The sequence below is a fragment of the Epinephelus fuscoguttatus genome, linkage group LG17 (assembly GCF_011397635.1).
Source record: "Epinephelus fuscoguttatus linkage group LG17, E.fuscoguttatus.final_Chr_v1".
Lineage (NCBI taxonomy): Eukaryota > Metazoa > Chordata > Actinopteri > Perciformes > Serranidae > Epinephelus > Epinephelus fuscoguttatus.
This window is the reverse complement of record NC_064768.1, coordinates 25060484-25132572: the sequence shown is the minus strand read 5'-3', so window position 1 is coordinate 25132572 and position 72089 is coordinate 25060484. Positions and strand designations below refer to the sequence as shown.

Sequence of the window (72089 nt, the reverse complement as noted above, 5' to 3'; positions counted from 1 at the left end):
ATAAAAGAGGAATTTAAAATATGCCCTAATAATGACAAGGCAGATTGTTGCATCAAACATCAACACCTTGTGGAGCAAACAAATTACTGGTTTCTCCATGCAGATGCTCACCAGATGCAGGGATTTCCACTTGAGTCAAACACAACTTCGATTATTTCACAGTATCCCTTTCATCTGTTCGTTCGCAGAACCTTTGTTGCCTTTCAGTGCACTCCATCATGGAGGAAGGGCTGCGCCGTTTGGTTCAGAACAGATGTCATTAATAATCCCCGACATAATGAAATGCCACTGATCCCTAAGTCATGATACAGTCAACAAACATGGCAACACTCACCCTGGAGGTGAGCAGCAAAATTGGGCTGCTTGAGTGGTAACACGGGGGGAAAAAAATCATATTACAATGTTGGGAATTATTGCCAGACTGAATTAAATGATAAGATCGAGGGAAGAGTGGAAAAACAAATTGAAAGTGTCTTATCGTGTGATGTGGGGTAAATCTCAAAGAATTGTTTTTGCACCATGTTGCCATTTTTTATTTTTGTAAATCCTCGTTGGTGCAGTGTTTATAAATGACACGAAGAGGTTTGATTTCAGGGGTTTGAAAGATGTTAAGAAGAAGATACAGTATTAATAAACTCATTTATGGAGGCAGATGCAGTGTTTTACATCACTTTGATAATAGGCAAAAAGTCTGTGACATACATATAATATATGAGTCATACAGCCAATATACTGCCAGTACTTGCAGCTGTAAACCCCACTGATATAATCCTAAATGTCAGCTGTAATCACTGCACACCACCTTTGTCTTAAAACATCCTAAAAACTACAATTCACAGCATCTAAAAATGAAAATTATTCATCTGATTATGTGTGAATATATTTTCTTACCCATTAATAATACAAACAGTAATACTAAAAATATTACTCCTGGAATATATATTGGTTGGATGATGATTCAGACGTTATTGTAAGCATCATCACACATTTCTAATTCAGCACTGTGGCATATTGGCATTTGAGTATGCAAATCCATGTCTGGGTCTGATCTTTCACAAGACAGTTTAAAGTCAATCTTGTCCCATCCCTACTTTTTTCCAGCTTCAGAGGAAATGGGAGATAAAAAAGGAGAGTGTGTCAGAGGAGCAGAGAGAGAGAAGAGAAGACAGAGAAGGAAAATAGAGTGAGTCAGATCCAAGGAATTAAATACAGAGCGAGAATGATAAAGGCAGAGAAAAGGAGAGGGAGTCAGACTGAGGGAGGAGAAGAGAAGATAGATGGCGAGCAATACGCAGCACATGCGAGAGATAATGAATAGAAAGAAAATGCCAGAAATAGAAAAAGAGGAAGAAGTAGAGAAAATGGAGAGAGGAGTGAGAGAGACAGAGAGGGGTGCTGCAGAGAGGCAGCCACAGGCCTGCTGTGCGGTGCATGGCGGAGGCTCATCATTCAGCTAATTATGATCAGGCTTTTCCCTGCAGGCACAGCAGCGCTGGAAATGGAAAGTCTTTGTTCTCACACACCCCAATGGAAGCGATGGGGCATGGCGCCATGCAGATGAGATGTGTGTACACACATGTACACCAGTATACAGACACATACACACAAATATGAGTGAGCGTGCGGCCTCATTAACACCATATGCACGCACTGTGCTTACTCCCACATGTACTTTCTTGTACACAGAACACCCAAACAGACACAATCACCATTCACACCACTCTTCTCTCTTAATGCACACTGCCCGCAGTTTATACATTTCCCCCCTCACGCAAACACACTCCTCTACTTCTCGCTCTAACTCATAACCATGCAGTGCCACACACACATGCACACACAATTGAACACGGACTCTAGGGATTGCATATACCCATGCTGACAAACCCACACACACACACACACACACACACAGAAAACTGTACACAAACATCAGATTCCAGTTTTCACCAAGAATGCATCAGAACATTATGATGACACTATCAATTAAGTTTGCACCTACTGAGCCAAGTTATCCATCTCTATTACAGAACACAGACCTCGTTTAGAAAGACCAGTGGGGTATCCAATTAGAAAAGTGAAGAAAACAAGAAATTTATAGCCAACAAGGACTAAAAAGATTTCAAATTCTAGCTCCAATGACCGGGGTCTTTTTGTGCCAAGTTTGAGCAGTTAGGGGGAAAAAAACGCACAAGCACATTATTCCTAAGCAGACTTGTGGGGTCAAACATCAAACCAAAATATCCATAATGGCCACAACTACCTGTCAGGACCATGCTGTGGAGTTCATGGCCACTGAGCAGCGCTCATTAATTGAAATTTATGGGTATTTCAAACACTTAATTACAAAAAAGTACAAATAATTGCTATTTTAATAAATAAAGCAAAAGAGAGAGCCTGCCAAGAAATCAGCACTGGACTGAGTGCATAAGTGCTCCTCTTATTTTAAATATTTTACGATAGTTTGAGAGGACAAAATCAAATCTAAATACAAATCAGAATATTGTTATGCTATTACAAAACACTACAGTATGAACAGTAAATGTGGCAGACATGAAATCAGATATAAAAGAAAATCTTTGTTATTGCAATACTTTCATACAAAAAGAGAGTAGAAACAAATTGAAAGCAGTGCAAGCAAAACACATAAATATCACAGAGGAAATTCAATGGGATTTTATAATACATTATAAGGTTGTTGCCATGTGAACACCTCGATGTATTCATAATGGTACATTTTAACAAGTTTTAACAGACTAATTTCAATGGTTCCTGTTCCAACAAGTGGACACAGAGAGCAAGTAACAGCTACAGACAGCATTTGTTACAGGTGCCTTGCATGTTCATGATTATCTTATCAAATATTTGAGTTTCGTAGAACCCTAGTACCTGCCAAATGTTGCACACAGCTTTGTTTACTGTGTGCTGGGATGCTCAAGGTGAGCAAACCGCTCAAGGTAAGTGAGTTTTGACTATTGCATAAAACATAAAGGTAATGAAATAATTTAACCTCCTCTCTTAACACAAGACAAAGTAAGAAATGTGATTCAACAGGTAAACTAGTTTAAGGTTGATGCACATAACTAAGTCAGTTTATTAAGAAGACAGAAGGGCAGAGATCGTGAGTGATGTTCAAAGTTATGGGATTAGATTAAAGGTGTGTTTTCCTGCATGAAATGACTTAAAAGTTGAACTTGATGGAAGCATACAATATTAGAATCGTAAATACAAACATACAATTGAGAAAGATGTGATTTAAAGGGGCACACCAGTGAATTTACACATTGAGATCAGTTCACTTTTCAGTCTGGGAGAGAAAACAACCCTGATGATGTCAAAGTGATGTCATCAAGGTTATCTCAGGGTGGGCTTGGAAGACAATATTTTACAGAAAACATGGCAAGGCATGGAATTGGAAAGATGTGGGTGTCTTTAACCTGTAACTGTGCTTTCACACCGGGCGCAAGTGAAGCGTATTACTCGCGCGTAACGTGTGAGTTTGGACGCCGGACCATTTTATTAATTCGCGTTATCGCGTCAGTCACGCGAGTAGCGAGCCCGCCCATTTTCACTAGATAACAACATCTGGCCCACCATTCTCTCCTCAACCATGGCTGAGATAACCACCATTGCTGCTTTGTACCTGCTCTGGAAGTCCCAGATGCGTTGGAGTGCCAAACGCCGTCGTTTTTGGGTTCACCCTATCCTGCAGAAGCACATGCAGCTCGGCGAGTTTCACCACCTCCTCCAGGAACTCCGTCTGGATGATAGCTGCTTTCAGCGGTACTTCAGGCTGACTGGAGCCCAGCTTGAGGACCTGTTGGCGAGAGTTGGCGCCAGGATCTCCCGGCAGGACACCAACTACAGGCGCTCCATTTCAGCTGCGGAGCGCCTGTCCATCTGTCTCCGGTGAGTAGGAGTTTATTGTTGTGTCAATAACTGGACATCAGGGCGTCAAGACGTCACTGATGTCATGACGCCAGTGACGTCGGGAGAATCTCAACGCTGATTGGCTTTTGCGGCACAGCGTCACGCGAATTCGCCTCAAAAGTTCAATATTCTCAACTCGAGCGATGAGGCAATGGACGCGAATTTTGCGGCTATCACGCTGCACCTATGCGTCTACGGCGCAAATTCGCGTCCAATCGCAGGACCAATCGGCTTTCGGTCTGACAACAATGAAGCCTCTTGGGACAGTGGCAAATATATCAGGAGATCCAGTATGAACAGTGAATTAATGCAAATACATTTTAAAAATGCTAATATAACACTAAATTGTTGTCACACTATAGCAGATGGGTTCCAAGACTGCATTTTGGCCAATGTATTCCATCTCTCAGGAAGAAAATGTTGTTTTTCATGCATGCCTCCATGGGAAATGTCAAACATATTGATTTATTGATTGATTTGGTACCATGTTTAGCAGCAACACTATATCAAAACAGCCTCTCACAGCTCGTGAAGTACACTCCAAGTCTTATTTATCCAGTCGTGTGCTCAGTACTTCCTAAAAACACATGTGTTTCACTAAAAAAAACCTTGTGTTGAAGTCTTCTATTGAGTTTAAACTAGTTATGTTTTAGTCAAAATGCATGTGTTTGGGAAGTTCTGAGCATACATGTGGATACTGTAAATGGGACTTTGATTTCAAACTTGGAGTTTGTAAACTGATGTTTTGATATAGAGCTGCTGTTGTTGAAAGTTGTTGTAAGTCAATCCTCAAATCAGTATGTTCACTGTTTTCTGTAGAAGTGAGAAAAACAAAGTTTCCTTCATGGTGTAAAGGTAACTTGGCATGACTAATTGAATTATTCCTTTTAGATAGCCAAACAACACCCTTATGTTTTTCTTCTATTGGAACCTTTCAGTAGTTTTACAAAGCAATTACCTTGAACAAACAAACAAACATTACAACCAAAAAGAGAAAAATGAAGTCCAGATAAACAAGATGATAGAACAGGTATAATCATTTCTTGCAACCACGCTACTTCCTGGATCTTGGATAATTGGTCCGTGGAGTCCTTATCCACAGTGATTGTCGGGAACCTCTTTCCTCAGGATTGTGATATTGTGGCGCACAGAGAAGGTAATAATTGTAATTCATACTCTTTGTGGGGTCACTCTCAGGTGGTTCACACACTTGGTAAGCAGCTCAGTATCTTCCCTGTGCCAGGCCTCCAGAGCTGGCCAGCATATCCCTGCTCTCCCAACAACACTCCTGAGAACGCACTTACACAGACTAACTATCTATTATTTCCAATGACAAGTTAACTGTTACAGCTCGGAAAAAATGAGGCAATATTTTACATTGCCACAAATTAAGTGGGCTGTGTATCTTGTGCCTGTTGCTGGAAAAATGAAGAGGTCAGAAAAAAATGCACAGTGATGGACTGAGCCAGTGCGGCCACTTTGCCTCCATATTGCTGATGAAGCAATGTGCATCACAAATCATCTGAAGGAAAAAGGGTTGGAATAATATAGGCCAAGGCAGAAGGAAATAGCTTGAGGAGAGATGTGATTAATTTTGAGCTGTGGAGAGCAATAACTAGGTCTACTCTATTCAAAGGTTCTGATAAACAGCACATCACTGAAATTAGCTTACTGGGTGGAGGAGGACACAGCGTCTTTCAGAGGGAAATCTCATTGTACTGCACTTTACAAGAGCAGTATGTCAATTAATAGAGCCATATCTGCACACTGATGCTGCAGAATGATTTATAATTGGCAAAATTTGTTTTGTGGGGAGTGAATGGATGCCTCCGAGTGCTGATAAAAGGGAAGGATTCCTCCCATTATATGACAGATTGCCAACAAGACTGATGCTTGAATATACCTTTAGTTAAATCCTATTAAAAAAAAGTTTGTTGAGGTGCCCACTGGCTCACCTGGTAGAGCAGGTGCTTCATACACAAAGGCTGTGTCCCTTCTGCAGTGTCCACACGTTTGATTCCAACCCATGCCCCTCTCTGTCCTCCTGTTACACTATATTTGTCTCATCAAATACAGGCAAAAAACCCCACAATATCTTAAATTAACAGTTTGTTTACTGCATTCAAATCATTAAAAAACAACATGTTCAGATGCTGATTTAATGCTTCACACAAAGAGGAATACAACTGATTTGCTACAGCCTTCAGCTGCATACAGGCTTGTGCAACTGGCAAACACCGGCAAAGAATTACGTCAGCATGTATTGTGCTTTCATGCAAAGCGTGGTTCCTGTCCGCATTTTTTCATGAAGTTTAGCATTGCAGCCCCCTGGCAGACAGGGAGGATCTCTTGGCATGGCTCTGCACCACTCTCGGTCTCCCCTCTCTTGTTTACAGTACAAACACATCTGCCTTTCACGCATAAGTGGCTCCTCGGAGTTGTGCAATGGTAAACGATATCCCCCTGCTCCCAGATAGAGGGGTGTGTGTATCGCAGAATAATGTCCCCAAAGCTGAGAGGACTTGGCAAAAACACACAGGTTGTTTTAATGAGCTGCTTATCATTGGGCGGGTGCCTGGTGTGCGTGTGTGTGTGTGTCCAATAGACATAAACTGTCACACAAATGCAGGCAAGACTTCTAGCGTATGTGGCTTCCGTGACTGGACGTTTTTTTAAACCAGGTGTCTACAATCAGCTAATTCTATTAACATCTGATTTTAGCTATTTTCAGTGTAAACAATAAACTACAAGGTCAGATTAAATAAATGATGCAAAAATTTAATTTAATAAAATCATGAAAACTGAGAAGATACCTCAGTTGGACTTTAAAATGCCAACAATATCAGTGATGTGAAAGTGAGACAAAGGCTCCGAATGTGTGATATATCGTCACTGCCCAGTGAAAATCACGCATCTCCTAGTTTTGTGATTTTGAATTTTTCCATGAACTGAAAACACATTCCCACTTTAAACTCATCAAATACTGAGGCTTGGTCAGCTGCCCTAAACGTTAAACTATGATGCTCTGGGTGCCCTTCTGCGTTGATTTTTGAAGTGCTGGGACAGCACGTGAATTTATGCTCATTACATGCATTGTGTGTTTTCAAAATATTTTTTTAACTATATTTTTCACAGGATATATTATAAATCTTATATACACAGACACACTGACAGTACATACATAGTGTTTGCAGAAACATTAATTCCATACAAACCAGGCATTTATCTCCTGAATCATTGCTGATGCACAGTGCACACACAACACTGCCTGTAACCTTTGTGAAACTTCTTGCTGCCCAGACTCTCATTAGAGCTGAATCAATATGCCACAGAATGGGACACCTCTGAGAGAAATCTTGATGAGGGAAATTATGTGCCATTACCAGGCAAATGCCTTTTGCGTAATTATTACGTGCTGGACGTGGTTACAAGCCATTATATAAATGTCCCATTCACACTGTGCATGCATACTGATGCAGCTATATGGGCTGAACACTTCACTTTGTTGTTGACGGGCAGGTGGCCGCACTTTAAGTTGTGTCCTGTTGACTGTACCCAATGAACCACTGTAGATACTGAGCAGGCCATGCTATTTCTGCTTAACTGCAATATGCCTTTATTAGGAATAGATAAATAAAATCAGAACTTGGTCCTATAAATGCACCAGTCCTCAGTATTCTGTGAAATTGATTCTCAATTTTCGTATGTGTCTCTTTAGTAAGTTCTACAACCAGAATTCTTGATCAGCTATATGTCCAAATTACATCTGAACAGTCTGCTCTCTTACACCAAGCTGTGACCCCCAGCTACGCCCTCCTCCTCTAACTCACCTCGCTGTGAACCTCACTTTGGTCCAATGCACCAGAATCCGTCCTCAGTGTGTGTGATCAAAGCCTTTAAGTTTTTCCAGGGTTTACTGATGGTAAAAAGTTATGCTACAGCCAAGTTTTCTTATCTGACAGGCTACAAGCTGCTCACAGTGTGCAGGCACTTTCAATTTATGAACCTAAATGCATTAAAGTACCCTCTCACTATATGCAATAAGTATTATTTAATAAGCACATGAACTCCTTTAACCCACTGCACTTATTCATTGCAACATTTCTGTTCATCAAGAAAAATAACCATGGCAACAATATTTCATATGCTTTGACCATTTTCGAACAAATGCATTTAACTCAGTCTGCGCAGTACAACAACAGCTAAAGAGCATCACTCTCAAGTTACGCATCTCTTTAATTTGCCTGAACACTGGCATGCTGGGAAACTGGGTTTGAGGTCTTGATGGTCGGACCAGATACAAAAACTCTTTCTCCTCCTCTTTCCTAAACTCCCTCTCACTCCCTTCCTCTCCGTTAAGTGCCTCAATGCGTGGCATGAGCTGAGCTGGCCAGAGGCATGTAGAGAACACAGCCAAACTGTAAGGCAACTCCCCAACAATCCAACTAACCAGATAGTCATTCAAGTAGCGGACCTCGGAGCCAACCAGCCAACCAGCCAATGCAGCCGAGTGCCTCCTTCACGCTGCCAGCTCTTCGTTTCCTCCCAGTAGCTACAATGTGGGATTGTTTACAGCTCTTTTTATAGTCCAGTGAATAAGCCCTTATTTTCTCCCAATCTACCCCTGCTGGGAGAGCCAGGCCCGACAGTGGGAAGTGGCCCTGGAAAGTCGTAATTATATTTGGCAATGTGTGCAATGCCGCGCACACACACACACACACACACACACACACACACACACACACACACACACACACACACAGAGCAGTTTTCAAACACCATCACTTGCACTTATGCAAAGATACATGTGAAGAAAAGGTGTACCTACACAGTACTGAGTGCTTGTCTGCAGTTAATGCACATCATACAATCACATGCAATTTCACTCTTGCAAGAACAGCACACACAGAAGGCACAACACCACACACACCCTCGCAGAAAAGCCAACATGCACATCCATAAATGACCGGAGACTTTCTCTTGAACTCGCTTCACGTCTGCCTGAAACATATGTTTAACAAGCACTCTCGCTCATTTGGCTGACTCTCTCCAAGGCATGAAGGGAGGAGGTGGAAGATCATGGGATGCACGATGGCTATGTATGCACTGCTTGATTTGGCGTGTTGCCTTTGCATCAACTAAACTGTTTCACAATAAAACACACCACAGATTACAGTCAGTGCTTTGAAAACAGAGACTTTCTGAAGCTGCCTGCACAGTCCAGTAAAACACACCTGATGTTTTTGGAATACACAGTAAAATGGTGTATGTTGTGCACTTCCCTGCTCGCATGCTGAGATAATATCATGTTTTAAGGACAATAAATGTAACGTAGGGAAGTGTATTTGCTTCTGATCTGCCATTTCTTTGGGGAGCAACAATGTACATGTGAATACAATTAATAGTTAAGTGGCGATGGCAGCATCTGCACATATGCTCCCACAGAATCTATGTTACCATGGCTGCAGATTAAACTGATTTGTGAGAAGTAATCTGGGTGCCAAGCGAGGGTCATAGCGAAATAATGGGAACAGTGGGTGTAGTCGTTTTGCCTTTTCCTCCAGCAGCAGTTCCAGGGGTCGTCTTAAGTGCTCTTTGTGTCTGTGCAACATGTGTGAATATGTCCTAATCCATTCCTTTTCACAAATGCAATTCAGCCTTTCAGCGTAACAACATTAAATGAGATGAATAAGCCGTCAATTGCGCCACCGAAAAATTGCAGCGGAGGGCAACACATGGCTCCAGTTGAAAATTGTACTGAACTTCAACTGGTTTATATTCTCCTACATCTCACCTTCCCTTGTTTGCACTTGTATTTTTTTAACAAAGAGGCTATGGTTAATGCTAAGCCATTGTAAATAAAATGCTGGAAGCTACAAATTCAAAGAATCTTTTCATATTCCGCTGATGCTTTGACAACACAATCGGCATGGGCGGAGGATGAATTGGATCATAGCTCTGCAAAGAAACCATTGGAGCGCTACGGGAATCCCATTTATCTATGTGTGGTACTCAGATTTTGTTATCAAAGCAATGGCTTTCTCTGCAAATCTGAACAACTGAGGTTTATTTATTGTTTTTTTACACTGTCAGTGCTTCAACAACAGGTCACGGTGCAGAGGAGGAAAAAAAGCAACATTAGAAGCTACTTTTCCAAATGCAGTATGCTGGTTAAGGTGGACACTTTAATACGAACATCCGTACATCCACAGATCACTTCATAGTACTTGTGGTGGATTGCAAAGAGCATTTATGCAGCTGTGTATGCATGAAGCTTAGGTTTCTGTGTGGTGTTTACCTCGTTATAAGTAACATATCCTTTAAAATAATGAATATAAGTAACATTGAGACTTTTACATTGGAATGCCAATAAACTGGCTTAATCCAGAAAGACATCCATGAAAGGCAAGCATGAAAACAGCCACTGTCTGCTCTGTTTGCATCCCCTCCACTGTTGCCAAGATTGCCAGTTACCATCAATCAGAGCAACAAAGGGTCAAGCTAACTGGTGTCCTATCTGTGTTAATTGATTATTGCCTGATTTCAGTGTGATGGGGATAGATTTCACATGACATGCTCAGCTTGGTAGCTCCTGTAGATCTCTATCCTGCTACTATGTGACTGAAGCAATGATCTAAAGACATGCTGTACTGTATTACTTAGTTTCTGTTTGAGTTTCAAATATTATTTTGCTTAAAACAAGTGCAAAAAATGCTAAGTCAGATCAGTCTGTCCTGTTTTCATTCCAGTCATCAAATACAGATGAATTTTCACAACCCTCAGAGTCTCATAGTGCCACACAGGCTGCACAGCTGAAACACACTGTAACACTTTTAGGCAATAAAATACTTGGTTTGGTTTAGAAAAAATGTTTTGGGTTAAAAAAGATACATTTGTTACGTAAAGTTATGTGACGCAACTTAAATATGCCATGTGAGTGACATCAGTGCACAACGATCGTGTCTAAATGGCTTAACTTTACGTTAAAACATCATTGACTTCTGGTTTCACACTGGACACAAACTGCGGTTTCCTGGATGACAGTCCTGTTTTTGTTTGACCAAACCATCATCATCTTATGCAGACCTTCTAGCGCTTTAAACCAAGACAGTTACTCTCAGCGTCAAGTTTACTTCGGAGTTACTTGAAAGCAAGGTGCATCTCAAGTGACAGTATTTGACACCCTGGGAATGAGAATGGGTCGGTCTACAGTATTTATCTTTCTACAAATCTCTGTCGGGCAAGCTGGAAGATCTGTCGGGCAAGATATTTGTATTTATGAAAAATATTTTTTTAAGACCAAATACAGAGCTGTGTAAAATGGGGTTTATTTTCCAATTTACTGGACATTAAACAGCTTTGACTGTTCCCTTTATTAATGCATTACTATGGGCTAATTCTAATTACAAGACAATGAGGCACAGACCTTTGCTCTGACACCTATTTGTGATGAGTTTATGAATGAAGCGTATTCATTTTTTTCTTCATTTCATTGGGCAAGAGCAGAATATTTTATCCTTTGAAGAAATATGTAAGAGCAGGGTGACACTGCAAAGATGGCAATCATAAGAAAAAGGGTTGAACCGGAAATTTGTTGCAGTTTTGCATCCTGTTGTTGTTTAGAAAAAAATATGAAAAACTTAAAAGCAAGAAAAAAAGATTTAGGTCGTACCAAAGCTAACAAAGAGTGTGGTGTGATGACAGAACACCAACAAAATGACTGAAAGCAAAGACAGTAAAAAGACTAACAATAAGTAAAAGGAAAGAGAGGAGAGACACTCAAAGGTAACAAAGATGAGTGAGCGAGGAGGGCAGGGTGCGTGGGAGACGGGGATGGGGGAGCTGGATGAGCTCACCCCTGGCTCGCGGGTGAGTCAGGGGGCAAGTATGCAGGGGATGCTCCCTGATTCACCCTGGTACTGGCTAGTGTCAAGGTCTGGGATCCGTCTGGCTCACCCCCATTTTACACTATCTGTGGTTGAGGGAGGAGAGGTTGGGTCAAGGCTAGGTGTGTGTGTGTGTGTGTGTGTGTGTGTGTGTTCAAGGCAGTTTGTGTTATGACTAAGGGGTGTGGAGGTGGGGAAAGCTTGGAAATGAGAGGGAATATAATGGCAAATAGTTTTATGTGCAGGTTTAGAGGGGTGGGGCAGAGGCAGGAGAGATGACCTGAGAAACTCGGACTGAAGCAACAGAAAAAAAACCCCACAAACTTCTGCTTTAGTAAGTCACAGATGGCATAAATGCATGTACACACACCAGCCAAGTCTATTTAGACACCAAGCTGGCACCTGTGAATGATTTACAGGGACCCCTTCATTCATTATTTTTCTCTGGTCAAGGTGATAGGATAATGAAGAGAAGATGTGATGAAGGTCATTCTTTAGCTACAGCTTATACTTTTATATTGTTCAGATGGTGGAAGCTTACTGCGGGAGACATTTCATGTTAAATCTGAAAACACCAGTTGGCTTTCACTTGAACATAGTGATTTATAAGACTCCGAGCAGCTTTGTTTATTTTCGGGAAGGAGAGTGGAGGGGTGACAATAAAAACAAGCTGTGAGCTGGTCTGGAGGAAAATATTTTGAATGCTCTGCTTCAGCCTGCTAAGCTGCAATAAGCACTTTTGATGCAATATCAAAGCCAGGATAACAAATATATGGTTATTCTACCGAATTCAAGGAAAAGTGTGTTGGATTTAGTGGCATCAAGCAGTAGGGATTGCCGAGTGTAACCAGCTGAAACTTCTTCCATGTGCCAAGTGTGAACTCTTAGTAGGGATTCTTTCAGTGGAGTTTTTACCGGGAGCCGAATTATCTGCAGAGGTCTCCTCCTCTGCAAAACAATCTGTTTATTCCAGTAAAAACATTGAATAAAGCAGTTACACGTTTTATGTTTCTCCAACTATGTTAGACTCAACACGAAGAGGCTGCTAACTAAGGTTGCCAACATGAAAACAAAAAACCCTGAAGCCCTATTTAAAGCCAGTATTTGGTTTGTCCTTTCTGGGCTACTGTAGAAACATGGCAATGCAACACAGAACACATTCACACTGGCACTTTTTGGTCTGCTTTAAACGAACCCTGGTCCGCTTCCACAGATAGTTCAGTTCCTTTGGAGTGGTGTGAACACTCATTCGAACTCTGGTGCAGACCAAACGAGCGAACCCTGGTCCGCTTGTAAACTGGGGGTTGCGGTTCACTTGCAATTGAACCCTGGTGCGGTTCGTTTACAGTGGGAAATGCAAACTGACTGTCCAGCGAACTGAAGAGAGGAAGTGAACCAAAGCGAGGAAGTGACATCGAGTGTAGCGCAGAGCAACATGCTGGATAGCTCGCTGCCTTGCCTGCTGCTCATACTGGGCAGCTTCTTGTGAAAAAACAATTAAGTTTGAACACCATAGTAAAAACAGAAACCCCAAGACTGCATGACTTTGGTGTTGCTCCATTGTGTTTGTGGCGACCCAGCCAGCTGAAGGGGATAGATTTCTGTTCTCGGTCCTGGCCAATCGATGAGCCGGGTTTTCTTCTTCCTCATGCTTTTTTTCTTCCTGGTCAGTGGTCATTTCGGGCTATACTGCCCCCAAACAAGCAGCTGTTGTAACTGCGTGACGTTGTCCAGGCGGTTTGGTCCGCTCTAAAAAGTGCAGTGTGAAAGTGAACCGAACCAAATGAAGGTGTGAAATTTTTTGGCATTCCCCACCCAATCGAACCGAGTCCCACGGACTACCCTGGTGTGAATGCACCCCTAGTGATCTCCATCGACGAGGACCCGCTCCCTATAAAGATATATAAAGATAAGCTACTCATTCTGAAGTAACAAAAACAAGATTCTTATATTTGGAGGATCACACACTAAAGAAAACATTACATTTTATTCCATTTCTACCAAAATATCTCCCTAAATCCAACACACTGGACCTTTAAGTATTGTTGCAAAGCCTGTTGTAACAGTTTACAGTAATCTCCTAAATGATTAAACCTGATGATTAAAGATTTTTTTTGACAATATATTAAAAAATGTAGTATGCAACTTTATGCACAATGAAGTGAATTAACAGGAAATGCTTGTGATGGACACGGTCACTTTGTTTGTCCTGGTTTGCCTGCAATTTTCGACACACACAGGGAATATTCCTATAAACACAGGTTAGCAGCAACAATGCTAAATTTCAAATAACAAAAGTAGCTAAAGCTAAAAAGATAAACTGTTGTAGGCTGATGACAGATTTCACTATTTGTAAATTCCATCTGTGTTGACATTATTTGGATTTGTATTCAGCTAAAACTGGAGGAAGGTATGTTTTGTTGTTTTGTTCTACTTTGTTTTTTATTGTTGACAATCCCAATGTTTGGATATTGATGCATTAAAGAATATAATAACAGTATAACAACAACTGTCAAACAAAAAGCTTTAATTCATGCAGCTGTCAAACCCACATTTTCCTTTTAATGACATTCACGCTGGCTCATTGTTTGTCATCTGAAATGGATTGTTATTATTGTTGCGGTTTGACAACAACAATAAAAAGAGATATATTCACTACTTTGCTCAAGGAAGTTCTATTTCTCATGCCGGATGATTTTCATAGCATATTTAAATAATGGAAACCATCGGCTGCTGCGAAAATATGGTTTCAATCTGAAAATCACAGGAGATGTGATTTGCAGTGGACTGTAACTTTCCTCAGAGGCTTTCATTTTCAAACAATTATTATCAGATCTGGGAGCAACAAATATTTATATAAAGTACATTATTTGTCCTCGACAGAATGCCATATTGGGATCCAGGAACATTCTCAGTCTTTTCTGAGGGTTTGTTATGGAAGCCAGCTGCGTTATTCTTGGTAGACGGATAATTAAGATGAGTGAAGTGTTTGGGAGCAAACCAGACTGAGAGGGAGGGAGACATGCTGTAGCTGCACATTGTAGTTTTAAAAGGAAGCATCCAAACGTACAGCGTGTGGTTGTGCATATGTGACGGTGAGCAACAATTCTGTGGCAGCAGACAAGCATAGGTCAGGTGGGGGTATGGCTGAAAAAACAATATGATACCAGTACCAGTACTTTTAAAGTGATACTGATACAAATACAGTACTTCATTTCATACCTTTTTTCCCCACTTCATTCGACATCCATACTGTGAATGGTTTTGTGTGTGGTATGGTCATTTCGCATGTGTTAGTGGCATCTCAACTTGCTAAACTGCCAACTCCATCAAATACACTGTGCTCAACTTCACCACACCACAAACTGTATGGGCTGTAGCTGCTGTGTGAGCTCTGTGCCTGGGACAGTTGTGAGAGTCCGCCTGGTCGCACAGTGAAAGGGTTAAATACGGTGGCCGAGAGATACGCAAACTCCACAACACCCACAAATCCACACAACACACGCACATTAAGAAAACACCCCCAAATTCAGAAAACACATTCATCGATTTCGCAACACATACGCTGCAAATCCTCACAACACAAGCAAATGAGATAACGCGATGCAAATGCTCACAACACAGGCGAGAAGCTGTACGCTCTGCAAAAACGAAAACACGCGCAAATGAGGACGACAACAGAAATGTTTCCGGGGGGGCGGTAATCAGTGATGAACTTACTGTTGTTGACATTTCCAGACTTTCCTCAAGATGCTGGTCGAAGTTTAACATTTGTTTTAGCTGGAAGAGTGCAAATAACTTGATCCTCTATAATGTTAGCATTAATAAACACTTACCTGTTGGAGCACATCAATGTGTCGTCGATTCTGGTCCGAGCATCTAAGTTGTTTTTGGCGGCCAAAAGCAGGTCCGTGAGTGGTTACAGTCCCCCTGGAAACATTTCCGTTGTCATCTTCAATTTGGTGTGTGTTTTCATTTTTGCGGAGCGTTCAGCTTCTTGCTTGTGTTGTGAGCATTTGCATTGCGTTATCTCATTTGCTTGTGTTGTGAGCATTTGCAGCGTATGTGTTGCGAAATCGATGAATGTGTTTTCTGAATTTGGGGGTGTTTTCTTAATGTGCGGGTGTTGTGGAGTTTCCGTGTGTTATGACCTCTCTCAGCCACCGTAGCTAAAGGTTAGAATCACACGGCTAACGTTACCTAACAGCTATTAACAGGTTTAATGACAGAGTCAAGCTGTTTTGGTGTTGGTGTGAGTTTGTTGGGAATGGCTCCATGTTGGATGTTAGCTGCTGCTGCTGTGTTAGCTCGTGTTAACCAAGCAGATTTTGAACTGACCGGGACGGTGTGGGATCAGACCCCAACTTCAAAAACTATTGAATGTTATTTCAGTCAATACCTTAAAGGTATCGAGTAAAGATACACAGCCCTAGCTGGGGGTGAGGATGGACATTATGGAGGCAAACACAGAATCCGCTCAGTGTGTGTGTTTGTGTGTGTGTGTGTGTGTGTGTGTGTGTGTGTGTGTGTGTGTGTTTCTGCGTGTGGGGGAAAATAATGAGAAGGCCACAGGTGAGTATTATCTAATCCCATCATTAAAAACTGGTCTAGTACAGAAAGGTGTCACACACACACACACACACACACACACACACACACACAGTGCCCTCTGATGTGTATTAAATTTAATGGCACATACCCATGTGGTGCTGCAGTTGTCCTTCAGAAAGGTATTGGTATTAGGCCTGTCTGTGTAAATTTCACTTTAGCCCCAAGGCCTGTCAGCTCGCTGTCTCTCTCTCTCTCACTCACTGATAGTGTGTGTGTGTGTGTGTGTGTGTGTGTGTGTGTGTGTGTTTTGGACGAGGATATTTAGAAGTCAAATGCAAATATCACAGGAAGTTTTTTTTCTCCCAGAGAGTGGACACCTGTGTAAACTGCCATGTCACTCGCTGTGACACTGTGTGTGCAGACAGCTCAGACAGCCGCCTGTCAGGTGATGTTGATTCTGTGATAACTTCAAGCTTTTTGTAAACAATCACTTCAAGGCACATCTTGATTACATAAGCAGCTGGGCTTTGTAGGGTTTAACCTTACTGGGGCTTTAAGTGTCCCGCCAGTAACAATTCAGAATTTATAATCTCTAAAGGATGACCATAAACTATTTACCACTATAATAATAATTTTGCTCCATTGAAGCTGGTATGAAGTTGTTGTTTTTTGCTGAGGTTGCTGAAGCATCACAAAAGTGCCTTGAAAATCACAAATCAACATAACAAGTCCTTAGAGTGCACTTTCAGAACAGTGCTTTCACTGTCTGTTCACATAAAGAAGAAATCAGCTGGACCCGAGTAAGTAGGGGTGTCACAATACCAGAATTTGGACTTCTTTACGACACTAGCATAAAAAAACAAGACTTGATGCCTCTTTCGATACCACAGCAAAAAGAAAAAAAAGAAAGATATTTTTAAAATTAACAACCTGCACACAGTGCTGATGCAGAACAAGTCACTGAGCACATGCCTCCAGTCATGTGGGGGTTCGTTGCGTTTCATCTGTGCAGCCTTGAGTTAAACATCTGATTGTAGATCTGTTTTTTTAACTACCGTGGTTTCAGTTCTATTAAATGTATAATTAACAGAGATCTATTGTTTTTAACATGTGGCATTGATAAAGTATCTAAGAATCAATACTTATGACAACATTAGAAGAGTGAGTATTACTTTGAGATGGCACAATGTCAGAAAAATGAATTACAGGAATTGTGTTCAGAATCATTTTTTTTATAAATACGGTTTGTTCAGACAAAATCCAAAAGCTAAATTTTGCCTTGTGTCAATCATGCAAATTTGACCACGCAACCATTTTTGTTTATTCATCCCTACTACTCAATGTATGCACTGTATGGGTATTAGTTGGATAGGGCAAGCTAGCTAGCAATATAGTGTGCATATGTGTTTACGTGATAGCTTGAGCCAAGTTCAAACCAAAGATTCGCTAAAAGACGAAAACCATTTTAGAAGCCATCTGAGCTCGAGTCAAACCGGCTGATGGTGTCACCTGCAACTCCGCAGGTTGTAGAATGTAAAGAACATCACCTGTTTCTACTGCCAATTGTCTTGTGGTAAAGTCCGCTGGTCAAGTCAAAATGACTGCAGATGGTGTGTTCGCTTGTGCTTTGTCCCTGCTAAGCCCTCTGTTTCAGCTGCTGCTCGCTGTATGCACTTATGCCCCCCATTCTCATTGACTGATTAATTGACGCTGGTTATATATGTTATTGTGGTGTAATGGTTATGAATACAGTCCATTTGATGCACACTGTCTTTGTTTTTTGCTGTTATATTACTACTACAAATGCAACTGTAGCCAGTATCTCACTGTCACTATCCTCATTCATATTTTAAGGAGCTACAAATTATGTGCAGCCACAAAATAAAGTGAGTCTGATAAGCTGGAAATCAGAACAGAAGAACAGAGTTGTTGCATAGAGATGATACACCATCTCATCTAGTTGCATTGGTGTGAACCAGTCAGTTTTTAGAACATGGCAAAACGGCGCGTTGCAAGTACTTGCCTTTTTCAACTCGTCTCGTCATGAATCTTTGGTCTAAACCAGGCTTAAGTCTCTGACTGAACTCAGAACTCACTAGAGACTCCAGTTCTTCATTACCTTTGAGTACCAACCTTGCAATAATAACTGCAAATCTTTTTCTTAAATGAAATATTTGCAATTGCTATGAAAATGCTAATGTGCTGATGTTTAACAGGAATGTTGTTTATCATACACACCATTCACAGTTCATCCTGAGGGGGACATAAATGTCTGTACATGTCTGTACATTTCATGGCAATCCATCCAATAGTTGTCAAACAAGTCCAGTCAAAAAACACAAATGTAAATCTCATGGAGCTGGAGGCGAAAAGTCATAGGACCATGAAAGTCATTATAAGAATATATGGTCACAATTTCATGGCAGTCCCTCTAATAGTTGAAATACTTAAGTCCAGACCAAAGTGGTTGATTGAGCAACCAACTGACCAACGCTGCCTTCACTAGGATGGCTAAAAACATTACATAACTTGTTCCTTCCTCCAATATCTACACATCAAAGACACAGGTCATAAAACAAAAGATCTATTCACAAACCATAATGACACTACAAAAATGATATAATGCGCATCAAAGTGTCACGGCAGGACAAAACCCAAAGTCAACCCTCATCCAGGCTCAATAAATCCAGCATCTGGCTGCCATGAAAACATCTTTGAACACTGACCATTGCCCGTTGTCTGACTACCCTTTGACAGAGGATTTTCTGGTGCCAAATATCTAGAACAACAGAGGTGCAGAGATGAAAAAAATGAAACAAGAGAAAAGTTCTCTCTGAATGGCACTCTTTCTTCCTCTTAAGTCCCTCTGACTGAATGATATCTGCTCTGACCCCTGGTGACCTGCGGCTTAAAGGGACAAAAAAGAAAGAGAGTGGACAGTGGTGTGCAGATAGAGAGGGCAGTGTGTGCATTTGTGGGACACAGAAAGAGAAGAGGAAAAGGGAGAAAGAAAGAGCATGTGTGTGGGTGCCTGCTCTCCTTTGGCCCCCGGGGTATGAGTCCTGTGGATGTGACTCTTCTAAATCAAAGACAGTGCACAACCGAGATCTCTGAGAGACCCTCTCACGTTCCCTGAAGGAAACCATTGAGAGTCCTCACCCAGGTAAAGAACAGGAAGTAAAATGATGAGCAAGCAGACTTTGACACATTCACAAACCAAAATGGATTGATGCTCACAGAAAGACACAGACACACGACTGCAACATACAGGTTATGTCCACACGGGGCCCGAAACACTGAGAGTGCGTTCTGGCTCGTTACCCCCTGTGTCATGTGATACCTGTTCAGGCTTGTTTCACCCACAAAGAGGGAACAAGTGAACAAGATGGAGAGGTGAACAGAAAGATTGATAGCCACTATCTTCTTGGTCCATGTATCATCTGCCATTGTCGCTGTTGCCAAAACAGTGACTGCTGCTTCAGCCTGTTAAAATGTCACTGCTAATGATGTGGGGTACGCTGCTAATGTAACTAATGTGTTGTTCCTCTGGGGTTTGGTATGCTGCCCAGGTCAACACGGTGTCTGTAAAATCTGAGAATGAAAGAACGGCTGATTGTTCATCATCTGCTTCAGATGACACAGGTTCAGAGAAGAGAAAACATTTTGAATTGAGGTTGAAATCAATTGAAGTGTAAATGCCACTTAAGAATTTTATTTAAAGTGGCACCCATCAATGTTTTTATGTTAATATTCAATCAAAATATAAAGAACCCAGGAGGGGGCATAGAAGAAATAAACACATTAATTGAGGACATTATTTGCGCTGGCTGAATTTGAAATGCCTGCTCTCCTCCTAGCAAAGTATCCTTGCTGCAGGAAGTAAGCCAGAGGGACTACCGGCACTGGAACAAGAAAAGGTGGGAGACTTTCTGTCCCCCCTCTTTCAGGTGTTATGGTATGGTAACTCTGTTATTATAGTGGTGCAGCCAGATTGCAGTCAGGTGCATCCTGCTGGATATTGTTTTAATCATACCAGTACCAATACCTTGAAAATGATACCGATACCAATAGAATACTCCACTCAATACTTTTTTTATATTTCATTTAACACCCATCATGTGAATAGAAGCATTCAGTTCAGTAAAGTGTCCAGCAGATGCCACACAAATAGTTATTCTTTTAAAATCTGAGTGCAAAAAGGATCAGATGCAGGTATGTTTGACTGGAGAAGTTTTGATACTACCTGGTCCTGGCTGATGTTGGTTGATACCTTTGAAGAATACCGATACCCAGTCCTTGTCCTACCCAGGGCATCGGGAGTGTGCTAAACACACTAGTGGTAGTTTTGTGGCCAGGCTCCATTGGCACACCTGTGGTGCACTTGAACATAGGTTGAAAGGGCATTATTATAGGTGGGTGCATATAAGGCTACTACTGTCACCCCCCATAAGCACAGTGTTTTCCCCAGAGGAATCTTTATTGTTGTTTGGAAATTATTTTTAAACTTCAGTTTTGAAACCAAACAACCAATCACATCATTTTGCTTACTACAGCCATTTACGTACCTGTTAGCAGACGACTATAAGTAACAATATAGACCTCCAGGAACATTTTGGCCAGTCTCATTTTTTAAAAAAAAAAAAAAAGATGCTGCCGCACCTGTCAACTCAGTTATCCAGTGTTAAGGATGGAGACAGTGTAAGAAAGACTGGCACAAAAGCACGGTCATGAAAGGATTATAAGCTGAGCAAGAAGTTTTCAGCAATTTCCAATTTTTCATGGAGCTGTGTGAACTGTTTTCAATATGTCAGTCTCCAACACACCTACTGATGAAGAAACTACGAAGGGTAAATTAATCAGAATGACACATTTGATATAAAGGCCTTCAGCATAGCACAAAGACGCACCCGAGAACCTATGTGTTGATATTTAGCTTACATGACAAAAAGGACCCTTCCCAGTGCCTGCAAGCTATTAGAGAAAAAAACTACCAAGATCAGCTCAAACTCAGTTGGATTTGAACTCATTGTGATGGCTCGCTGTATATACACATTCTATCTTGTGTGCACACATTAACCAAAACATGGGAATGATCTAATTTCATTAAGGCAACGAATTATACGACTGCACACAAATTAACCAAAACCTTGCCTCAGTTTATATATTTTTCCTCTCTGTGGCCACTCTCAGACTCCCTAAAAAAAACAAAAACTACTTGTCATGTGAAAGGAATCGCTTGCAGTGATTTCCACTCACTATACAGCTTCCCTCAGCTTTAGCTGTATAGCGTCCTTCAGCTCAACGTCCTGGTTGTATGGCTCGCAACTTCACTGAGTCAGTTCAGTCTGAACATTCTCAGCTGTTTTCAATGAAAAAGCTCTTGATACTCCCACTGTACAATAACTGCTCAGCACCAAATGGCAGACAAACAAAGCTAGTGACTAGCTGGTGAATAAAGTGGAGCATTTAGCAACTAAAGAGCCAGATATTAGCCTATCAAGAATTGGTGGAGACCAAAACAGAGCTAAAAGACGGTGAATATTGATGTTGCATTCATCAGGTGGCTAACATAATAGCAATAACAACTTTGTAAGGTGATAGTAAGTAGATATTGTGTTTACATCTTGTTCTGCCACCCCTAAGCGGTTAAAAAATATCATCACTGCAGCTTCATACACATTTAAATAAAATACTCTAAGTGTAAGGCAACCCCTGCATCACTTCAACGATCAAATTTCTTAACTTTTTTTAAACTAGGCAGTGATTGGAGAGAGAGCTTGATGGTTGAGAAACAATCAAGTGAGCCACTAAGCTACTTGAATACACTCATCAGTGCTTGCCTACTCTCTGGAACAGTGACTCACGGAGAGACGGGGGGAGCTGAGATCTCCTTACTTATTCCAGCAACAAACCACAACAAGTCAAAAGAACTGGAGACAACCTGTTTGTGTGATTCCCTGAGGTAATCCCACGCTCACTAGTGCATGGCCGAGCAGACCATTGTGAAGAACACAGTAACTCTGCTCTGTTTCTTGGAGGCCTCTTTTCTCACTGGGTATGGCTTTGTCTTTGTCTCCTGCACGCTAAAGTTCGGTCATTGATCAATACTGAATCAGTCAAATCAGTCAAACCTGGTGTCAAACACTGGAACTATTTTGCAAGTTTGCTCTCATTGTCTTTGACACTTGAAAGACTCGAACACGAGACATTACAAGCGAAGGGTTGCTCATGTCTATTGCTTATTTAAAATATAGTGGTCTCTGTTTCCCGGAAAGGTATGCTGATCTAAACAGACAAGCCATGGCCGAGTTTGGCACCTGCCACTGAAGTTTATTCGCTGGAATTTAGCTCTGAAATCTCTGATGCGTACTGCAGCTTTTGTTGGCATGATAAACCACACTTGAAAGGCAAAACAAATGGATGCCCAAAACAATCAGCCTTAGAAAATCCAACAGAAGTACCAGATACTAGTTAGCTTAATGCGCTAACAGAGCCTTCAGTGCTCTCCTTTTCCATTTAACTGTTGTGTTCAAGAGACCCGAATCTCAGGTGGGCTGGTCTCAAGTGGGTCTGACTTGGATGGTTCACTCAGTGTGTTGGGTCTCCTGGGAACTGAAGGATAGGATGTCAGCTGCTGCTTCCTGCTTTAGCCAGTATTAGGAACTGGCTGTGTTCCAGTGTGTGTGTGTGTGTGTGTGTGTGTGTGTGTGTGTGTGTGTGTGTGTGTGTGCGCCTTGTCAGACAGAGGACTGGGCAACAAGCCCAGGTACAGCAGAGCCCAGGTGTTCCTCTATGAAGAACACAATGAGCGTGTGCAAACATGGAGGGACAGACAGGCAAATGGAGAGGGACTGGTATCAGAGAGCACACCTGTTGAGCACCTGCCCTATCCACTCATGACACACTGATTGTGGATGCAGCATTTGTAAACACACACACACACACACACACACACACACACACACACACACAAAAGACAAAAATACACATGCACATTTTCTTCAAATCACAAATATTGTAACACCATAGACAAAGATCAGGGACCTTTTTAGTATCAGTCATTAAGAGTCAGTAATACTTTTCTATCAGACCTCAAACTACTTTTGAGTCTTTTCAACTTTTCTGTCACTTTCCCCACGCCCTCCCTGCCTTTCTAAGCTCACCTGCTGAGTTCTTCGGTCTCTGTGTCATTAGGCAGCGCATCAGGGATTAAGAAGGCGATGGGAGGATGTGATTCGCAGCAGAATCCACTAAGTCTGGCATTACCACACACCTCACAAAGCACAGGGGAGTTTCTAATCCACCGCACAGCGCAATCCTGCTAATGCATTCATATCAGACACACAGGCAACAGAGGTCGGCAGAGAATTAAACACCAAAGTATTACTGTCAAGTTCAGCGTTGACATGGTCATGTTTGTTTCTCACATTAGAGTCTGCAGATGGTACCTGCATTTTGGTAACGTGGTAGATAGGAAGGAAGATCATGTATAGAACACAGAACAGCCTCATATTTGTTCTACACAATATACTACATCAGTCACTGCATTAACTTGAAAGCTAGTTACAGCTTTCAAATATGCAACACACCACTCAGAGTCAAAGAGAAATTTAAGCTTTTATGCCTTCTGTTGTTATAACCCTCTGACTCTGGATGTATGCACCAAAGTCCCTTACATGATATAAATCTCCATATTTTAATTTTTAAGCAGAAGCTGTGAAAGAAATGCTGCAAATCAACGAGATGGAGAAGGGGAAAAAAGGGCGGAAGGTGGGGAGTGAGATAGAGGGAGGAGACATTATGTGTGAGACTAGCAGTAGTACTTTGTGACATGCATCATCAGTCCTGTCTTCTCACTATATCTCCCTAATGGGAGCACAGCAGTGTGTGTTTGTGTGCACACGTGTGTCTGTATGAGGGAGAGAGGGAGCCATGAGTCTCCCTGTCAGGGAGACTAGTAGAGACTGTGTGTGTGTGTGTGTGTGTGTGTGTATGTGTGATAGAGATAGGGACTAAATGAGCTCCTGGCGGGACTGACCCTCCTCACTTCTCACCGGTCCGTCAGAGAGACTGAGCGCTCCACTGGAGCATGGCCAAAGGCACGGTGCTGAATACTGAAAATACACACATACACACACACATACACAGGAGAAAGGCAGCTGCACAAGCCCCTCTGTACACTCTGTCTCTCTCTCTTTCACACACACACACACACACACACACACACACACACAAAAAAATGGCACCAAAACAGAGGTAAACGCCATCTTCCAAACTAAACAGAAAATACGCTGAGGTCAACGTGCATTTATGTTCACATAACGTCATGGTAAGGACAAAAACTGTGACAAAATGCAAATGTTTGTTTATGTCTAAAGCAAATACCATGAGAGCCAAACCTAGCATGCTCCGAATGTGCAGTGTTGGGTTCGCCAGCAGTCATAATTATGATTCATGTCTCGGAAAAAAGCCATACATGTATGAGAACGTTTCCTACTGGCTTAAGTGTGGGAAAGTGCAGCAACATTACGTATTGTGTGTGGGTGTTGTTGCATTTGCAAGTTTGGGGCTAAGTATAATTACTCTTGGTGACATACCTCACATGACTAATGAGTAGGATTTGGGCGCGTGGCGTCTAGCTCATTTGTCACAGGATGGTAGGTAAAGCTTCAGCGCATTCAACTCCTGTGGAATGCTGTTAAGGTCGCACTAAACGCTCATACAGTGCTACTGCCTGATTAATTCCACGCGTTTGACTTGCAGTGAGCAGAAGTCAGTGAAACACACTCAGTTAGCAGAGATAATGTCACATGCCGAATGCTGACATCACACCCATGTCCTTTTGTCATTGATGTGGATTAACTCTGCTGTGTGTACCTCCAAATCTACTGTAGCATCTCACTGAGGAAATCCTGAGTCAACATCCTCACAGCTACACTTGTTGACACACCAGCAGCCTGCTGTTATTGAGAAAAGGTCATGACATGACATGTGCGCCAATGCAGACACTGCTATAGTCAATTCAATTTAATAACCCATTACTGATAGAACACTGTTGTTTATAGCTTGGAATTGAAGCCATCTAAAAGAAATAATGGGAAGTTTATACCCCATAAAAGTGAATTGACAATGGGATTTTTTTATTCATTAACTTTTAGGACTCAAAGTAACGACTGCACCTGCATTTAACAGCTAAATATAAACCTTCACGGATAAAGAAGTATAAAATATTACTGGTAGTTAAGATAATGTCAAGGTGTTAACTAAAGTATACACTGCCTGATTGGCTGCTATTGTGTTTAAATGCAACTCTTACTTTATATTACTTAATATTTGCCGTTACATTTATAACGTTGCAGTGTAAATGGGCTAAGTAGATATGTTCAAGCATCTGAAGAATCTCGATACTTCTGTTATTTGTGCTCATGACACCTTTTCTGTACCTTTTCAGTAATTTGAAAGGTTGAAAGGCCAGAAAGTAAGAAGCTGTAACATATCTTGGTTTACACTTAAAGGAGACCTCCTATGCTCATTTTCAGATTCATACTTGTATTTGTTTTTTTGCTAGAACATGTTTACACGCTTTAATTGTCAAAAAAAAAAAAAAAAAATCTTGGGGAATGCCTCTAATAGACCCTTTTCGGGCTGATGTCATGATGGCATCATTTTATTAGCTGGAGACAAAACATGACTCACCACCACAGGGCTGTACGCTACATAGGAGTCTTAAAATGTTGTCATGTTGTGTTATTAGGAGCCAGAACAGAAGGAGTCATGGCTCAAAAATTTTTTTTTTATCACATATCAGATGCCACTGGACGGAGGCAATCATCAAAAATGCTCACATGTGCAGCGCACACTTCATATAAGGTTAGGGATAAGTATTTCCTGTTGTAGGGATGAATAATGTTATGTGTATTAAGGGTTATCATGTCCACCTAATCAGAAACTGGGGAGGTATTTAGAGGAATATGTGATTTCTACATAACGCTAACTTTGACACATTAGCTAACGCTAACTAGCTAGCTTCAATAGCAAAACAAACTGGAGGAAACCGTTCAAGTGTCGCCCTCTTCTTTAAGCTTGGCATCGTAATCAACCACAAATCTTCCTGTGACATCATCCATCCACTGAGTGAGAGCATACGGTTTGACCAGTCTGGTCTCGTTGGTCATTGTTTACTTATTCAAGTAAAACTCATGGTCCCGCGTCTGACGCTAAAATGAGAGCCCTGTTGGTTGAAGAAACTGAGCGTTAAATATCTGTTTAATTTAACGAACGATTAAGATAATTACACATTCACTCCGTTTGGTGCTCTGCTGCTCCGTCTCCCCAAACAGAGTGCTTAGAGTGCGCTCTGCCACTCTGAGAGTGTGGTGCTCTGGGTAACTGAACTGTACATTCCGACAATGCTCTGAATTTACAAACGGTCCAGTTTGTGCACTCCAGCACTTGGATTGAGTATTTCTGAATGCACCACTCGCATCATCTTCTTCCATTGTCAATTACAAACCAACAGAACTCGCTAGCCAGCACTGGCTAATGTCTGAGGAGCACTGTTTTGCCTCCACCTAAGCCCCGCCCACAAAAAAAACATCATGCTGTTTACTAACAGTAAAAGGATCTATGGAGAATAGCGGTATTTTCTACCATGAAAAGTCACCAATAAAAGCTTGTAAACCAAAATCTTCTCAACAGGACATGTTCCAGTAGAATTATGATCTGAAATAGAAGAGAAATTAACAAAATCAGCGATCAAGATTACATGTATCCCTGACGTTAGCATGTGGCTTCATGTAGCAATGTAGGTTATGTAATGGAAACACTTGCAGTAGCTTGCCTGGAGCACATAACGTCGTTCAGCCCTCTGCTTCTTGTTTGGCCAACATAAAACAATTACTGAATATGGAAATATTAATGCTATCGACACATTCCAATTCAAACCATTTTTATTAACATATTCATAAGGCATTCATGAAGTATTCTTACAAAGAAATAGAACTTCATTGCTACCTACACAGTGCAAGGCAGTTGCTATGCAGCAGTAACCTCTTTTCTTTTTTAAAAAACAAAATGGATTTCATTATATGGCTATTTATTTATATTGATTTGTATGTTGCCATTTATTGTACGACCACTGAAAAACTGTCCAGAATCAATAGGATGACTCTGAAAACTGCAGCAGATTTTTTTCCCCCAGAAATATGCACTCCTTAATCCAATCCTCTGTAATTATCTTAGCTCACCTCAGACATCCAAGCTGACCTAAAATGTATACATGTTGTAGCAGTCTGTTTGCTAGCTAGTTGCCTAGCTAGCTAATGAGGTTTGTTAGCAGATTCTATGGTTATGAGGCTACAGGAAGTGATACTGAACTGTGTAAAGAAATTATATGACAGAAAATAAGGAAAAGCATAAAAAGTCCCCTTTAAGACATAATTAAAATTCATACAAATAAATGAATTGAAATCTGAAAAGGTACATTATAGTACATTATTTATATTTTCTTAAAAAGAAATACACATTGTTGATTTTATAGGTAATTTAACAAAATATATATCAGAGTAAGATCGTTCATAATGTATCACACAGCATCCCCCAACCGAATCATAATGATGAAGTAAACTGTAAAATGTTAACATACCATACAAACAATAACAATAAGACTATTGTGAAAAATCACCCGGACCTCATCTTGTCAAACGTGTGTGTGAATAAATAGGTTGTGCTGCCAGATCCTTTCCATTGTGCTGATGTCAAAGCTCTTGTGGTTGGTATTGGTGACCTTTTAGATAACAGGTGTCACGTATGAAGGTCTGTCAGGTCGAGCTATCTATTGTTACACATGTGAGTGACTCACGGAGGCGGGGGAGGGGGGCCTGGATCTACCAAGGCTAGATAAAAGCCACTGGGTGAGGGTACGGGTGCATGCGCTTATCATAATGGTTTCTTGGACATGTCGTCTTTTACTAGAGGTCGGTAGGTCATGGGAGAAAAGAGGGGAAAAACTGAAAGCTCTGAAATCAGTCTCAGATTTCATCTCAGCCATGGAACACAATCCGGCACAGACACAAGACTTGTTTTTAAAAGAGGCTCAGTGAAAAAAGGAAACATGTCAGGCATGAGAGAAGTCACAGGGTCTTGTGACTATTTGGTATTGGCCATTTATGCATCACTCTACCATAAAAGAGACGTGTCCATAATAATGCATTAATTGCCTTTTAGAGAGCAATATTGCTACTGATAGTTCGTGTTGATGTGTACTGAGAAAAATGGAAAAGAAACATGAAATAAATGTGCAATTCAAAAAAGCAAATGGACTAAATAAAAGCACCTGACTCTGTGCATCATTGCTAACAAGGAATCTCTCAAACAGTGGAAGCACTTGGATTGAAACGGGTAATGGAAGGCCAGTCCTTGCACCTCGCAGTGCTGGTGCACAAAGACTCGGGATAAAGAAGCTTTGACAGATATTCATATTCACATAGACACATCATATCCTTAAAGGGACAACAATACATGCATTTGACAAGATGGAAAATGATCAAGGTGTTCCTTATGAGAAACATATAGGCTCTCCTCTATTCAGTCATCATTCATCTCTGTAATTTCCATTCAAATGAAAGAACAGGATCATATTTGTAATGCTAATCCCGAGGATGTCTGTCTCAGTGCAGCATGTGTATGTGCGGCAGGTAGAATGTGTTGTTCTGTATTCCGCACACACATTCAATCAGGGCGAGGGCTTTGTGGATTCTAATCTCACACTTTGTGATCTCCAGATATCCGGGAGGAGAGGTTTGTGCACTGGAATGTGAGGCAAGTGTTTGTCTCGATGTGACGAGAGGTTCGGCAGGAGATTTACATTTTTCTATTAGTGGAGAAAACAGTGGGACGTGACTCCGCAGAATATGATTAACAGACGCTTGGTCTCGACTGTGGTTTGGAAGACTTGTGTAAAAACAAAAAAAAAAAAAAAAGAAGAGGAGGCTCATTTTCTTTGCTGTGTAGATTTTGCAGCAGAGTGTTATACAAGCAAGAGGTCACTGATTCTTTTTAGGGAAAGGGAATCAAAGCTTTCAGAACTAGACTCAGAAGAGAAGATATTTACATTTGTGGATGTAAAACCATAGTGTTGATAAACCAATGATTACATGTGAATTGCGTGCTCCCGTGCAGAAAAGGCAAAGAAGAAATTTAACGTCTAGATACAAAACGATGCAAAAAACACAACCTGAAACTTCAGTTTTTGGGTTCATTGTCTCATTTCTCCAAAAGAGGCAGTTCATTGTCACCGTGCCACCACAAGTGTGTTAAAAAAATGCTGACAGACTGTGTCCCGTCCTCGTGTGACGTTGTCGGCCAACTGTCCACCGCTTATCAATCCACATCCACATCCAGGTTAATCTCTGTACTCAGGTTGAGGTAGAAGAAGGCGTAGACACACAGGACGAAGAACAGGATTGCTGCGATGACCAGGAATGCATCCTGAGAAGGAGAAAAAGCAGAGGGTTTTAAGACTCTGTGTTCGTCTGTTAAACTATTTATAAATCTATCTGCCTCCTCCCTTGTCTGTCTTAACACACAGGAGCAGCTCCACTTTGTTTCCATGGTTTTGTAATTATTGTGCTTATCTGTTAGTGTTTTTATGTCTATATTTGCCAAGTCCCTATTGTCTTTCTTTTCATCTAAATTCCCCGCATTCCTAATACGCTTTTTACCAGTCTGACTTTGTCTAAGAACATGTTGTTTATTAGCTTGTTTTGAAAAGTTAAAACTAAATATTAAATATTTAAACTGTCATTTGTGAGTGCGCTTTTAAAGACAAATGTAATTATAGGACTGTCAATCATCATGCTTTCGTTTAAGCCATTAAAGCGAAAATCTGGTTTAATATGAAGATGTAAACTGTTCAAATAAAAGAAAGCCAGGCCCACACTGCTGCAGGTAAATAGGAAAACATTGTGTTAAGCATTTTCTTACATTAGAGCTGATCACATTATATGTTTCTGTGTTATGGGTTAGATGACTGCTGTAATTGTAATTCTTGAAATGCGGCACTGAGACTTCAATCAATCCTTAATTAAATCCTAATATTTTATACCATCGGTATACAGAGAGTAAAATTTGTATATTGTACATAATACACACAGAAAAAAAAAAAGCATGCAGAGAACTGACAGCCGTGTTTGTTTCGTTTTAAGAAGTTGACAAGTTCAAATATGACAGTCGCCTGATATCAGACAGAACCGTTGACTCGTTTCACTCCGTTGCCACTGTGAGACTGACTTTGCATCCACTCTAACCCATTTCGGAAAGGGGCGAGGGGATGTGATCTCACATGACCAATCACTGGACACAAACGTATACACCTAAGTCTATACCCATTTTAAGTTGACAGTGATGCGTAGCCATGCCAACATACTTGTAAAGTATATACAACCAAACTACGATGTTGGGCAATTTTTAAAAGGCTAACAATTTAGTGGACCCTAAATAGCAGCTTCTATCTAATCTATAGCACTCACTATTGTTGTTATTACTCCTCATTGGTTTCAGAGCATTGAATGAAGGACTTTAGTTCGAACCAAAAATTAAAAAAAAACAAAAAAAAACAACGTATCAAAAACCAGCAAGACAAAGATAACAGTTCCCGAAAAGGAGTAGATAGAAGTAAAACTTATGTGTCCCTGCCCCTTTCTTACATTTCTTCTTTTAACTCATGTTATTTCAACAAATTACCAAATTTATTTACAAGTAATATACAACTGTCCCCAGTCTATTTACCACCCAATTAAATTAAGCAATATCACACTCGAGCTCATGATGTTGTACTGCGGCCTCGTGCCTACGACCGAATCACAGCCGTGACGATATCACAGTATAACATCACGAGCTCGAGTGTGATATTGCTTTTATACAACAGTTCAACAGTTAAATAAGCAAGACTGATTAAGAAATGTTGAAAAATGAGGACAAAATAGATAATTTAAGCATTTTATTTGTCTTCCGCTAACAAAAATAGTTCCCTCAGGACTCCGCTGTCACCATCGCTATGTTTATGCAGACATGGTGCGCCAGGCACTTACTCTTTATACACATTTATCTGCACGTTTCCATTAATTGTGCAGCCAGTGAAATAAGTCTGTGGTGACTGCATGGTGGACTGTCGCTTCACAGGCACAGCCTACTCTGCCTTCTGATCTGACAGTATGTTGCTTTTCTCCAAGTCATTGAGCTCCGCTGATGAAACACTGACAAACCTAGATGTGTGCTCAGATGGATTCAGCTTCTCCTCTCCCTCATCTTCCTCTGATGACCATTCATAGTTCAATTCAAAACTTATTTTAGGAAATAAATCCATATTTTTGGCTGTTTGACAGTGGATGAATTAATTAGCCTACAACGCAACTGCTGACCTAACTGACACTAACCGTCAGTTTTGATTTGATTGTTGATTGCAATCAGCTGTGAGGCGGAGTGATACATACACAGTGAAATAACCGTGATGTTGTACTCCAATATCGTCACGGTTTTACTGTCTCTCGACCAATCAGATTACAGGGCCGGAACTAACTGTTGTATAATAAATAATAAACCCAGTTTATTAAAGTACCATCCAGTGTTACAAAATAAATATGCACTCCCCTAACAACTTTTCCTCTTCTATATATCTGCCAAAAATATCTTTTTTGTACAGTTTTTTAAATTGATTTATAATTATGCTCCACAAGTCCACTCCATACACGGAAATACGGACTCTTCCTATTTGTACGAACATATATATATATTTTTAAATTAAATTCTCCTCTAAAATTATAACCCCTCCCTGCATTGCTTCATAACCACTTGACAACAGCTTGACAATGGAGTTATGGCTGAAATACATGGGGCACAAACATGGCGGAGCAGGGGTTTTAACCTGCTGCACAGACTCTGTCTTTGCAGCATGTGGTTGCTGCCAGCATCACTGTGTTTTGTCAAGTGATATTGCAGTTGGTTATGCAGGGTTTGGAAGTGCAGGCTATCGTTTTACCAACAGGATCGATTTGATTGATGTATCTTAATGTGAAATGAACAAGAACACACAAGGTTGCTCTGATGCTTCACATTGCCTCTGGAACAATGAGGTTTACTTTTTTTTTCCCAATCATTTTTAAACAGATTGTATTGTATTGTATTGTATTGTATGTTTTTCACACAGTTCTGTGCAGCTTCAGTTGATTATAATGGATGCACTGTGCTACAGGTATGCTGCAGCAGACAGTCGCACCACATCCGTGTCCCATGTATTTTGGTTGTTAGTCCCACCCATGGCACCGATTGACACAACAGGAACCCACACTGCCCTCATCACTCATTTTTTATTTTAACTGAGAAACTGCTGTTTCATGTCATGATGCCAGACAAATCAGGCAACCCAAACTTAGTGGAGTGGGCACATTTAAAGGTCTGGACCCAGGCAATGTCGGTGTTTCCTTAAAAATCCATCCACACTGAAGAACAGTTGTTTGAAAGTTTGGTTACAGCCGTGGAAAACACCAACCTACTGCTGAAGGCTAAAAAAGACAAACAGATGTGTTTTCAAATTTGCCTGTGTGCATTTTAAAATGGTTTCAGATTCTTTAAAAGTAAACCAGGTCCCCACAGTAAGTGTTCTAACTCTGATGACACAACCACTCTCATCTGCTTTGAGAGACTCACAGTTGGAAATAGTTACCTTATAAAATTAAAGTTAAAAAGTTAAAATTTCATAATATATATAACAGCATAAATGTCATATTACATCAAGCTAACGCAAAAGCACAACATGATGTTAGTTATGGTGCATGAGAAAGCTGCAGTAGCTCCCCTACACACACTGTGCCAGGGCTAATGTTAGATTCAGCTGCCAGCTTTGGGACATTTTTTCCAAAAACAATAAAAAATGGAGAAACTATTTATTTGGGGTTTGTACGGTTTAGTTTGAGGAAAGTGTGACAGCACATCGCATAGCTCTGAAAAATGAATCATTGATTTGTTTCAGGTTTTCTCTTGATGCAAAGAGATTAAGTGGAAACACATTGTGGAGTAAAACTGGAGCCAAGGACCAAAAAAAAAATGTACAGTATAACATTTCAGAAACCGAGCATTGAGTGACCACAGTATTATAATCTATTCTATCTGCAATCAGTCTCCGCTGTTCTCCTGCCATTTGTACAGAGAAGTTTAACTTTCTTTCTTCAACAAAATGGCCTAATTTTTGGGGGGGATTTTTTTTTTCTATTGGTTAATTGTCAAACAAATTGAGGCTTTCCAGAGGAGTGGCATTCAACTTGAAAATGGGAATTTGGAGCGCTCGTTCATTATGTGGCGCTCACACGATTACAATCTTCATCAGCTGGAGTTTCATTAGGGCCACTCAGAGTATTGAACAATGCCAGTTATTCTTTATCAAGAGAACTCATTAGCAGCAAACTTTCTAATCAACACTGGAGAGCTTGGAGGGCTTTAAAAGGGTGCGGAGTACAGTCTGATTGGGGGTTATTCAAAAAGAAATATTTGATTTGAACATGGAAATTAGTTGTTGCATGCAAACTGGGCCACGACAACAAAGGTGACATGACAAGTAAATTCAAAACCACATGATTGAAGTCCAACACAATTTCTTTGACAGATATGTATGATGTTATTCTTCTAATTATGGACTCAATAAGACACTTGGAAAAAAATCTACCTGAATCATGAAAAACTAAATCCCATTGTGCCATTTATTCATGAAAATGACAAACAGGAAGGCAGCAAACAAGACAGATTAAAAAAAAATAAAAATAAATGAACAGAAGCAAACAAAAAAATCTGAATTACATTTTAAGAAAACATCAGTTTAGTAATTGCCATACGTAGCACGCTCACACAGAGAGAGCTGCAAATTCAACCCACTGGCCAAACTGCAGAGAGGGATGACAGCATGAAAAACAAGAGCGAGAACGAGAGAGAAAACAAGTGAGAGATAAGGCTTGGTGCAAACGAGGGGTGGTGGGGGGCTAATAATAATTCCTCTCTGACGAAGGGGGGTGGGGGGTGAAAATTAAAAGGCGTCACGGCATCCACAGCTATCTGTGTACATGTTGTAGTGCCTAGTCATCAGCGGCATTGGTCTTCATTAGCCTCAGCCCACATTTATCTCCATCCCGGCAGCCTCCAAACAGCTTTAAGTCCTTGCTTAATTGGAAAACTTTTAAATTTCATGCACTTTAGTTTCATATATTAACCGCCAGGCTCCCACTGCTTGATTTACTTTTCTATTTTGCCTAGGCCTCGGAGAAAAGAGAACTGTTATCAAATCACGGGGGCTTGATTGTTTTCCGCTTTTTCTTGTGTTCTCTCGCAGCTTTGAAAAACATGACAAAGGGAGGCGTTTGTAATTCTGCCGACAATATCGCAAAGAAAATGTTGAGCTTGTGACGCAGGTAAGCATTTCGCTAAATTGCCGCTGAAACAAAAGGACCAACGAAATCGCAATCCAGGTTTTTCTTTCCTCCCTCTGCCTCAGGTTTCAGAGAGAAAGAGAACAGCTGGTTATAGTGACTTGTCTATGAAAACAAGCTGGAAGGGGTTTTGGTGAAAACACTTGAGTTGTAGGAAGCACCTGCACTTGATTGAGATCATTGTTTTCGAGGAGAGTGGCCCACTGTGTTGACTCTTGCCTTGTCTCACAAACACATTTATGTGCGCCCACTCACATATCCACACATACTCAGACACAAACACACAGCCTCTCTGCCCACATTCTGATGGAGACCCCTGGATGGGGCCCAAGCATCATCATCTTCATCATGTGGCTCTCTCAGCACTGGCGGCAGCTGCAGCACACTCGGCATGCTGGGAGCTGGGTCCCTGTCACCCTGGCGACAAGCCACAGCTCAGCAGACATCCCCTCATCTGGTCCGCCTTTTATTCTCCTCCTGGGTTTGTTTGTGTGCGCAAGTGTGTGCATGTGCATGTGTGTGTGTGTCAGTCTGTATGTGCCTACGTGCTAAGCAAGAGAGATTCGGTGTGTTTGTGGCTGTATGTGGGTGGCAGATAGACACGAGCTACAAACAACTGTTGGTGCATTTGGGCTGCGGTTGGTAAGCAGGTCTCATCTGTACAAGTCGCAACGACAAATAACCAGCCATTAGGTTGTATTTATGACTTGTTAAATGAAAGTTGCTGATGATTTTAGTTTTTATTGGTGGCTTGATGGCTGTAAAAGGTGACTTAACATACTTGCAAACAGGAATCAGCAAACACATCTATCCTTCTTACTTTCACACTCATTTATTTGATATCCTAATGATTATTTTTCAATATCAGTTCATTAATCTATTGATTTTTTTCCAGATAAATTATTATGGCTATGTCAGAAAATAGTGGAAAATGCCTATCACCATTTTCCCAGAGCGAAAGGTTAAAAAACTGGTTGTTTTATATCACCAATGATCAAAAAGTCAACTCGATACGATTACTTGGTTTCAATTTTCTTCCATTCAACTGATCAAATATTTGACAAATCATTACAGCACTAGTGTTTTGTATCATATCATTAGCTGCTATCACAATCCTACAATAAAAGAACTAACATAATGAATGAAAAAAAATAGCCACATGCCATAACCTACATCCACTTTTTGCTGGCTGATTATGTTATCTGAAACAAATGTGCCTTTTACACAGTGAACACCCCTTTTTTAAATACAACCCTTCCCTTTCCGCATGCTTTAAGGATGCTTACGGAGCAGAAAAGGTCTTCTTACCACTATCACAACTCACAGAGCCTTTTCACAAAGCTTACTGTAAATTAAATGCCATAAAAGGCCATAAAACCTACAAATTCCCCTGTGCTATCTGTCAACGCTCCAAACCAACTAAAAAGAGTGAATAAGCCTCATAAAGCTAATGGCCAGAACAGATAACAGATCCAGTCTGCCTCAACGAGAGTCTGAAGCAGATGCTACAGTTTGGCAGTTTTCAGCGCAGCGTCCCTCACAGTTTATAATGATACTTTTTGACTGGAGAGTTTATTAGCAATGATGACACTGCTAAATAATTACTGTAGCGGTTTATCAGAAATGCTCTTTCCAAACTAGGGATGTCAATGGTTATCCGTTGGGAGTATTTTTGACCTGTTACACATGCATGTTAGGTTAATTTTGCTATTCTTTTGTGTGCTGCACTGCACACCAACTGGGTCTGGTAGTAGCTGACTAGTGGTGCCACTAACTCACCATCCAGACCCAACAGCATTGCTATGGAAACAGTGTGCCCACCCTCCAGTCTCCCCCCAGCCACAAACCCCCTTTAGCAATTTTAACTATATTAACAATGTTAGCACTGTTAGATGTGTCAGCAAGGCTCAAAATGAAGCCGTTTACTTACTGAGGCTACCTGAGGGGAGACCAGAGGGTGACCACTATGTTCCCGCCAGTAGACCCCAGAGGGTGCGCAATGGACACATGTTAACGCAGCTAGCAGGCTGTCAGTAAGCAAAGCCAACCGAAAGTCAAGACATTTACGTCCCCAGACATTAAAAATTCACCACCTCTAAGTGGATCATGCTGAAATGTTGTGCTAAAGCTCACTGAGACAGTGGAGCACTATTTTTTTTTTTTTTTTATGCCATCTTGCAATTTTCTGTCTTCAAAATTAACTGCTTAGTAAATGATTTAGCTATGGCAAGCAAAACCAGCCTAAACTAAATCTCTATTCCAGACCAAACTAGCAGCTTCATGACACAAGTCATATTTGTAAGAACACATGTTTATCTCCATCTCGCAAAAACTGAATTGTACAAATTGGGTGAAATCACAAAAGACAAAAAAATATGCAACATTAAAAAAATAACATTCTTTACAGTCAACATTCACACAACATACATTCACAAATGACAGCTGGTAGTTACCCAGAGTCATTATCTGTAGCCTCCATCCTCCGCCAATTCCAGAAGCAATTTTTTCCCCAACTTTTAGGCTCAGCAGTTACTGTAAATAAGACCGAGGGAAAACAGTGCAGGACTGAACAGAAGGCTAGTGTGCCAATTAGACAAGGCAGCAGGCTTGTTTCCTGTGCTGCAAGCTAGTTTGCTGGAGCTACTTCGAAGGCGCTTCCTCTTCTCTGGGCAAACTGACAACTTCCTGCCAGTTTCTTCATCTCTGCTATCGTGACCCCATGCAATCCAGGGTTTAAATGAGCGGGACAGAAAATATGTCCATGCTTGCATTCAGGCAGTAACAAGGTACTTCTGTAAACACACCGTGACGACACGTGTGATTAAGAACACACAGATACAACAAGTGGCTGGTTTACGCCACTTCTGAGGTCAGTGTTTCGTGCAGCCCGACAACTGATCGCTGTTGTGGGAACAGACGTTCTCCCTCTCCCTCTCTCACTTTTTCTCTCTGAGTCTCTCCATCCTTTTCTCTGCCAACTTACCCAGACTGCCCTGCTACTAGGACAGCCCCAAGGCAGCCTGCCCTGGCAGCTGCCAGATTCTCTGTGCCCACATGTCTGCTGGTCCTTCTGAGATGCCAGCTGCATCTGAGACCAGCATCTCAACCAGGGACGTCGTGAGAGAGGGAGAAAGAGAAGAGACTTAATGCGCACAGCAACATGTCTACAAAAACTGCAGCCAAATCATTGCTGTCAACCAAAGGTTCAGAGACAAAGAGGGGGGCTTTCTACTGTCGCCACAGAGAGTGTAAAAATCACAACTTTATATAACGCTAAAAGGACTCGATGGGAAAGCAAGCGTGACCAAATATCCATTACATTTGGGCTGAATTTCAATCGAACTCGGGGCCAAAGGGTCTAAGTCAGTTTAATATCCTCGTCCCAGGGGTATTTTTAATCCGACCTCTGAAAATTCCCCTCGTCTTGGGCGTGAAAAACCTGAATTATTCATAAGCAATATCAATATTTCAAGATATGGACTAATCTAATTGGATTAAAGACGTGCTTAATGAGGCCTTGCGTGTCTAAGAGATGCATATTTTAAAACCTGACCATTTCACCCAGTGTTTAATCCTCACTATGATTTTGTTCATCTCTGTGTACTACGTGCCAACTGAGGCTTAATGAGGAAGTGAAGCCTTTTGGCTTTTGATTTACTGTAAACACAACCAATTCTCAACGCCACGAAGGGAAAATCAACAGAAAAAAAGAAAATGTATCTGAATTATGTTTGCAAATGATTTTTATTTTTAACAGCTATAAAAAAACACTTGAGGACCTGATTTCATGTGATGGTATCTGCAATTTCAAAGAGGATTTAAGAACCTATGTCGGTAGATTCACAAGCTATTTCCCTGGCATGGGCTTACTCTATATGAGGAGACCTTGAAATAGTAAAAGTGTTTATTGGTAAGCCAGCTGAATAAGGAAAAGCATAAACAGCAGTGGCACGTTTGCTAGAGTGATAAACGTGGAGTCATCCATCTTTGCCTGCCCAACAGCTCCTAATCGCTGCAGTGTGACAAAGCAACAGAGAGAGACGCACTTTTCTATCCTAGCAACACCCTCACCTCCCTTTACTTCCACATTACCTACCTCCATCTTAGCACCTTCTTATTCCTTCTTGCTCTTTATATTTCCCACTTCTCACTCACCGTCTCTCTTCCAGTGCTTCTTCACCATTAAAAGAATAAGGAAACCCTTGATGTTCAATCCTTCTAGGAATTCACTGTGTGTTAAAAAGCTGTCTTCTTCTTTTTTTTGTAGACATGACAGAATATTGTAAACTTTATTCTATGGAGGACTCTCCCATTCTTTCCTTTTCCAAACAATAGTTTTCAATACTAGAGCGGATCTTTAAAGGCTAGGCAGGGGGCCACATCACATTATTTCAGGTAGATATATATTATTTTCCCCAAAGACATACTGTAGGTTGTAAGAGAGCTAAGAGTCTGGGATATGAAAAGTGATCTAGTGAGACGCATTCTCAAACAGGCAGACAGACACACAAATGGAAAGATGGTTGGCAGACTGAAAGACAAGAAAAATCACAGATGGGCCAAGACAGACAGGCAAGCAGAGATAGTTGAAGACATGTAGATACAGACTTCAGAAGTCATACAGAGAAAGTATTTCCTACCCTGAATCCAGAGGAATTCTTCTTTGCTTCAGCTTTCAGTCGTGTGAGCTTCAAGGCTGTCTTTGTCTTTTTGTAGTCCTGCTTACCTGAAAGAGAGAAAACAAGGCATGCAAATAAATGACTGGAAATTTCTCTCGTTATTTCAGTCGCTGTTGCCGGGCAAGCACAGACGCCAGAAGGTTATTGCAAGAAACAGTCCCTAATCACGCTTCCTGGGAAGTTGTCGTTTTTAAACTTCAGTTTTTGTAAAGATTAAATACACGAGATATAAAGAGTTTTTTGGTGAGTTTATCTCTATGTCTCTATGTTATGCTAAGCTAAGCTAACTGAACTACCACCTGGCTGTAGCAACACATCTAACAAATATTAGAGCAGTGTTAATCTCCTCAAACGCCATGTGTTTTTCCCACAATGTTAAAATATTCTTGCAAGCTCTGCTGCAGTCCCACATTGTGTCTACAGGTATCAGACACGTTAACACTTTAAGACCTTTTTAAGATCATACTGAGCCAAATGTAAGACTGATTTTTAGGTTCAGTGGTGGATTTTTTTAATATCAGAAATGTGGACTTTAATGCAGCAGAGCTTGACTCAATTTGATAAAAAGATATTAAAAGATAGATAAAATCAATTGAGACCTCACAAATTCAAATTTAACTTGACTATTAATTGACTTTTAAGGCCTAATACTTATATAATATAAAACACCATTTTCAGAGTTTTTAAGCAGACACTCTGTTCCACAGCCAACCATTAATAGATATAATGACACAAGTGAGAAAATAAAACTAAATATAGCATTGAAATTTCACAATAACTACAATTAAAGAAACCTTTACATGTTGCGTTTTGCACATGCATCAAAAATTCATCGAATCTTTCCTTGCCTGAGCTGCGCACAGTTCACCTGTGCTTGCTCGACTTCCCACGGGCTCAGCTCTCAAGGGTGAGTGTTGTGGGCAAACCGGCCACCTGGCAAAGCATGTGTGTGTGTGCGAGCGTGCTTCACATGAGGCAGAGCCGGCTGTCTTGGTCTAATTAGAAACAACACACTGCAGGAAAAGGAACTTTGCTAACAATAGGGTGGAAAGGCAACAGCTTGCTGAACAGTGTGTGTGTGTGTGTGTGTGTGTATGTGCTCGAGTGCTTCTATCTTTGTGAGAACCAGTTTATGAGCTAGAATTGTGGACATATTAACAAGTCGTAAAAGATGTTGTTTTAAAGGAAAATTACTACTAGTAATATTTTGAATTAGGATTCGGTTAAAGCTAGGTTGAGAGTTGAGGTTAGGAATGACATTCAGATGGTCAACATTTAATTTATGAGCTGGGGAATCCATGGACAGTCCTCACAAAGAGAGAGGTACAAAAGAGGAATATGTGTGAGATGGAGCCCAAGCCCCCGGGTCAGCTTCAAGGTTTTCTCGGTTGGTGATGTGACACACGGGCCACTTGGTGTTTTTACCCCCAGCCAATTAAGCCTAATTTACATGGAAAGAGGGAACAAGAGAAGGAGGAAGGAGAAGGAGGAAAGCGACCATATCCATCTGGAAAGGTTGTGGGAAAGAGAAGAGTGAAAATGAGCTGTGTTGTAATTTCTGAAAACAAACAGAGCTCCATACAACTAAGTATCACGTCTCTTGGGGAGCAGAGGTACTCTTCTTCAGGGAACAGCCATGGAGGAGAGAGGAGATGACCATTAGCATGGCGTTAAGCAGCTGCACTGTCTCAACACACACACACACACACACACACACACACACACACACACACACACACACTTTCTCTATTTCAACCTTCTCACCCCCGCCTACTTCTTTTTCAGGGATCTTGCACTCAATTCCTCTCTCCTTCTCCATCCCTCCCGGTCGTAGACTCCTCCTAAACCTCCCCCTGACTCAGTGGACGGCTAATAGAAATGGGGAGCATGTTGCCAGAAGCAGACAGTGAGCTTGTGGGAATTCATTAGGAGGGCCACTGGATGTCTCCTCCACTTGTCAGAAAGTGGAGAGGGGGAAATTTGATTGGAGGGCACCTCAGGTTGCTCACCATTCACAGAAATTGTGCAGGGATTTTTCAGACTGCAAATGGCTGGGTGTGATAATGCAAGGCTAGTGGAAGCTACATCAAGTGCTACAAATCCCATATAAAAAGGAAAAAATACAGAAAGTGAGAAAGATTGTGAAATGTGTAAAACATGCAGAGGACTGCTGAATGTACTGGTCAAAAAAATCCATTGAAATTAATTGAATTCATAGTTTTTTATGCTTGAGTGACTGGGCCTTTATGCTTTTAAACATCAACATTTACCAATCAGCCCCAATGCTATCTCAAAGGTCAGCTCGGAAACGATCAGGGAATTATTTACCTGATTGGCTACACTGAGCTATAATGAGGCACCTTCATACAGGTGCTGCCATCAACTCTCCGTCTCTCCTCCACTGCACACCCCACCTGCTGCCAAACACCACACACCATAAACAACAGCCAAATGTCGTATGAGACTGTTTATTATGTATATACCGAAGTTACGAGCACTTGTTTCATTTCATCTTATTGTAAAAGTGCATTTTGCTGTCAGCTATGGCGCATGGTGTTTCACCACCCAGCTCAGAAGAGAGACGGGCTGAGCAGGAGCAGCCAACACAACCACACTCACCACACCTCAACAAAGTGTAACAAAAGCCCTGCAAGCAAAAGGCCAGTAAGAATAATTTCTTGATGTGGACTACCCCACCCAAAAGATGTACAGACGACAAAAACAAACACACAACGGAATACAGTTTGCTCAGGGAGGCGAACTTGGGCAAGGCTGTACTGGAGCAACAAAAAGATTAAGGAGAAGGTTTATTATTTTGAAAACAAAATCTTTAAAGTCCTTGAAGTGTGCACTGTGCGGCTGTATTATCTGGGAAAACAGAAGTCTAGGATCATGACTCAGTATCAGCAGATACTTACAATTTAATGACTGGGATCAGGGGCAAAAACTGGATTGAGACATCATCACATTTACCTACCCAGAATATCTGGGAGATGGCATTCCCCAAATACCGTAACAATAATCAAATGTGCAAACCACGTTACCCTGGGGGAAAACTGTGGAAATCCATGATCTCTGTTGTGCAACCAGTCCTGTATGCAGTAAAGAAAAAATGTTGCACACTTTGATTTAAAATTGAAGCCCACAACTTGAACAATCTGTTACTTTCTGTTTTTAAAACTAGTTTGCTTTGTCTGCCTATGTGTGTCCTCAGGGTACCTTCTCTGCACCAAAATGCCCAAGGATACTCAAAGACAGAACAATATCAGAAGTTAAGCGAGCTGGGGTTTAAATTTGAAAGGCAGGAGTTTTTTCCCAGCATTTACAACATCTCCCACAAACCGCTTCCAAAACAAGCACCTGTGCCGTTTCTTTCTCATTCGTGGGGCTGAAATTGTTCTACATGAGTGAAATTGCGTTTATATGCAAAAATTCATCACAACCCTATACACCCATAACCATCTGCTAAGAATCAATACTTAATTGGAGCAAAAGCTGAATAATTACACCATGTTGGATTATGAATTGTTGATATGGAGGAAAAATGCCAGAGAATTACATCAGGCTGTGAAAGCTATTGTAATGTTGTTGTATTACAGTGGTGTGCTTCCTAAAGTCTCATGTTCCTTTCTCTTGTGGTTTGCATGGGTCTCACACGCACGCACGCACACACACACACACACACACACACACACACTCCTGATGATATTGCATTGGGCTTATGAGCACTCCTATTTGTCATTGCTGTTCCCCTTGCTGCACCGGCTCTGCAGACACTTTCTGTCACCAATTATCTACCTACACTGGGCGACACGCCGTCCTCCCATCCCTCCCCACTTCTGCCTGCCACACTGAAAAGGCATCACTGTCCTCCTGTACAGCCAACGACAATGCCGTGTCTCAGAGGAACATTAGCCCTTGTAAGGCGGCCTAGAGTGCCTGCTGAGAGGCTTTCCTGAGTGTGCCTTTCATTGAAGTCATCACTGATTTCATGTCAAGAGGACAAGAGAAAAATGAAAGTGGCCTTCTCCCCCTCACCCACCCCCCTCACACCACTTACTGTACATTCCCTTAGATGTGTCTTTCATGGCTTTTCCTGGCTTGTTTGTCGTTGCTTTTACCTGTAAATGCTGTCTGATTAAGACTGGGGAGAAATTATTTTTATCTGGAGCTATTGTTCTGCTTAGCATAACAAGACAGGTAGGGGGTATTAGCTAAAATTAGTCACAACTGATTGAGCACTCAAGGGAAGGGGGGGGAAGGTATGTGATTTGTGTGTCACACAAATTGGCCATTTAAGTGAAGCTAGAAGAGACGCAGACATCTAAGAGTGTCACCGTTTGTGTGAATGAAAAGAAAAGTCTGTAGTAAAAAGGAAAACAAAAAACACTCTGACCATACCAGTAATGATACCTATGTCAGGATGACAACCTATGCCAACTTGAACTTCAACAGTGGACTACTCCAAAGTGGAGCAGAGTGAAATGACAACGTGGTTGATAAAGTGCTTATTGTTGCCAATCTTCTTTGGTCTGAGCTGTGTGAAACTGTGTCGCACCACGAAATATTTAGGAAACTTAAGCCAAATTTTTAACATAAAAACATCTGCATATACAAATTGAGAAGCTGTCATTGTTCACAGATAAAATGGTGACGCTTTAAAATCCGGTACTCATGAATGTGAGTAGTTACTGAGGAATGTGTGAGGAAAAACATGATCATGAATAAGTGTTAATTAGTAATGTCGATAGACAGATATCTGTATATGTATGCAGAATCTGGAGGAAATGGTACAAGGTTTTCGTATCAAGCATTTAACAGTTCATGTAGAGGGCAAAAGAACCGGGCACAATGGCTAAAATGCAATCCCTGAACCCTATCAGCTATTATGTGACAATGGATACGGTTACATGATGGCTTCTCATTCAGAATTAAATAAATCTGAATGAAATCATTCGGAATTAAAGTCTTTCCAGGTAGTTTACATGAAAAATATTCATTCCGAATGAGGGTTTACACGGGAGATCAGTTTAATCGCCTTTATTCGGGTCCGCACAAGGTTTGGGGCAGGGAAGGTTTCTGATTGGATAGGGGGCGGGGTGGAAGTTATGCATCTACGTTTACTAAAAGAAAACACTGTAGTCCTTGTTCCGGATAACAAGATGCTTGACGACGCCGTTCTTAGTGCCTTTTTCGGGCTTGTTTTGCTTAGATTCTTGAAGCAGCAGTACGACAACAACCTTGTTCTGCTAATGCTTCGTCTGTTGAGGAGGAGAAGGGAGGTAGAAGGTCGAAGAAGGGAGGTAGAAGACCGTGCTCTGGCGAATGGAAACCGATGAGTGCAACGAGTCTGACTGCTCTATCTCAGCCCGTTTCTATGCACGCTATATACGTCATCGCGCCAGAAGGGCAAGGAAACGAGCATGCGCCGAAAGACCGGAATGAACTTGAAGAGGAGTGAGTGTATACAAGTACAAGAAATTCTTTCATTCAGAATTAGAAACAGAATATCCCAGCGCCTTACATCAGATTGAATTTTCAATCGCATTGGCCATTTTCATTCCGAATTAGGTGTTTACAAAATCACTTTTAATAGGAAGGAACTTTCATTCTGAATGAAAAGGGAATTAAACCGTCCATGTAAACGTAATCAATGATTTAGCTTATTTCTAATTTAGCTGCCTTTATATGCAGATATCTGTTTATGGAGATTAGCAGAAATGTTGTTTGGACCTGTTTAAGTTGCTAATCGAACTGTAAACTATGACCGTCACACAGAAGAGGAAGTCTTGGCCCAGATATCCAGAGGCTGAACTGGATCTTCTAAGATATTAGCAGTTGCCCAGACTTTATTGTCATTAGGCAATAGCCGATGGATTACAAGAGTAGTTAATTCATTCAACATCCATCCATTTTGTAACCAAATCACTTCAAAATTTGGCTTAGTATATATAAGCTATATACAGTTGTTTTTGAAATGTTGTCTACTGATACAGTTTTAAAACTGTATCAAGATTAATTAGGTGAAATCTGGGGAACTGGACCACCTTTGTCTGATTTTGAGAAAAAACCCTGCATTAATGGATTATATTATAGAGATTCAAGCATCTGTTCACGCAATGTTAATATTCTGATGAGCCTGACATGCAGGAAACCATCTTTAACAGTGTCATGACAGAACCAAAGCTTTCCTCGTGCCAAGCTATGATTCTGGCTTGAACAATGCATCTATTTGTGCTAAAAAGGAAGTCATATCTTGCCCAATTTCAAGTAACCTTATGATACTTACTTTATACAGCTGGCTACTGCATTTAAATTTGAGTCATGCATCATGAGACAGCTGCATCGTCATGTGAACTAAAAACCAGGAAATAAGGAGCTGGCCCACCAGAATCACATTTCGAAGACCCATGATAGAATGAACCGTTTGCCAAGTTGCTGCGTTCTTGTTTATATCTCTGTTGACGTTTCCATAATGTCAATTAACTGTGCTTATCCAAAAAGTTGCTTCTCAAAGCTGCATTACCAACCCAGAAAACTACATCCTGAAAAACACCTCTGGCTGTGTTGGTGTAACATATGCAGCAAATTTAAAATTCTAAACAACATGAATCAAAATTAGATTTCATCCCTAATTAAAAATCACTTAAAACATGCAACCTTGACTTCTGTATGTCAAGTCTTTAATAATGCTGGCTTGAAAAATAAAAGTTACAGGAAGCTGTTTGTTTTTAATGTTTAAAAAGCTCATGTGTGAAGAGAAACACAAACATACCTGAGTGATTCAGTGTGTGTTTGTTTGTGTCTGTGGGGACTGGCTGTCTTGCATATGTACTACATGTAGAGTGATGGGGTGATTTGGACAGACAGACCACTGTCCAGCACTCTCTGAGAGCCCTGGGACGGGCAACACACTGACAGCGTGTCTGACAGTTCCTCATACTTTGCTTTGCTTCTGTGTCTACGTGGCATGGCGGCCAAATAGTCAGTGACCACATGGTGCGGATCGCTGGCATCTGCCAGGATGCATGGTCATGGAACTGGAGGGGTGATGTCAGACACATGGGAGATATTCATGTCTTGTACTTTGGCATCATGTGCAGCAAGGAGAGCGGAGGCAAACTATTTTAGACCTTAAGCTGCAATGAATATTTGTCATTAATCACCAATTAATTTCACAGTTAAAAAAAAAAAAAGATTCTCTGATTCCAGCTTCTTAAATATGATATTTACTTGTTTCTTTTCTCCTCTATGACAGTAAACTGAATATCTTAAGACTGTGGACGAAACAAGACATTTGCGGACGTCAACTTGAGCTTTGGAAAAAACTAATAGACATTTTTCACCATTTTCTAACATTTTATAGACCAAACAACTAATCGATTAATAAAGAAAAATCAATGAATCAACAGTGAGAATAATTGCTACTTACAGCCTTATTGTTTTACAGCTCAACAAAGATTATCCATAATGTAATGTCAAGAGGCAAACCTCTATACCTTAATTGTGTGCTGTAGCCTACCTACGGATGTGAGTGAAATGTTAAGACTACATATCAATTTCTCACTTTTTTAAAGATTTTTTGGGGCATTGGGATGCATCTGGTGGCTGTGGACTGGAATTGAACCCATGGCTGCTGCAGCAAGGACAGTGTCTTTGTACATGGTGTGCCTGCTCTACCCACTGAGCTACTGGGTGCCCCGATTTCTTAAACTTTAGGGAATACTTTGCCACTTTTCAACTCACTGTGTATAATAACAATGTGAGTAGTATGAGCAAATGAACTGTCGGAAACTCCCCTCTGTCTTACCAGTGCCCAGATCTCCCTGCTCATATCTCAGCTAAAATCTGGTGGGAACGCGTCGTCCGGTGGATTATCACTGGCTTTAGGGCTGTTGTTCACACTATAATTTGTACTTCCACATTTTTATATCCCTGCCACCACAGACACAAAGAGTATAGAAGTGGATTGAGAGACAAAGACATCCCAGTCTTTCTCAAACACAGACGAAAACTCAGATCAAACGGTAAAACACGGCAGCACTGAGCAAATACAAACCAAGATCCTGTTACTGTATTGCCTATTTCTAAAATGTCTTCAGAATCATATTTAAGTGCACTGTTTGGCTGTGATACAAGAATTTGTGAACAGGAAGTGGGTTCTAATTGTTTCATGTTTCATTATAAAAATAAAGTGGGGCAGTGTTGATCAAATATGAACCAAAATGCTGTTACTGTGTTGCCTAAAATGTTTTCAGAAACACATTTTACCTCACTGTTTAACTATAATTTTAGATAATTTGTTAGCAGCTGACTGCCATGCTGTTTCCTGCAGTAAAATGGCCAAGCTCACGTTATGTCACTCACCAGTGGGGGCTTTTATTGGTCTGGTGCAACACAGTGCATTCTGGTAGTTGTAGGTTTTCTACCACTTGACCAGAGGCTAACTCCACAGCCCTTTTGCTTTGTTTTCTCTGGTCATATAGCACCAATTTCCAAAGTATGTGCATCTTTCTGCTGCCTAGACAGCCTACTTGTATAAGACAACCATCTTTCCAGCAGTGAAATATTTCTTAAATTGAAAGAAGTACAACTTCCTAAGTTTGACCTTCTTTACGACATGAAGTCATACCCTCTTACGCCAATAACTTCCAATTTACTATAATTCATATCTTGGGTGAGTCTATGTGTGTAGAGAATTTGTTCTTGTTTGCTCAGCAGGCAAGAGCAATCATTACTAGAACAGAGTGACCACTTACAATGTAAGAACACGATTTGCCCCTTCTGACAGCATCTTGGCACAGTCAATTACAACAGGCTTAATAATGGTATTTTAAGAGAACATCAACAGTGGCCCCTTGATGGCCATTTGACATGACAAAAGCACTCCAGCTGAGATGATGGTACAGCTCAACACCTGGCCTGGACTACTGCTGATGCTCCATGAATAAGCCATTCTTTAAAAAAAAAAAAAAAAAAAGGAAAAGGAAAAACAGTAGAAATTGAGGGGTTGGAAAGAAGTGGAGGAGGACAGAGTTGTTACATAGTTTTGAATTGATCAGACATGCTGAGAAAAAGAAACACTAATGGAAAAGAAAAAAATGATAAAACAAGGTTTTCTGCACCGCTGGTAAGGGATGTGACAGTGGGAGATGAGCTTGTTATGTTGCTGGGTTTGATACAATAGCACACGTTAAGGGATATCTGCACGCTAAAAAGCCTTCTTCTGTCCCACTTTGAAAATATATAGGCAACAACTGTCACGCTGTTTCATGAGATCTCAGCTCTTTCAATTTCAATTTTAATTCAATTTCAATTTATTTATAAGACCCAGTATCACAAATCACAATTTACCTCAGGGGGCTTTACAGCATATGATATCCCTCTGTCCTTAGGACCTCACAGCGGATAAGTAAAACTCCCCAAAAAATAACTTAAACTCGGGAAAAGAAATGGTAGAAACTTCAGGAAGAGCAACTGAGGAAGGATCCCTCTTCCAGAAGGGACACACGTGCAATAGATGTCAAACAGATCAACATAATAAATTTGCAGTAATCCCAATGATAAAGTTATACAAAAAGAGATGGAGAGACAGAGACAGATATGATAATACAGTAGAGTTAACAAGAAGGACATTTCTCAACAGACTATCACATGCCTGAGAAAAAACAAAAGTTGTTATTCCTGACAGAATGACGATGACTTCATGAAGAGGAAAGAACTCAAAAAGGTTACAAAAGGTACAAAAGACAAAATAGTTCATACACTAAAACATGCATCAACAACAATAATTTAGCATAAGAGACCAAGTCACGAGTTCTGTTAGCTCAAACTAACACCAGGAAATATTAAATCTGGAATAAACAGAGGATGTGAATCACCAGGGGCCAACAAACAACCATCCACTGGGAGGAAGGTGACCAGAACAATGCCACAGTAATCACAGTCTTCGGGGGGGGGGGGAGGGGGGGGGATCTGATTTAGCCATCTGTCCACAGCAACTTGCAAATTGACAAATTGCTGAAAAGTGATAAAGCCAAAATATAAATTCTACAAAGACTAAGAATGCATGACGTTGTATTTTTTGGTGACATCTGATACGCCAATATTTTTTCCACTAATTTTGGTTAGCCTGCATTAGCCACTGTTACCCTGAAGGGGTAGGTTACATGTAATCCATGCAAGATTACTTTTTATGTGCCATTTACATTTTCAAACAAAACTGTAAATTTCATCCTACTTTAAGCAGGCTGGGGTAACGCTCGCCTTGAGACAATCCTGACAATAGCCACATCCAGAGCAAATATATCGAGTAATTAAAGTCACCCTACCTAAAGCTACTCTTACCTTTCTTGCATTTCACACAGCTATTACAAAAAATATGAACATCCACAACTCCCGCCTCCCTCCAAAGTCCCACCCTCCTCCTGCAACTCCATCTCCCTCCAAAAGCCTACTCCCCCTCCTCCATTACGTCCTCATTACATCTATGATAGACATAGGCGTTGGCAAGGTAACGTTAGATACACGGAAGAGGAGAGCGAGTGTAATGTTACAACCAAGACAGTCAAACGCAACCCCGGAGTTTTAAAACTCAACCGGAGTCAGTGATGATTGATGAGTTTTAGAATAAGGTTACAACGTTAGATAGTAGCGTTAACGTCACTAGTAACGCACAAGGAAGATAATGTTAATGTTTCAGAGGTTATGCTACAGTAGGCTAAAGTTAGCCATTACTAACTGGATGCTGTGTTGTCATATAACATCATATGTTATATTAGAAGCAAACTAAACATTACCTGTCCTGCACAGTCAAACGCAACCCCAGAGTTTTGAAACTTATCGGGGGTCAATGATGACTGATGAGTTTTATAATATAATGTAAACGCTAACGTTAGATAGTACTAGTGACTGGCAACAAACAAGGAAGATAATACAGAGGCTCAGGCAACATTAGGCTACATTAGGCTAACATTAGCCATTAGCAACTGATGCTGGGGTCATTGCATTCATTGCAATGCAACATTCAGTCCGAATGCAATGATTGATCGGAGTTTTCTTAGAACCATATGAGAATGGTATAATAGTTTTTATCTCTGGAGGAATTCACTTACATTTTAGTGTGCCATCAGCTTATTAATAGAATTTTAACCTAAACAAAGGAAAGCGTTAAGTTTCCAGAAAGGTAAGTGTTGCTTTAAGCATCAGCTTATCGGCCTGTCATATTGGCAGAAATGTTCATTTTGGGCCAATACCCATATTTCATTTTACAGCCTTAATCTGATACCGATGATGTGCTGATGTTGTAATGTATCCCTAAAGAGGACATCAATTGTAATGAACCTGCCTATTGGACTTGTGCGTCTTGTGTGGAGACATTATTGAAATATTTGGTCATCCAAGGTGATTGTGTCACTCTTGAGCTCATCCTCTAAACCTGTGATTGTTACCATTTCTGTGAAGGAACTCATTCTCACCTTTGTCTCAGACATTTCATTATTAGTAAAGATGTGAGGTCAAGGAGTCTCAGTCCATTTAGTGCAAAAATCTTTTATCTTGGATCCCAAAAGTGGGAGCCTTTTGCGTCTAATAAGACTACTTAGTCTCATTTTATGCACACAATATGCCGCTCCTTGGATTTTCAGTGAAAACCTTAAGCCTATAAGGAGAACAGAGCTTCCCTTTGTGTTTACGTCAGTCGTAGCTGCTGACAATTATCCAGCTTTGCCACTAGCGACCTTTTGGTTTTGCTTCACAAGAGGAAAACAAAAACAAAAAGACATGATATGAGCTGTGATCTTCAAGCAACCACAGCTGGCATGCTAAAGGGGACCAAACTTTTGATTGATACCTACCATATTGCCTTAGTTAGGCCTTTGTGATGTAAGGGGAAAGACGAGGAAACAAAATACCGCAGGATTAAAGTGGTATTAAACTTTGACAAAACAGCTTGTGACATATCAAAGGGGGAGCTTTTTAAGTGTGGAATTCACTGTCCGTCAGTAATGTGACCTTAGATGCTGCGTGTTCGTCTCTAAGTGTAATTACTTCCACAGCTTTTATACTGGTTCTACTCCAGCGAGTCTGGTTAAAGTTTCTCTTCAATCCAATACAAATTGGAAAAGTTTCCAGAACTGTGCAAAGAGATTATGCTAATTTCTGCATAGCCATCATTGATAAAGGTCTTCAAAAGAGTTGGACTGTTAGGCAGTTTGAGATATATGTGAAACTACTACAAAATTGCTCCCTGTAACACAGCATCATGTGTGATTTATTGAGTGTGACATTAGCGTGTTTCTATGAGAGAATGCTGACTTGATTACTGAGTTGTGGTAAAACGGCCCACATCAAGCATTGAGTTATGATTTGTGTTGAAATTGAGTTGCACAACAAGCTGAAGACCAATCTCAACTGTCAAAAAGCATCATGAACTAATCTACAGACTTTATTGTTTTAATTGTCAGTAAATATATTGATTATCTTTGTGATTAAACTGTCAATCATTTAGGACAGAAAATGTGACATTAATGAGCCCAAATAATTCTATTTTATGTTATAAAAAGGAAGAAAAGCAGTGTGATCATTTACTTAAAGCTGGAATAGGCAGAAATATAGAAAAGGCAAAGGTCATGGGCATACGTACATGTTTCATACAGTAACCCCAGTTTCCGATATATTGATTTATTTAATTTTCATTTTATTGTAGAACTGCGCGCAACGCTTTTCCTTGGCCCCTCCATGCCCACCCTTTCTCTGTCTTTCAAACCAAAAATGAGACAAGCATTAGCTAGTTAGCCATCCCCCGGTCCCCCCGCCTTGTTCCCCGCCACTGTAACTGCTTGGTTAGTGGCTAGTGCTAAACCCTCCAGCTCAGGGTGTCACAGCTGAGAGTTTGCTAATGCCGCACTGGCTGTTTTTGGGATTCTGCAGTCAGTCTTCAGAGCTGTGGGAGACACATAAGCCCCTTTTACACTGCCAGATTTTCCGCCAATGTTGGGCTGTTTTGCCGGTAAGCTGCAAGCGTTTAGACACACAGAGCCAGATTGGCGAGTTGATCCGAGGTGCCCAATTTTCCACCTCGTAGGGTAGACATATTGGCGGAACCTTTTCAGTTTAAAAAGAACAAGACGGCCTTCCGCCACAGGAGGGGCTGTTGAAGACTTGTGGGAAGAGCTATTGATGACGCCACATCTGCGAGCCACTGGTGGTGGATTAACAGGAAACAGCTGATAGCAGGAATTAGTGAGCAGCTACAGACACTGTTAAGATGAGCAACTGAGGAGACAAGGAATTGTGCGCCCTCCTTGTCCTCGCAAACAAAAAGGCCATTAACCATCAGGTGACGGGGACGGTGAAGAACAGGCCAGCTTATTAGAGAATCGCCGAAGGACTGACCAGCCGCGGCTTCCCTCCCACGTCACTGTTTATGTCGCGTGCTAAGCTACACGTTTTGTTACTTGCTCACGCCCCCCATTGCCCTGAAAAAGGCACATTCTGTATAAACAAAAGTAGGTAGGCGGCATTTTGCTGCACTCCTTGATTTTGTTTTTATACTGCCAATGCTGGAAGAAGACTGATTGGGCTTTCCTGCAAATTTGCACAATTCCTATCTAAAAAGGGGTGTTGTAATTTAAGGCTCTAGCTAACGTTAGCTGCATAAACAGAAACCTCAAGAGGCAGCTGTGAACCTTTAGCTCCAATTAGCAGAAAGCTAAACTATTAGCAACATTTTCTTTCCATCTCTGAAATACTTTGCTGATATTAACATGTGTTTTATTTTTGTTTGTTGTCAAACTCTCTTGTAGACTCTCTGTTTCTGATACCTCCATCTTCTTTTTTGTGGATTACTTTGCAATGTAGACAGTTGTTGTAAATGCTGGAATATGAACTGTCTCTGCAGGAGTAGTAACACCATCTCTCTGAAATAACCTGTGACTGGCTAAAGTCTCCCCTCTGGGCTAGATTTTCTAAAGCCTAAGAACAAAGCCAAGAGGAGGTGCAGAAGTCTAGTGTTCTTTCGGTCCACTTGAATTACAATATGCTCAAAGTTTATTGCCCAATGACGCCAAAATTTTACTGCATACCCCAGAGCTTTAACTCTGTTTCTTACCAATGTCAAAATATTCAATCAACTGACAATACTAATTATTTTCCACATTTGGTTCACTGATGATCAACAAATTGATTAACCAGCCAGCTCTAGGATGAATGAAGACTCACCAATCTGTTTTCGGTACTGATCAACTGGTAAGTTGGTCGCACTGGCATCCTTCCTCCCCATTCTCCTTCTTCAGCCTGACAACAAAAGAAGAAGAAGAAAAAAAATCTTTAGAGCGAGAACATCACAGCTGGGTCTCAATGTAACACCTGATCATTTAGCTTAATCAAATACGGATATAGCTCCATTCCTGTTACTGTAGCCCGATATAACTTGTGAAATTTGCAGAAAGGATCCAAGTTAATACACAATCATATATAGAGAGGAGTCGTCAGTTTTGATCAGGCAGATGGTTTATCTTTCACATACATCTGCTAGACATAATTAAATTAATTCACACCACCTTCCATGTGTGTTATGTTCACAGTGTGCGCACTTCCTATCCATCTCATTTAGTCTAACACCATTTCCCTTCACACCACGAGCTCTCTTTGATTACCCTGACAGCTCAAAGAGAAGATATAAAAAGCTTGGAGTAATACAAATACTATTCTTTGGCTCCACATGTAACTATGCGAGTGTGTGACAGAATAAATGTCAGTTTGCGCCAGGGCTGTGCATTAATGTGTATTGATGTGCGATCACCACAGATAACTATGCCTGTATAATAATTTTCTTTACAAAGCGCTAAAATTCTGTGCGTTTCATGCATCCACCCAACATACTTGTTTCTCAGTAAGCACTCTGCTCTAAATTCCAGACAGGTTCCCTCGCAACACACTGCATCAATCAATATTGTAGCCTTTTGTTTAAAATAGTGGAAAAAGCAAGTATGAGTCGAGGGGCAGACCTGTGCTGTTCTGATGATACCAAGGTCCCTCAAACCTGGTCTCTCGCGGAAAGATTTGAGCACAATTTGAAAGATATGCCTGATATGTTCTGACAAATAAAACTCAATATCTGTCAAGTCCTGCTAGTATAGTAATAACTGATTATCTTTCTTTTTAAAGCATGTTTAAGTGTGATGGGGAGAGAAGTGTGTAAGCAGGTGTGCACAGGGGAGAACAGAGAGGCGAACAGAAAAGGAAAAAAAAAAGTATCTATGCGCATCCAAGAAGAACAGGAGTGGTGAAGAGTCTAGCGGTGCAGCAGGGGAAAAGAGGAAAGAGACTGAATTAGCATGTTCAAGGAGCGTGGCTGGCTGCCTGTGCTGACTGATGCCTTCTCATGGGAGACCGCTGCCTTGGGAGACCTGAATTTTACCTTACACTAAAAACACTGTTTTCAGCTACATTTCAAACACCGTTAGTGCCAGCAGAGGAGGAGGATGTATGCACAGCTATTGTTCTCCAGTGGGCGGAAGCCAGAGTCAGCAAATTAAAGGACACGAGAGGCGGACAAAAGGAAGAGAGGAAATTGCCCAAATGTAATGTTTACAGTCGGACACAGCGGGCTCGCAGATTTCCAAGCTATGTTGTATTGTGCAGCAACATCACAATGTTATATCCAAACTGCTAAGAGCAACACATTTGAAGCCTCTGTTTTTGCTTGTGGTCATTCCACTTAGAAATTTCTACAGATGTGTTACAGTACATTTACAGCAGTGGGTACAACAGTAAACAGTGGCGTACTGACTCATGAGAAAATATCTAAGCAGACTGACTGCTCCATTTTGCAACTAATATGCATTGACAACAAGGCTGATATTACCTTCTCATCATTAACAGTGTTGTGGCACCAAATAGTGCAATAATTTCCTGAAGGTATAATAAAACCTTGACCACAAATATAATAAAATGTCCTGACTGATAATGTAATATCATTTTTATTGATCAGGTGATTCTTTATTCCATTATTGGGAATTTATTACATTTTCAGATGGGTTGTTTTAGGCTGTGCACATATGTTTGACAGTTCTCAGTGCAAAGTAAGTGCTTTCCCAGGAAATAAATAATGAGGAGTATAAAAAAGTACACAGAAAGTATACTTAAGTTAACGCAGTGGTTCGACAACTTTTTAGGTCAGGCCTCCCTTTAAAACTAGAAAATCTGTGACTGGATCCTTCCTGTCATAATCTGTGTAGGTGCTACTGAGTTGAAGTCAAAAGGTTTCTATTTCTAAATGTACTCAAGTATAAATGTCATTTTTCATTAATTTCATATTCAATTTGAAATCCCATTTTGAATGCAGAAATTTCACGCGATCAAACAAGGCAAAGGCAAAGACTGTTTTGCATTCGGCGCTCGCTTGTGTAATACCCTCCTCTGCAGCTTTTGTCATCTTCTGATGGTGTCTAATAAAAGAGCCTCTCTGGTCTAATGCAAAATCATTGCACAATGACCAATCAACATGAGTATGGGCAGGTTTATTTACCATTGATGGGGATTTTAGTTATATCCATCTTTGCCTGATAACAACGTACCACTTGCCATCTGCGAGTTTACAATTTAAACATATGAAATGTGTCAAACAGTGTCAAATGTGTGTGTTTTCAGAATGTTAAAATGACACTCGCTGAATCCCTTATTAGCCTGTCTGACTGACATCAAGCTTTGGATAAGCAAAAGCCACCTTAATTTGAACGATAAGAAAACTGAGGTTACTGTGTTTGGACATGCAGAATGTTCTACTTACTTTTTTGATAATTTGAACACCCTTACCACAAATATCACTGGGTCGATCAAAAGCCTTGGTGTGACTCTGGACACTGATCTAAATCTTCAAAAACAAATTGGCTCGGTTGTGAAAGGTTCTTTTCACCAGCTTCGATTGCTAGCTAAAGTTAAGCCCTATTTATCTTCAAAGGATTTGGAGAGGGTCATTCATGCCTTCATATCATCAAGACTTGATTACTGTAATTCTCTTTATGTTGGTTTAGATCAGTGCTCCCTTCATCACCTGCAGCTAGTCCAAAATGCAGCGGCTCGCCTCCTGACTGGCACCAAGAAGCAGGACCATATTACACCTGTTCTGATGTCCTTACACTGGCTTCCTGTTCATTTAAGCAATATCACACGAGAGGGAGTGATGTTGTACTGTGATATCGTCACGGCTGTAACTGTCTTCGGCACGAGGCCGCAGACGATATCACAGTACAACATCACGAGCTCGAGTGTGATATTGCTTTTATACAACAGTTCAACAGTTAAATAAGCAAGGCTGATTAAGGAATGTTGAAAAATGAGGACAAAATAGATAATTTAAGCATTTTATTTGTCTTCCACCAACAAAAATTGTTCCCTCAGGACTCCGCTGTCACCGTTGCTATGTAACGCAGACATGGTGCGCCAGGCACTTACTCTTTATACACATTTATCTGCACGTTTCCATTAATTGTGCAGCCAGTGAAATAAGTCTGTGGTGACTGCATGGTGGACTGTCGCTTCACAGGCACAGCCTACTCTGCCTTCTGATCTGACAGTATGTTGCTTTTCTCCAAGTCATTGAGCTCCGCTGATGAAACACTGACAAACCTAGATGTGTGCTCAGATGGATTCAGCTTCTCCTCTCCCTCATCTTCCTCTGATGACCATTCATAGTTCAATTCAAAACTTATTTTAGGAAATAAATCCATATTTTTGGCTGTTTGACAGTGGATGAATTAATTAGCCTACAACGCAACTGCTGACCTAACTGACACTAACCGTCAGTTTTGATTTGATTGTTGATTGCAATCAGCTGTGAGGCGGAGTGATACATACACAGTGAAATAACCGTGATGTTGTACTCCAGTATCGTCACGGTTTTACTGTCTCTCGACCAATCAGATTGCAGGGCCGGAACTAACTGTTGTATAATTTAGAATACATTTTAAAATGTTGTTGTTTGTTTTTAAAATCTTACATGGAATGGCCCCTCAGTATCTGGTGGAGCTGTTAAAAGCTCACAATCCAGTCAGAGCCCTTAGGTCTTCAGGTGTTCCGCTGCTTGAAGTGCCCAGATCAAGGCTTAAAACCAAGGGCGACCGAGCATTTTCAGTGGCTGCTCCCAAGCTCTGGAATAGCTTGCCGTTGCATGTTAGACATGCAGAATCCCTGGAAAGGTTTAAATCATCTCTAAAAACTCACCTTTTCTCGTTGGCTTTTGAACCCGCTGTGAGCCAGACTTGACTTTGTGTGATATACGTATGCTCTGTCTCAGGTTTTTCTATGTGTAATTGATGTTGTTGTTTTTGGTATTTTGTATCTGTTTTTATATTTTGGTATTTATCATTCCATTTGTGTGGTATTGTAATTTTCCACAATGTTCTTGTAAAGCACTTCGGTGACTTCCGTCTTTTTAAATGTGCTATAGAAATAAATGTGACCTTGACCTTGACTAACAGTATTACAAATTATATATACTTACAAACTCAAAGAACAAAGTCATACCTTTACTTAGATTACATTACATGGGGGGATGTTACATTTCCAAGCACTATTACATTTTCAGGTGCAACATAGTGAACAGTGTTTATCATAACCTGAATTTAGTGGAAACCTAAACTATGCCTGGTAGGTAGGTCTAGCATTTTTTTAATATGGCTTTTAGTGATAGTTGTTTTCCTGAGTCTGAGGGTCTGCTTTCTATCTCTGGCACTGTAAAACTTATTTACATCACAACATCATAGCCCCTGAACAAGTTGCATTGTGCCATACAGGTAAATTAAAGGCAGAATTTTCCCTCTCACCACAAAGTTTAAAGGTAAAGTGTTACAAAGTGTGGGATTTGGTGGCGTTTCGAGGTGAATTGCAGATTGCAACCAGCTAAAACTTCTCTTAGCTATAATTCCATCAGTGTTTATTATTCAGGAGGTTTCTAACAGAGGCCAAATTATCCATAGAGGTCTCCTTTCCAAAACAAACAAAACAGGTGATTTATACTGGTAGAAACACTGCTGTGATGCTGTTTGGCATGTTGGTGCAGGCCGTTAGTCCACCACCTGCTAATGTGTGCTCACTATTTTTCTCTGATAACTTAAGATGCAGACTTTCAGGAGGTTTTTAGCAGGTGTCGAATCATCAGCAGAGGTCTCTTCCTCTCAAACAGACCTGATGATTTAAACCAGTAAAAACACTAAATAAAGCAGTTTCAGGTGAAAAATCTGACACAAGTTTGATGCCATACATTGCAGATGGGCTTCTTACTATGGTGGTCACGAAAAATACAAAAACGTGTACTATAAATGGCCCTATCTGGGGCCAGTTTTTGGGTTGTCCATTCTGGGCCACTGTAGTAACATGGCAGTGCAACACAGCGGTATTCATACACGAGAACCCACCCTCTATGTAGCTATAATCAGCTCATTATAAGGTAATGAAAACACAACAATTCTTATTTGCAGGTGATTACACACTACAGACAACATAATTTTAATATTATATTCTAGGTCCGCCAATATATCCACATATATGCTACACACTGGAACTTTAAATTTAGAAAATACTGCAAGTATCTGAACACCCACAAGGAGACTAAATTAAAAGAATATAAATGAAGTGAATTCAGATGGGATGGTGACAAACAAGAGCATGACTGTGGAGTATTGCTGGATGAAATTGCACTCAGTTGCCGGTTTATTAGGTACACCTTTGTATAAGTAATGAAGTAGTGTAATAAACCCTCATGAAGGTTAAAATGTTCAGTTTTGTAGAAACTATTGTGGAGAGGTGTTGAGGGATGAACAAAATATTTGTGACACTTCTTCATATAAAACCTCCACCACCTTTCTAAAATAACAACAATAAAAAAAGTACATGCTAACTTTTATTATGGTGGTATTTATTATAGGTCAGATGTATTTATCTGCATTAGTTATAGCTGGGTGGACCTGATAAAATGTGAACTGAGTCTAAGGAGACACATGCAACTCATAGAGCACAGCTTGGTGTTTTAAGGTATTGCAGCTCTGGAATTAAGAGGTGTGTCTTTCTATCTGTCAGTAGTGTGAAATATTACCGTCACACTTTGATATTAACGGGCTATAAAGTTTCTAAAAACCAACAATGCACACATTCGCATTTTATTTGTCTCTGCAGTCCAGAACACGGAGAGGAAACTCTTGGTGCATGCAGGACTCTCTGCAGAACATATATATATATTTGTTTCTGAGCAAATTCACTCTACAAAACGTCAAACATAAAATGGAGATGTAACTGGCAACAGAAAGCTCTCATTCATTGCACTGACAGAGATACTTACAGTTCTCGTGTTTCTCGGGAGAATATGTCGCTCAGCAGAGGTGTGTCTGCATCACAGGTCGTCTGGCTGCTGTCTGTGAACCTGAGGACACGCGGGACGACAGAAGTCACAGTTTTATTGTACTTTGATCCAAATTTCTCCAGAATGCCAACACACCACTTCTCCTGAATCGAGTTCCTGGTTTACACGTCAACACCGACGACAGACAGCCATTTTGTCCAATCAGAGACGGGTATTTGTGCTGTTGACCAATAGCGTGAGCGCGGGGCGGGGCGTCCAGACAAAAACACTGGAGGAGCATGTGACGAGTTGATAGTCACACACTCCCATTAATTCAAGACAACAAAGCTCCTCGTGTATTGCATATATATATATAAAACAGTTGTATAAATATGCATAATTGTGAAACTAGGGTGTAGCCTGCCTATGTAAAGCACAAAAGATCAGTGGTGAAAAATGAATTTACTCACATACTATAGCCTACAACTCTGAGATACCCTAATTGTTGCTCCTTACAACACTGATCAGACAGCCTACTTTGCAGATCAATATTTTTAACACAAAACATATGATCAGTTAATAAGATATGCTTTATTATTATAAATAACAGTAGCAAATGCATAAATAATTAGCTCAATCTAAAGCGACCACAACATTAAAGCATCGTTTGTGTATGAATTCATGAATATTAACAATGTAATGATAATATAACACTGACTGCTCTGCATAATGAGTACTCAAGACCATCTAAACCAACTCAAAGTAGTGACCAAGACCAACACCAAGACTTTGAGGGGCTGTAACCAAGTCAGGACCAAAGCAGGGCAAGACCGAGTCAAGACCGACAGAGGACCAGAGTGCATGATACGCTTAATGATAAAATGTAGAACATGCAAACCATATTGCCATAAAAACACTCACATATACATATAAATATATGTGTGTATGTATCTGTGTACCAGGAGGAATGTCATGGTAAAGTATTCAAAAGGCATTGCAAAATTGAATTTTATGTGGGGATCTTCCTTTATTTTCTTATGAGCATACAAATACAAACAGAAACTAAGGAGCTGAAATCAACTTCACCGTCTTTATTCAACACCCCTTTTTTTTGTTCTGGTGATTTAGTGATATCCCTTCAGTTGTGCTCTTCATCAGTCTTGAAAAAAATCCAGAAGTACAAGAGGAGGCCCAGACTGGCTTTGAGTGGTCTTGAGACTAAGGACGCATTCATACTGGCCCTATTTGGTCCGCTTTGAACGAACCCTGGTCCACTTCCACAGATAGTTCGGTTTGTTTGGAGTGGTGTGAACGCTCATTTGAACTCTGGTGTGGACCAAACGAGCGAACCCTGGTCCGCTTGAAAATTGGGGCTCTCGGTTTACTTGCAAGTGAACCCTGGTGCAGTTCGCTTACAGTGGGAAATGCAAACGGACAATCCAGCGAACCAAAGAGAGGGAGTGACGTAGAGCGCAGTCCATTTTTGGTAGAAAAAAAACAAAGCCAACAGCATGAACCGGGAGAAGCAAAAGGAAAAAGTTGGAAAATGTCTCGTGGGCAGACGTGGAGTAGTGAGGAAGTGCAGACGCTTACTGATATATGGTCAGAGGACTATATATCGCAGTTGCTTGTGGCTACCCACAATGGATTTCCGTTCTCGGTCCTGGCCAACCAATGAGCCATTTCTTATTCTTTGTCATGTTTTTTTTGGTCAGTGGTTGTTTCGGGCAATACCGCCCCAAATGAGCAGCTGTTGTACCTGTGTGACGTTGTCCAGACGGTGTGGTCCGCTTTAAAAAGTGCAGTGTGAAAATGAACCGAACCAAATAAAGGTGTGAAATATTCCCCGCCCAATCAAACCGAGTCCCCCAGACTATCTTGGTGTGAATGCGCCCTCTACCCAAGATCTTGAGTACTACAACACTGCTTAATGTACATCATGTCACAAATGCTTGTATTCATACATAATTTTGAATGCAGGACTTTTACTTCTAATTTAGTTATTTTCATAGTGTGCTATTGCTACTTTTTTAAGTAAAAGATTTGAATATTTTTTCCTCCACTGTAAAGCATCATCATGAAAGACCTTGTGCATGCCTCAATGTTTGATGCTAGGATGCCTGCACTTTGCATCTTTCAAAAACTGAAACGTTATTATTCCTAGTGACAAAAACATGTCTTCTGTTATATAAAAAGTCATATTAGTTTGACATGTTGGCCTTAAGTCATCCTTGCCTTGTCAGATCACAACAAATGGTGTACTTATCCTTGTTGAAAACAGTAGCATTATGCTGTGACAATTAAAGAAAGCAACAGCCGACCTCATCAAAGACGAGGCAATCTCACTCCACAATGTTCGTTCCTCTTTCATCAGTCTTTCTACATTTTTTCTTTGTTTACTGTGTAGAATTTTATTTCCCCCCTAATTGCATCCAGCCTCATTGCTGCCTGGGGCATTGTGCAGATTATGTGTAGACTTGCCACCGCTTGTAACTTATTGAAGTTTAAAATGATTTTCAGCTCTCCCATGGGCATGCCTTTTGCATGTGGCACAGCAGTAACTAATAGATGTAATCTGCCTATAATGTCCCTGCATTATGCTGTACTATATAATAAGCTGCCACTGATGGCGAGTACCTCGACACAGCTCCTGAGTGGAAGTATCTGAACGACATTAGTCAGTGATGATATTTTCATAGAGAAATATTGCTCAGAAAACAGGAAGATGTGCTGCATATTCACATGAAAGGCTTTCATGAGTGTGACACTGAAATTACATAAAAGTAGTACACTGAAGGCCTGTACGGTACCTTAACTTTTATGTACTATAATTTTATTCCATATATACGCATCCGATTTACATATGTGTGAGCCTAAAAGCTGCTGTGACACTTAAGTTGGAACTGTTAACAAATAGCCTCGATACGAAGCCTGAAACTGTTATCTTAATATGGCCATCAAAACCAGCATGAGTGTGGTTAATGCAGAACTCAAATGTTCGCTTGTTATACTAAATGTGTGTGATTAATTTCTCCCGTTGAGTGAAACAAACCAACGTGCTGTGCCTGTCACATTGATAGATATGGAAAGCATTAGCATCAACTGCTAGTGTGAATGAAAACTAGGCAGGATGGATTTGCCCGATGAACAGTTGTAGTGTGTGGACTGCGCACATCACTGTAATGTATAGATAACGTTTTAGAGGAGATGAGGGGGTTTCCCTCAGGGGTGTGACGAGAAAAATTTCACCAGTGATTGAGTACCCGTTGTTGAATTAAATAGAATTTCAGTTGTACAAATGGCTGCTGTTTTAAGTGACCACAGTGACAATATTAAATAGAGTTAAGCCTCGGAAGTTCTCCTAACATGATCATCTAGCTTTTGAGATCTATTTGGATGTGTGCCTATCTTTGTGTGTTTCTCTCATTTCTTTTCTGTCTCTTCCTCACCGTCTCTCTCTTTGAACATCACTCTTTTTACACTCAGTCACACTCCCTCTATTGCTCTCCCTCTCTCCATCACTCCTTCTCGCAGGCAGTTAGACGGCCTTTAATTGCCAGACATTAAAAAGAATGCTAGAGAAGAAGAATCCCCTGGGGCCATTGGCAGGCTAAATGGCAGCTCTGCTGCCATCGCCTCCTCCTACATGCAGCAATGAAGACGTGTCAACATAATCTTGGGCAATTTGCAGTCATCATCAGGGGGACTGATTAATTTTCTGACTGAGTGTCAGTTGTAAACAGCAAGATTGTCTTTCTGCATTTTCATGTCTTACTTTAAAGGCAAGCTATTATGCTCATTATACTGTTCTACTTGTATTTTCAGTTTCTATTAGAATGTGTTTACATGCTTTAATTTTCAAAGCACTATTTTTCTCACACTGTCTGTGCTGGAACATCTGTATTCACCCTCTGTCTGAGACACTACGTTTTGGCACCTGTCTCTTTAAGTCCTCCTCCCGAAAAAGCCCAGCCTGCTCCAACTTGTAGGTGTTTTTTTGAGAACTCCGTATCACTAGCACTTTATACACAGAAATCGCACTCTAGGGCCGCTAAAAAGTCCCTTCTTTATACCTCCTTTGCATTTTTACACAGAACTAAACAATGGTGGCATCATTCCACTCTAATGTGTAATCATACATTACATCCCGCAATCAAAAGAGGCAAATCATTTACCTTTTCTGTTATATCTGCTCGGAGGGTGAGGAGCATTTTTTTCCCAATTAGTGGACATTTACTGCCGCCGTTCTTCATCTCTGAGTTAGGGACTAATTGCTAACAGCTGCATTTTAAATCTCCCATGCTGTGGTCGCCAACATGTTATGGTAAATGGTAAGCTTGTATAACGCCTTTCTAGTCTTCAGAAAGGTCTTCGGTCACACACACACACACACATTCATACACCGGTGGCTGAGGCTACCATTCATGGCGCCACCTGCTACTCAGTTTTTAACACACTCACACACCAATGGAACAGCTATCGGGAGCAATTTGGCGTTCAGTATCCTGGTCAAGGATACTTCGACACACAGACTGGAGGAGCAAAGGATGGAACCACCGATCTTCTGAATAGTGGACAACCCGATGTACATTCTGAGCCACTGTCGCCCAAGGTGTCACACTGGCTTTATGTTCTACAGAGACCTTGTTTGGGGCTGTTACTACCTCAGTTCCCGGCTCAGAGGCGAGACAACTCTGTCCCCCTAATCGTACCTTATATACAGAACAGCACGACGGCATAACAGCTTGATATTCTCGCCTTGAACAAGCAGTGTAAAAGTGGCCACCATGTCTCTGCACTCATCGCAGTTGGGAAATGACTGTGAAAAACCACTAATAATAGCTTCTAAACCAAAGTCTTTACAAGCGGACATGTTCCAGCAGGAAAACTGTGACAAAATTCACCTGCAACCAATATTACATGTTTCCCTGATGTTAGCATGTCGCTACATGTAGCAGTGTACGTAATGCGAATACTTGCAGTAACATGCCTGGAGATGACCATTAAGGGAATTCCATCATGAGCTGATGTCTTAAAAGTAAAAAAAAAACTTAAAACAAATTATTCAGAATGGTCTGAAGTCTGAGATTTTTGGAATAGCATATGTTTACCTCATATGTATTCAGAGACAATTCAACAAGTCATGTAATTGCCCTGCGTTGTTCTCACATTTTGAAAATGAAGCCCATTTATTGTGCAACATTTGATGTCTTTTTTAGATTGGTTGGTTTATCTGAATTGCAGAGGAAGTCATTTTGAGAATTAAGTCATACATTTCTGACAGTGCCAAAACTGTGATGTAGACTGTCATTGGATGCCGAAGCTCTAAAATGGCCGAAGGTGGACATGCCTCACAGTGTATCTAGGACCACATTGGACAGCCCAGCAATCCAAATTGCTCACTTTAGACCAACGTGAATCTTAAAGTCTGATGTAATAGTTAGAGCTTTCATAATAAAAATGAAAAGCTTTCACAAAAACAATGTTTTACAAATCACTGTCCTACGACACAAGCTCAGACAGAAATACACATAAATACACTTTATCCTCTAAAATTTGACACATGAATTCTTAGAGACTGAAGTTGAGTGTTCACTTTTTATTTCCTTCCTCAGTCATATTATTGGTTTGGAGGAGAAGTCACAATTCTTTCTCCTGTTTAATATTCTTATCTCGGCTTTCCCGCTATGCCTGCAGTGTGCGGTGAATTCTCTCCCCCTCTCTATCTCCCAGCCCCAGAGTTCCCTCTCATTGACGGGGAAACTGTATCAGCACAGATACAGAGTGAAATGAATTTGGGGTTTATGAAATGCAAGGCCTCATATAAGAAAAAAAAAAAAAGAAGTCCCACAGACCTAGAGAGATAAGTTATCGTACAATGGATTTAGTCCCGTTTCGCTCCAGTCATTATCCTGTATCGGAGCACAGCGACTCTGATGGCTGGGAGTTATCCTCCAGTGTGAGTGTGTGTGTGTGTGTGTGTGTGGGGAGGGGGGGGGGCAGACGTCCCTTTGTGATCTGCAGCAGTTGGCAAAGACTTGAAAAGAATGCTATGCAGTGAAGTCCCAGGTAGGAAACAAAGCTGAGCATAAAACACAAAACAGAAAATCTATACTTTACTCAGCTTGTCTTCATCTGTTTTTGCCAAAAATATAGTATAGGAGAAAATATATGCAGATTTCTTTGCCTAGGATATGCAGCTTTAGATTCAGTCTTTTAGTACAATATTACATATGAAGCCATCAAGTGTATATTTACATCACTTTTACAGAGTTCCAATTTTAAAATGAGTCAATCTGAAACAAACAGAGACAGCATTCCTAACCAACTCGTAAATATCAGTTTAATTAGCTCGTTAGCTAAAGCTAAGTTTTTATTTCACTAAGTTGTTATTGGTCTAGAAATTAGAAGCCTGCTTTTGTTTTGCTCTGTCCGTAATCAAGGATCCATTGTTTCAGAAGTACTAACAAGTTGAAAAGGTAAATCAGCCTCTGTTATTGCTGCTGTTGTGAAATTAGTTACCAAGGGGGAACAATTAACATTGTATTGCCAGAGAGAGAAATGGGTTTTCCCCATTGACTTCACTACAAGTTATATGACTTCCACACTGGCTTTAACATTCAGCTTTATTTTTATTCTTTATCTGGATACCTATTATCCTCCACAATGTGATGGCCAGCAACCCAATCACCAGATATGTTACATTTGTACATTTCATTTGTTAAATTGGTACATTCCACATGTAGTAGATTACATTTCAATTTTTAATTTCATGCTGTGACATTGCTATGGTTACATGTGGTTATGCCAAGGCACAAAAGTCACTTGGTTATGGTTAGGAAAGCATTTGTTTGTTTTTTAATTTAAAATATTTTTCATTTTTTTGCCCTTCTTAGACAGTACAGAGATAGACATGAAAGGGGAAAGAGAAAGAGGGGACAACATGCTGCAAAGCACAAACCTGAGCCACTGCTAAGGACTCAGCCTATATTAGGTGCATGCTCTACCAGGTGAGCTACCACGGTGCTCCAGGAAAAGATCATGTTTTGGCCTAAAATTCCCGGTTTGGTTGCCACAAACACAGCTGGAAATGTAACAAAATGCTGTTTAAAACACCTGCTTTTGTTATTTGTTGGTTTAAACATACAAATGTAACATATCCACGGTTTGCAGAAATGTACAATGCCAACATTTTATTCTGGCGACTGCCTCCAGGGCTCCACGTGTGCTGTGACGGCTGCTGCCAACACCAGGGATGATATGTTGCCTTGCCTATTCCCGTCTCCCTCATCCACAGTTAGTTAAATGACAACACCCGCCCTATTGGATATAAATGGTGCATCAGCTATCCACAACAAACTCCAATTGGAGAGCAGTGTCTACTTCATTCTTCCAAACACAGTGCCTGAGTATGTCCCCAGCCGTGTGTGGTGGCTGCCCACACTGAGTTTTAGTGTTTATGCAGGTGCTGCAGCTGGATCTCTGCTATAGGTCCCCCCATGGACGCAGACCGGCTTCTTTTCACTGTTTACTCTGGCAAGTCAAATCTGGGCCCTGCTGAGAGCTATTCTTGAGGTGCTTAATTTTTGTCACTTTGACTCATGTGGTGATCCACACCAGGACTGACACATAAGCACTCATTCTTTCTCTCTTTATCTCAAACACACACACACACACACACACACATGCGCAGACTCACAATAACTGGCTGACTCACTTGGTAAAATACCCATAATAATCCACATGACATACACACACACACACAACCATCCACATAATCCTACGCCACCCTGCCAACTCAATTTGGTACACCCCGCCACTACCTCGCCTAGTTGTCACGAGACAGCTGCAGAGTTCTGACATGTTAATTTCAGCCCTGAGTTGACCCCAAGCTAATTATCCTTCAACTCTGTAAACACTAGTAGCACCAGTTAACACCAATTAATGGCCACTAATCATTGCCAGATGCTGCACCTTGAGTAATTTGCCCCAGTTCCTACACTTGCACTTACGATTTCACACATTCACTTGATTCTGGATTTCTAGGATGTGTTGAACCCTTGCAAAGATTGCCACTGATTTCCCGCACTGAAATTGTTTCACATACCATTCTATACGCACCTATATGGCTAGTTTCTCTTTCATTTTTATGATCAAACTTAAAGGTCTTCTTTAACCTGAAAGTAGTCTAACTTTGGCCATACCATAGCTATTACAATATCAAGTTAAAGGAGCAGTATGTAAAATTTAGGGGGATTTAGTGGCACCCAGTGGTGAGGTCTGCAGACTGCAAACACCTGACACTTCTCCTCTTAGAATTCCCTCAGTCTTTATCGTTCAGGATGTTTTAACCAGGAGCTGAATTATCTGTAGAGGTCCAGGAGATTACAGCCAGTAAAAACACTGAATATGAATATAGTGGCTGATGCAAAAACACAAAAACACAAACAGTCCCATCTATAACCAGTGTTTGATTTGTCCATTCTGGGCTACTGTAGAAACATGGCAGTTCAACATGGCGGACTCTATGGACAAGGACTCGCTACCTATGTAAGTATAAACGGTTCAACATGATGCGAGCGTTCCATGCAGAGATTGCATACAAAATCAAGACACGAACGGATGCAAAATATCGCCGGGTGATGTGAATGAAGCAAAGCCAATGACACAAAATTCACGTATTTGTGTAAGATAAAATTAAACCATTAAAATAAAAACCAGTGCGCTCCTTACATTTAGGCCTTGGAGCATTCTCGGAACCCATCGGCTGTATTCGGTGTCTAACTTCCAGCAGATGGCGAATACAGCCTCTGGGGGCAGACCCCCGATTTTTTGGCATTCTGGTTTGATTTGGGCGAAGGAGGTGAATTTCTGTTTCCGACTTCCGTTTATATATAAGTAAATATGCTGAACCATTGTGATGGATTCAGAGTTTGCAGTGACACCAATTATGTTCCGCCTCGTTAGTTCACCACACTGACCGTTTAACCTGGCAACAACTGCAGCCGGCTCAAACGTGATTGGTCAATATCACGCGGACTACAAACAGCCTACAACTGGAAACCAGGGCTCTTCCGCTCTTCTTCTGGAGGCAAGACCTCCAGGGTTTGCCTACAGACTCTACATTCACTGAATGTAGAGTCTGTGTATAGAGACTAGCCTTGGAGTAGATATGTCCGTAAGTACAGATGTGAAATATTGTTTAAATGAATGTTTTTAGGAGGAAATAGTTATGTGGCAGGAAGACTTTGTTCTGTTGATGAATGTACCCTACACATGCTCATCATTTGCTACAGCTTAGGTTGCTAACTAACTGAAAGAAGCATGCCAGCATGTCTATGGAGGTCAACGCTAAGCTAATAACTGTACAATTCATATTTTGATATTTACCTGCAATGTTAGCTGGGAAAAGAAAGTTAAATTCATTCATATTAAAGGGAAGTTTGCTTTACTACAATAAGTTAATGAGCATTTTGTAGTTGTAGTTCTTCACAGTCATTGTGTGTCACACACACACACACACACACACACACACACACACACACACACACACGCACACACAAAAAACATGTTTATTATATCATATTCCATTGCTACCAGTTGGATCTTTAATGTAAGTGAATTTACCTAGATATGCAGTATGATTATGATTGTTGTAATATAGGATTTAGAGGTATTATTGCCATAAAGACAAACAAGAGAATCAGATTTCCCCACACTTACCAAATACAGACGAGAGACACATCTGAGAATCATTTATCATGCATGCATTGTTCGTATTCCTTTAAAACACAAACAGAGGAAGAATAGTTAAGCACTATGAAAACACATTTTACCACATCCCACAACAAAATCATTTCTGAGCAGCAAATAATCAAAAGCTTTATTCTCTCCCTCATTTCTGTCTGCTCTAACATTATTCTTGATTTGCTGCTTCATTGTTTGTATTGATTAGTCGAGTGCGTACTGCTTGCTGTCTTGCCTGCCAACTGTACTGTTGCCAAGGGAAAGCGTGAACAAACCTCTGCCAGCACCAGCCTCCTCCGGCAACAGCTGTGCCACATATGCTGCCGATCAATATAAACAAACATGGCCTCCCTGCACCAGGGATACAGATTGACAGGTATGATTCATCTTCTCTGCCACTGGTGGGAGGTGCAAGTAATAATAAGCAGAGACAGATCTTTTCCCGTTGCGGTACGACCACTGGGGTTAGTAGGGGTAGGTCGGAGAGATCATTCGCCCCCCAAGGTAACTGGCAGGGTGCCCCACATAACCCCTCACAGTTTTGCTAAGGATTAAAACAGCATGAATCCACCAGGGCTGTAATTTGTGGCGTTCCGTACACAGAGCGAGCAGCGAAGATGAATGGGGAACGGGCATGGATCATTGGTGCTGTGCCAGTCGCACTGCAACTGAGCATATTCAACACAGACAGTGGGGAAGATCACAGTATCCAAGTGATTCACGACACTCTGCCTTTTAATAAGCACTTTGTAGGCTGCACCATTTCAGCATATGAACATCTCATCAAGTGAATGGCGTTTGATGCATTTCACTCCCTAAATAATGATGAAATTTCTATGCAAGCGCCATTTAAGGATTTTGATCACTGCGCTGTGGTCCTTTGTGGGTACATGACAGGAGTTCAGCAGCTTGTACATCACGTATGCCATTGTCTCAGGGGCACAGCTGAAGACACGGGCCATGGAGGACAATAGCTGCATAGAGTGGGTATGACGTCCTCTTGATGAAGAGTAATGGCTTGAAACAATATTTCCCCAAGGAGTAGAATTGAAATCTGAACACTGTGATATGGTTTCATCGCCATGTAATTTGGAGATGTCAGATCAGTTTTGCTGGGGCCACCACTGTATGGAGGAGCAGAGCACAACCACAGGAGAAATGGATGATATACAGATAGCAATGCTGTTTTCATCAGCTGCACCAAACCTGGGGTATCTCATGGTGAAGGGTGAACAAATATAGTATCTCAGAGTAAGCATAAAAAAGTCAAGATGGCTTCACAGACCTGTTTGGTGTAAAGATTTCTAATGGAACGTGTTTACTGACTTCCTCTGGGTTCTGTTTCTTTGTAAATCTTTCTTAAAATGAATTAAAGGCAATTGAATGTTAAACATTGATAGCTATTTAATAAAGGTCCAATCTGGGGGCATCTATTGGCAGAAATGGTTTCTCACAGGGGTCTTCAATGATTTTCAGGCTAAGGACACCTTGGCTGAAAGACAGATGAGCAGGGACCCCCTACAACATATATTGTATATAACTGAGTAGCACTTGAGATAATTCTCTGAATATCCTTGGGTCTTCTTTTGTTTGCGTTTAGCTATAGCTGCTAAGTCAGCAGCAGTTGCAGCATGGGTAGGTGCGTTAGTCTCACCATCTGCATGTTCGTCAGTGGATTCTGAGGTGGATGTTGTGCCAGAGTCAAAACCTGGAATAATTATTCAGGCCAATATGTTTCAATAGTGCATGACTGTTGGCTAACTAGTTCTCCTTGCTGTTATGGATAGGTACTGCACAGGGATTTGGCGTCAGCTAGCTCACATGATTGCATAAGTATTCCTGGGCAACAGTTAACCTATCATTAATGTTGTGTACTGTAAATTCTGGGGCTGTGCCCAACTCCGAATTATGTCAGTCAAATCAGATTTGGTCGTTATATATGAATATTCAAGCTTAATATGCTAACGGCGCTGATGGCGGCTCAGAAATGTACAACATTTTTAACCAACACCAGATATCAAACAAAAGCTAGAGACTGTGTCATATTGAGTATCTGTGAGCTGTAAATTCACCACTTCCAAGCAGAGGAGAGAAGATAATATCATCTCTGAGCCACTATATCACGTCCACAGCTGTCTGTACCAAAGAGTAGCAGTGTGCTCACTCCCCAACAAAATCTGGGGACCAAAACATCCCCAGAGGTACACTGCACAGTACACTTACAACTTACAAGCCAAAAAAAACCCCAAACTGCTTGACTTGAGGCAATCTAAGTCAACTGAGGGGTCTCGGACTGACAAGTGGATCTCCAACTTTCAAGGGGCAGCCCTAGTAAATTGGGTTTTACAAATGGGTCAAGTTATCTTCACTTATAATATGTATAACATTTCAATTTATTTAATATCAAAAACAATGTTCTTCTAGTTTATAATCACCTGAAAATACAAAAGTAATGTTTTTGCTACCTTAGGATGACCCGTTTATATCTATG

The 72089-nt window shown here is 40.9% G+C and overlaps 1 protein-coding gene across 1 annotated transcript; it reads right to left on the bottom strand.

Annotated features, from left to right (window-relative positions):
• Nucleotides 1–29322: 29322 nt before the first annotated feature.
• triqk (triple QxxK/R motif containing) lies at nt 29323–60050 on the bottom strand. The gene is made up of 4 exons (XM_049603322.1): nt 59852–60050; nt 53734–53808; nt 39475–39560; nt 29323–29852 (listed from the first exon to the last, which is right to left on the bottom strand). Exons 2-4 carry the CDS (start codon nt 53792–53794, stop codon nt 29745–29747), a joined length of 255 nt encoding a protein of 84 aa, XP_049459279.1. The 5' UTR covers nt 53795–53808; nt 59852–60050; the 3' UTR covers nt 29323–29744.
• Between the last annotated feature and the right edge of the window lie 12039 nt (nt 60051–72089).

Coding starts and splice junctions, on each gene's coding strand:
- triqk (XM_049603322.1), bottom strand. CDS start 53,794: ATGGGGAGGAAGGATGCCAGTGCGACCAACTTACCAGTTGATCAGTAC. Junction 39,561..53,733: donor TCAGTACCGAAAACAGATTG/GTGAGTCTTCAT, acceptor TCTCTCTTTCAG/GTAAGCAGGACTACAAAAAG. Junction 29,853..39,474: donor AGAATTCCTCTGGATTCAGG/GTAGGAAATACT, acceptor TCTCCTTCTCAG/GATGCATTCCTGGTCATCGC.